Raw genomic sequence first — 72,089 nt, 5'->3', positions numbered from 1 at the left:
TCATTCCCTGCAGCTCTGCTAATAATTCCCCTCTGTACGTCTCAACAGACTATTTCACTGCCATGTGCAGCAACCTAGACCCAACATATCAAGTCTGGGTGAAGTGAATGAGATAATTTTACTTAGCTTCTGCCGAATTCTCTTTAGTGTAGCATTGCATGTAGAGGTATTGGAGAATATGAATATTATGGAGTATAAAACTTTATGGAGTATAAAACTTAATGCTAAAAACTATGGTGTGTTGGTATATGCTAGGGAGAGGTGGCTGGGAGCGGTCGCCAGCTGTGAAGTTGCTGTGTAACCAAAACTGTGTGAAATGCTAAAGGACAATGATGTGTCAATATATGCTAATCAGGTATCCAATTGAATGTAGAGACAATATGTAGGGATATTTTGCTTTGAACATGTCTGCTGTGTAATTAAAACTATATAGTCGACTAGAACAAATAAGTCAATAGGTAAAAACAATAGTAACTGTGATATGCACCGCTTGGATATGTTAATGCAGCTAAACCAGGTTTGCTTTAAAAAGCGGCTGTATCCGAGAATCAGGAGGCAGTCAGCGACCAGCTCAATGACTGTCTCAGCTTTGATTTGCAAATTAAAGTTTAACCCTTCTTGAAGAATCTTCTGCGTCTCCTGGTCATTTGAAAAGCACGAAAAACCACGACATAATTGGCGTAGTCGGCAGGATCGGCCAGAGACCCGCGGAAGGGAAACGGCAGATTGGGAACGCTTCCCAGTCCTCTAGGGACCCCCACAAGGCTAACAGAATTATGGGTGCACCCAAAACAAAAGGAAAGTGCTTTTTTGCGACAATTTGGACTAAGAATTCTGTTGGCTTTGAGGAGGCCTTGGAGTCTCGGAAGTGTGGAACCGCTGCCAAAGGGTCTCTCCGGTCCAAAGAATCTGGCAGAATTGGGGGTTAACGGAGGAGGCTCAGAGGATTGCTCAAGAACACTGCAGTGAGGGTAAGTACAAATAAGTTAATACGTTAAGAAAAAGTCCTCGCGGTTACCGCCTTGAGAGAAGGGTCTGCTCGGGCGAGGTGTTAGAATAGAGTTAGGGAAAAAAGTCCTCGCGGTTACCGCCTTGAGAGAAGGGTCTGCTCGGGCGAGGTGTTAGAATAGAGTTAGGGAAAAAAGTCCTTGCGGTTACCGCCTTGAGAGAAGGGTCTGCTCGGGCGAGGTGTTAGAATAGAGTTAGGGAAAAAAGTCCTCGCGGTTACCGCCTTGAGAGAAGGGTCTGCTCGGGCGAGGTGTTAGAATAGAATTAGGGAAAAAAGTCCTCGCGGTTACCGCCTTGACAGAAGGGTCTGCTCGGGCGAGGTGTTAGAATAGAATTAGGGAAAAAAGTCCTCGCGGTTACCGCCTTGAGAGAAGGGTCTGCTCGGGCGAGGTGTTAGAATAGAGTTAGGGAAAAAAGTCCTCGCGGTTACCGCCTTGACAGAAGGGTCTGCTCGGGCGAGGTGTTAGAATAGAATTAGGGAAAAAAGTCCTCGCGGTTACCGCCTTGAGAGAAGGGTCTGCTCGGGCGAGGTGTTAGAATAGAGTTAGGGAAAAAAGTCCTCGCGGTTACCGCCTTGAGAGAAGGGTCTGCTCGGGCGAGGTGTTAGAATAGAGTTAGGGAAAAAAGTCCTCGCGGTTACCGCCTTGAGAGAAGGGTCTGCTCGGGCGAGGTGTTAGAATAGAGTTAGGGAAAAAAGTCCTCGCGGTTACCGCCTTGAGAGAAGGGTCTGCTCGGGCGAGGTGTTAGAATAGAATTAGGGAAAAAAGTCCTCGCGGTTACCGCCTTGAGAGAAGGGTCTGCTCGGGCGAGGTGTTAGAATAGAATTAGGGAAAAAAGTCCTCGCGGTTACCGCCTTGAGAGAAGGGTCTGCTCGGGCGAGGTGTTAGAATAGAATTAGGGGAAAAAAGTACATTAACAAGAGAGAATAACATGACAGGTAAAGGAACAGCAGTAGAGATTCTGAGCAAAAAATTCCCATTTTTTCAAAATGAGATCACAAAAACTTCAGAAAAATGGGAAAAAAGAACCAAAAACCTGGTCACAAAGTGGCCAAAAGAAGGAACATTTGATGTAAGTTTGTGCGAAGAAATGGAGGAACTAACTAAAAAGTACAAATCAAAAGATAAATCTAAGAAAAGGGAGCAAAAAAGAGAACAAGAAATGGAAGTGCTAAAACTCTTTAGAACGGAGGGAGAAAGGCTGAGGAGGACAGGTAGAATATTGATTGCAAGTGAGAAAGATACAGAGGTGCTGGAGAAACAGTGTGTGTGTGTGTGTGTGTGTGTGTGTGTGTGTGTGTGTGTGTGTGTGTGTGTGTGTGTGTGTGTGTGTGTGTGTGTGTGTGTGTGTGTGTGTGTGTGTGTGTGTGTGTGTGTGTGTGTGTGTGTGTGTGTGTGTGTGTGTGTGTGAGAGAGAGAGAGAGAGAGAGAGAGAGAGAGAGAAAGGTACAGTGAGAGGCTGGCAACAGAAAACCCCCCTCCCTATAATGAGGAAGGAACCCCTAAGCAGTGCCCCCTGCTAACGGGAACAGTAAACATGCAGGGAGAAGTACAGGTTTGGGATAATGAGGAGGAGAAAAAACAATATGAGAAGGAAAAAGCGGCGATATAGCAGGAGATGCAGGCAGAAAAGATAAAGATAGAACAGGTACAGAGAGAAATGCAAGAACAGATTGAACGGATGATATACTTGAGGGAGGCGAAGGAATATGAGGAGTACCGATTGTACCATAGGAATAAACAGACTAGAGAAGGTGACTCATTTGAGGAGCAAGAGTTAAGTGGAGAGAGAGAGAGGGTGTGAGAATTTATGGGGAAGAGGTAGAGGGCAGAAGCCTAGAAGGACAGAAGGAGGCAGTAGGGGAGCGGCTTGCGGAAGTAGAGAGAGAGCTAGATAAGTTACAAAAATGGGATTACCAGGAGAGATGTGAAAAATATTCAAGGGGCCCACCAGGCATTGAATCAAGACAGAAAGGAAGGACTCCACAGGGAGACCGAGGGAAGAGCAGAACCCCGGAGACATTTGTGTGGGAGGCAGTAAAGACATACCCAGAGACAGATGGGGAGTCAGGGGAGGAGGAAAGCCAGGTCAGGTGGGAAGGAGGAGGAAGAATGATGCCGTTGTTAGTTAAAGGATCAGGACAAGTGCAGTATATCCCTTGGGGATCCCAGGACCTAGAAGGGCTGAAAAACACTCTGCCCAATTTACATGAAGGAGCAGGGAAATGGATGAAAGCCTTTGAGGAAGAAACAGCAGGACGATTATTGGCTATGGGAGATTTGAAGGCACTGTTGATAAGGTTGATGGGAACCTCCAAATTTAACAAACTAATGGAAATGGCTGGCATAGTAAACTCGAACGACCCAAGAACTGATGGAGACGGGTTTGACAGAGTGAGGCAGAGGGTATGGCAGGCCCTCAGAAAGCTTTATCCGCCCAAAGTGGACCCCAAAGCCTTGAAAGGGGATCCACTGGGAGACACTGAAAACCCAGCAGCCTACGTAGAAAACCAGTTGAAAAGGTGGAGACTGGAGACTGAGCAAGAGGTGGAGAATAGCTTATTTATGACCTCACTGTTCCGACATAGCATTTTGGATGCAATGCCGCCACAAGTAAAATCCAAACTGGAGGAGGTGGTTGGGCTAACGTCAAAGACCCCACAAGAATTTAGAGACCACATAGTCCATGCCGTTGAGAAATACCGGAAAGACAAACGAAGGTTGACTGAGCAGCAGGAAGAGGTGCAAAGAAAGTTAACACAAATGCAGCTCGAAGAACTAAAAAAGAAGGAAAATGAGAAAAATAAAAAGATGCTGCCAACAACCACCGGTTCGAGTACAGCCATCGAACTGGACAAAACACTGCTATATGGAGGGGCCGATCATACTGTAAGACAAGGGCTGGAAAACCCCATGCCAATAATTAACTTTGAGGGAGCATCCCCACAAATGTTCTATCAGGAACAAACAATTCAAACAGCCCAGACAGGACTGGAAGTCCCAAGGAGGAGGACAGAGGAGCTATGGGCAAAGGAGACCAGTGAAAAGACAGTGGGAAAGAGAGGTAGAGAAATTGTGCTGGGAATGTAATCAGCCAGCCACAGTATGCCCTTCACCTTCCCATGTCAGGAAAGTTTATTAAGACGGTAGGGTTATCGGGGAAAACACAGTGAACACAGTGCACGGCTCCAGTGCGGTTGAGAATGGGAAGTAAAGAAATTGTTTTGCCGGTGCTAGTACTTAAAGGAACTCCGATTAATTTGTTAGGCAGAGATGCCTTGTTGAAACTGGAATTAAAATTAGAATGCACCAGAAATGGGCTGAGTGTGAAAAGAGCAGGGGTTCAATTGATAGTGCAAGAAGACAAGAAGGCTAATGCCTTTTGGATAGGAGACATTGCAGATCAGATTCAGGAAACCTGGGAAAAATGGAAAAAGGGCGTGCAGGCTGTATTACCTAGGGCTGTAGTGCCCAAATCTGAGCTACATTGTACAGTGATTTTTGACGAGACTCAGAACAGGGAGTTAGAGGAGCGGTGGCACCTAGAGGTATGTACCCAGCAGCACCTGGAAGGGGAGACTGTGATGATTGGAAAGCAAGGGGCAGCTCTACAAGTTAAGTGGAACACCTTTTTAGAAAAATGGTACAGGATACCGGAGGCTGCGCCCCACGTAACGTTGGTGATAAATAAGGGATATCAGTCTACAGACTTAGGACCTTTAGTTAAGAGTGCTGAAACCGTAACAGTGTGGAGGAAAATCACGCCAGAGGTGTGGATATCAGAAGACAACAATTGTATTAAAATAATGGTAAGTGTAGATATGGTAGGGACAGTGAGAGAGGTCGAAATAACTCCCCAACCACACATGCCCTTGCTAGGAAAGGAAAGAGGCCAGCAGAAAGATAAAAGGTTAGATGAGTTGCCGCCTATTCTGTGGTCACAGCATGACACGGACGTAGGGAAAATAGAAACAGCTAGTCCGGTGGAAATAAAGCTAAAGAGAGGAGCAATTCCACCCAGGAGACCACGATACCCACTACGACCAGAAAATAAAGAAGGAATAGCGTCGACAGTGCAGGGGTTGCTTAAATAGGAGTGCTTAGTATTTGTTTGCATTTACCTACAGAGGCGCCCAGTATACCTATACCAGAATGCCGCAAGGATTTAAACATTCACCACACATTTTTAATCAGGTATTGAAGGCAGACCTAGAGGGCATGCCGTTGGGAAGTACATTGTTACAATATGTGGATGACCTGTTGATTTGCTCCCACAGCGAGGAACAGTGTAAGCAGGACACTGTAACTCTGTTAGAGAAGCTAGCGCACGGAGGACATAAAGTATCCAAAAAGAAACTGCAATTCTGCACGCAGCAAGTGGAGTACTTAGGCAGGGTAATATCCAAGGGAGTGAAGGCGATAGCACCAGATCAGATTGAGGCAATAGCTAAGGCCCCAAAACCCCAGACTGTAGGGCAGATGATGACATTTTTGGGAATGGCAGGGTACAGCTCAGATTGGATAGGAGAATATGCTGAGATTGTGGCACCTTTAAGAAAGATAATGAAAGAAGCAGGACATACTAATTTAAAGAACGGCTTACAGTGGAATGGAGAGGCAGAGATAGCTTTCAGTACTATTAAGCAGGAATTGCAGTCAGCACCACAAAGTAGCAGAACTGCTGGAAAAAGGGAAATTTGTGTTGACACCAGCCAGGATAGCAGCGTATCAGATGCTATTGACATTTCCTGACATAACTATACAGAGATGCACTACCAGTAATATAGCCGATTTTGTCCCTTTAGACTATGAAGGAGAACCCCATGATTGTGTAGGGAAGACGATGGCATTTGCCAAATTGAGAGCAGACTTACGGTCAGAACCACTAGAGGAGATAGATAAACAGGTTCTGTTCGTAGATGGCTCTTGTTATAGGGACTATGATGGAAATCACGCAGGATTCTCAGTAGTGCAACAGGATCAGTCGAGCTATAAGATTATTCGGATGGAGTCCTGTCCCCAACCGTGTTCCGCCCAACTAGCAGAACTCAAAGCTTTGACAGCTGCGTGTGAAATGATGGAAGGTGAGACAGTAGACATCTATACTGATTCAGCATATGCTCACGGAGTATGCCATTTGTTCGGGGCAGTGTGGAAGCAGAGAGGTTTTTAAAAAAAAAGTAGCGGAGCTCCCATACAACATTGTCAGCAAATTCTAGACTTAATAAAAGCCATAATGAAACCTAAAGCATTGGCTGTGGTCAAATGCCAGGCACATAAAAAGGGAAACAATGTAATAACAAAGGGAAATCAAGCTGCAGACGAGGCAGCTAGAAAAGCGTCTGGATGTATGTCAGCTGTCATTGCCCCCCAGGTAAGCCTAACTCCAGAACCTGACGTGGAGGACCTAATTGAAATACAAGGTAAGGCAACTTTGGCAGAACAGACAATGTGGAGACGAAGGGGGGCCAAGCAGAACCCGGAAGGCTTGTGGAGCACGGAAGACGGTTTGTTGGTAGCGCCCACCCCTCTACTGACGATTCTGATTTCAGAAGCGCATGGGATTGACCATTGTGCAAAGGGGGAAGTGATAAGGAAAATAAAGAAGGATGGTTTTTGGTCACCTTATTTATAGGCTTCAGTGGACTTTGTTTTATCACGGTGCGAGGTATGTGCACAAAATAATGTTCGGAAGGGAATTACAACCCCAATAGGCCACATTCCCGTACCTGAAGGACCATTTAAACATTTAATGATCGATTACGTAGACATGATAAAGACAGTGGTGAAATTCCTGACAAATGAAGTAATCCCCAGGTTTGGAATACCTACAGAAGTTAGCTCAGACAATGGTTCAGCTTTTATCCAGAAAGTGGTCAAACTGGTACTACAGGCGCTGAGGATAAAGCAAAGGTTTGGATGTGTATACCACCCTCAGTCGCAGGGCATGGTAGAGAGAATTAATGGAACCCTGAAAGCCAAATTAAACAAAATTTGTGCAGATACTAAACTTAATTGGGTCGATGCTTTACCGTTAGCATTGATGAGTTACCGCATGCAAACCAATCGAATAACATGCCTGACACCGCACGAGATGCTCACTGGGAAGCTATCATACCTGTGATAGGGGTAAGCAAAACTGTTGAATGGATAAACTATATATACTATAATCAACAGAGGTTCATCAACTACACCGATGCTGCACTGGAGGCCTTAAGGCAACAGCTAGCTGCAACTAGCAGGGTGGCGTGGCAAAACAGGTACTGGTTTGGCTTTTGGCAGAGAAAGGGGGTGTGTGTGTAATGTTTGGAGACCAATGCTGCACTTTCATACCGAACAATACTAGCCCAGAAGGGTCTTTCACCCGAGCAATGGATAAGTTAAGGAATCTGCGGACGGAGGTCCAACAGAATGCAGGGTTCGGACATCAGTTCTTTGATTGGTTAGAAAGTAGACTCGGAGGATGGGGAGCATGGATGACTAAAGTAGCAATAACTGTCAGTATTGTATTGTTGAGCTGTGTGCTTGTGCTGTGCTGTCTTCTACCTTGTCTCAAGTCTTTTGTAGTGCGTGCTGCAACCAAACAGTTTCCGATGCTCGTGACGATTGCTGAAGCTGGCGTAGTGGAGACAGAAACACCGGAAATGTATCGTTACAGCCTACAACACCTGCAGGATGAACAGGAGCAGAACGACAGTGTGGGAGTAGATTGTAAGGGCGTTTGAGTCTTTTTCCCTGTCTCAGGTACAAAGGGACAGGTATTTGGCTCAACGGCCCAGGGTGGCAGGGAGAGAATACTTTGAGGTCTCGGCGCAGGAAATTTTAGTTTAACCCGGAACTTGGGAATAAGTGCTTGAGCTCATTGGGGCTTTTGTGCGCAGACTCTTAGTCTTCTCTCTGTGTGAGTGTGAGACCCAGAGGGGTCTCAAAGGGGGAATATATTGGAGAATATGAATATTATGGAGTATAAAACTTTATGGAGTATAAAACTTAATGCTAAAAACTATGGTGTGTTGGTATATGCTAGGGAGAGGTGGCTGGGAGCGGTCGCCAGCTGTGAAGTTGCTGTGTAACCAAAACTGTGTGAAATGCTAAAGGACAATGATGTGTCAATATATGCTAATCAGGTATCCAATTGAATGTAGAGACAATATGTAGGGATATTTTGCTTTGAACATGTCTGCTGTGTAATTAAAACTATATAGTCGACTAGAACAAATAAGTCAATAGGTAAAAACAATAGTAACTGTGATATGCACCGCTTGGATATGTTAATGCAGCTAAACCAGGTTTGCTTTAAAAAGCGGCTGTATCCGAGAATCAGGAGGCAGTCAGCGACCAGCTCAATGACTGTCTCAGCTTTGATTTGCAAATTAAAGTTTAACCCTTCTTGAAGAATCTTCTGCGTCTCCTGGTCATTTGAAAAGCACGAAAAACCACGACAGAGGTGGGGAGGAAGTAACAGTGGGACAGGAAGCCTGCTGGAAACTGGACTTACACAGCAACAACACACAACTCAGGATGCAATTCTCTTTATTATTGGAGTACAGTCACCAAAGACAGTGAGAGCGGCTACAGAGAAATCAGGGCACTGAATCCAGAGCTGAAAATGATAAATGGAGTTCTGGAGTCTTCTAAATTCAACACAGTTTGTAAGAACAAACAAACCCAAAAGGCTTTTCACAGGATTCATCATTCCAAGATGTGTTACTTGAAAGCAGAAAGAAGAAATTTGACATTTACCTGTTTGTCCACAAGAAAAATGTTTCAATTTCTGGAAATCGAAGATAAATGCTGGAGATACTCATTAGCTCAGGTAGCATGCGTAAAGAGAGAGAAACAGGAAGGTCATTGAAAGAAATGTTACCTCTGTTCCTTCTCCACAGAAGCTGCTTTATCTGCTGAGTGCTTCTAGCATTTTCTATTTCCCCTTTAGTGTAAATGTTTCATCTGTTTGTGTCAGTATCTGTGAATTTTCCCTCATCTTGATAGTCATGCACTCAGAGAGCAATACAGCACAGACCCAGGCCTTTCTGCCCATCTAGACCATGCTGCCCACTGTGCTTGGCTCAATTTCCTGATCTTGGCCCCTATCCCATCCCTCCAAGTGCCTTTCTAAATATTTCTTCAATGATACTGTTGTATCTCCCTCCAACATTACCTCAGGTGCCTCTTTCCTTTTCCTCACATCTGCATGGAAATGTTGCCCCTCAGGACCCTTTCAATCTCTTCCCATTCGAAAACTTATGTCCACCTAGTTCTGGACTTTCCTACCCTGGAGAAAGGACTGTTACCATTATTGATGCCTCTCATAAATTTTTTACACTTCTCTAGTGTTGCTCATTCTCCTACATTCCAGGAAATAAAGACAGTCTGACCAACTCCTCACTATAACTCAGAGTCTCTACTCCTGGCAACATCCTCATACATCTTTTTTGCATTCGATCCAGCTCGTTTTCATCTTTCCCATAACAGGGCAAGCAGGACTGTACACAATACTCTAAGTGTGGCCTCTACAGCAAAATAGTGTATCATCTGCAAAACTCTGTACCCTGAATGATGAAAGCCAATGTCTCTTTCACCATCTGTCTCCCACTTTCAATAAATGATGCACATTCTGAGGTCCCGCTGATCCCTCACAATCACTGGTGTTCTACCATTCACGGTAGATATCCTCTACTGGATTGACTTTCCCAGATGCATCAGCATACACTAATCTGTTCTGAAATAGATTTGTCACTCCTTAGCCCAACTTCAGGAACTAATCAAAATCCCATTATAATCTCTGCTAACCTTCTTCATTATTGACAACAGTTAATTTAATATTATCCATAAATTTACTGATGAAACTTTGTTCATTCATATAAATAATGAATAATATGGGAACCAACACCAATCATTGCAGAAAACCACTTGGACAGGCTGGCATTCCAAAAAACAACCTTTAGACATCACCCTCTTCTTCCAAACCTTGATCCAATTTTGAATCCCCTGAACTTATTCTCCCTTTGTTCCATGGGACCTGAGCTTTCAGATCAGCCTGCCATGTGGAATCTTGTCATTTTACATTTTTCAGTCTTTTTTATTGATTTTCAAATAAAGAATATACAAATCGAAAGAGGAGTTTAACAAGTAGATAATATAAAAGACATATAAACAGCAATAGTAAAAACAAAAAGCATATAATATCAAAATCAAATAGGTAATATATTATGCTGTTATATATACAATGATCAGAGAGAAATTACAACTCCTCATAGCAATCGTAAAAAAAAGATTGGACATTTTATTGCTAGAGAAAGAAAAACCCCACTAACTGAACTGAAACAAAAAAAAGAGAAAGAAAAAAAAAGAAAGAAAAAGAAAGATTGGGCAGTCCAAATGAGGATTAAAAAAAAAGAGAGAAAAAAAAACACATCCTTCCAGTCATCTCCAAACCTTCATGGACAAGGATATTCTCCAAAGAGAATAAAGAAAAATAAATAAATAAAGATAAATTAAATCATATGAAAATATTGAATAAAGGGTCGCCAGACTTGTTCAAAATCAAAGGATGTATCAAATGTCTGGCTTCTAATTTTCTCCAAACTTAAACATGACATGATGGAGGAGAGCCAATAGAAAACAGTAGGTGGGTTAGATTCTTTCCAGTGTAGCAAAGTAGCTCTCCTAGCCAGTAAAGTTGAAACAGCTATCACATGTTGGGCGGAGGCAGACACTTTGCTTGCTTCCTCTGGGAAAATCCCAAAAATTGCTGTAAGTGGATTAGGTTGAACATCCATATCTATAACTTTAGGTAATATTCCAAACACATCCCTCCGAAAATTATTTAAACTTACACATGACCAAAACATATGGGTTAGAGTAGCCACTTCTGTGTTACATCTATCACAAATAGGGCATATATTAGGAAAAATATGCACCAATTTATCTTTGGACATATGGCCCCTATGTACTATCTTAAACCGAATTAAAATATGGCGTGCGCAGGTAGATGAATTATTAACTAAATAATAAATTTTACTCCATTGGTTATCTGAGAGTGAATGTTGAAGTTCTACTTCCCAGGAGCGTTGAACCCTACCATTAGGCGATGTGCGAGCATTCATTAACTGTTTATAAATGATAGCTATTAATTGTTTTTGAAAAGTTTTAAACTGAAAAATAACATAAGCCAAATTTAAAGAGCAAACCAAGGGGTAATTTGGGAAAAAATCACGTAAGAAATTCCTAACCTGTAAATACCTGAAAAATGTGTATTAGTGATATCATATTTATCCATTAACTGTGAAAAAGACATTAAACAGTTTTGTAAAAACAAATCTAAAAAAGTTTTTATTCCCTTAATTTTCCATGTTAGAAAAGCCTTATCCAAAGTTGATGGTTTAAAAAAGAAATTAGAATAAATATTACTAGAAGGTAAAAAATCATTTAATTCAAAAAATCTACGAAATTGGAACCAAATTTTTAAAGTATGTTAAACAATAGGGTTAAGAGCTTGTTTACCTATTCTGGAGAATGAAAAGGGAAGAGGAGCTCCTAATAAAGAAGCTAACGAAAACCCCACTACTGAATTTTCCTCCAGCTGTAACCATGAAGGGCGATCTTGATCGTCTATATCATAAATCCAAAAAGTAATATAGCGAATATTAATTGCCCAATAATAAAGTCTAAAGTTTGGTAAAGCCAGTCCTCCATCTGTTTTTGATTTTTGCAATAAAAGTTTATTCACTCTAGAGCTTTTATTATTCCAAACATAAGACAGAATCAGAGAGTCTATTTTATCAAAAAATGTTTTTGGAACAAAAGAGGGAACCGCTTGAAATATATATAAAAATTTTGGTAGAATAACCATTTTTATAGCATTTATTCGACCTATCAATGACATCGACATAAGTGACCATTTGGAAAGCGCCTGTTGAGTATATTCAACTAAAGGGAAGAAATTATACCTATATAGGTCTTTAAAATTTTTTGTAATTTTGATACCATGGTAAGTAAAATGGTTTTTGACAATATTAAAAGGTATTTGATCATAATAATCAAAATAATTATTAATAGGAAAAAATCACTTTTATGTAAATTAAATTTATATCCAGAAAAAGTACCAAATTCCATAAATATAGATAACATAGAAGGAATAGATTTCTTAGGATTTGAAATGTAAACTAATAAATCATCTGCGTATAACAAAACTTTATGTAATTTATCCCCTCTCCTAATACCCTGCACAGAATTGGAATCCCTAAGAGCAATAGCAAGTGGTTCTAAAGCCAAATTAAATAATAAAGGGCTAAGGGGACAGCCCTGACGGGTACCTCTATATAATCTAAAGTAAGGAGACTTTTGGTTATTAGTTAGAACCGCAGGTACCGGGGCATGATAAATCGATTTAATCCAGGAGATAAATCCTGGACCAAAATTGAACCTCTTCAAAACCTGAAATAGATAAGGCCACTCCACCCTATCAAAGGCTTTCTCTGCATCCAAAGATACAATACATTCAGATTCTTTGGCTGAGGGGGAATAAATGATATTTAATAATCTTCAAATATTAAAATGTGAGTACCTATTTTTAATAAATCCTGTTTGATCGTTTGAGATAACATTAGACAAGATTCTCTCAAGCCTATTTGCCAGAATCTTAGAGAGGATTTTAAAATCTACATTCAGTAAAGAAATCGGTCTATAGTGGGTCTTTTCCTTTTTTTGGAATCAATGAAATTAGTGCTTCATAAAAAGTTTTAGGAAGGTTCCCAGAAGATGTAGAATCAGTGAACGTTTGATGAAGATGTGGTATAAGCATTTCATGAAAGGTCTTATAAAATTCTACCGTATAACCATCAGGTCCTGGAGCTTTACCTAACTGCACAGAGGATATAGCCTTGGCTATCTCCTCTTGTTTAATAGGTGCATCTAACATATCAGCATCTTGAATTGAAATTTGAGGTATGTTTAACCTTTACAAAAATCTATTCATAGTAATATTACTATCAAAGAATTCAGATTTATAAAGATTAGAATAAAAGTCCATAAATATCTTATTAATTTCATAAGGATCTAAAGGTTCTGTTCTACCTGGTCGGCGAATTTTTAAAATCTGTCTTCTGACCATCCCAGCCTTTAACTGACCCGCTAAAAGTTTAGCAGATTTTTCCCCATGTATATAAAATAAACTTTTAGATTTAAAAATTTGCTGTTCAATGGGAAAGGTCAGAAGTAAATCCTACTGTGATTGAAGTTCGACCCTTTCTTTATATAGGTCTTCAGTAGGTTTAACTGAATACGCTTTATCTATCTGTTTAATTTTATTAATAAGCACTGACAATTCCGCTTTAGTTTTCTTTCTCAAGGCTGCTGAAAATAAGATTATCTGTCCCCTAAGAAAAGATTTCAAGGTGTCCCATACAACCAGATTTGTCATTCCTTCAGTTGTATTAAATTCAAAAAAATATAGAAATTTGCTCCTTAATAAAATTAACAAAAGCTGGATCCTGTAATAAAATGGGGTTCAATCTCCACTGTGAGATTTTCAAAAATCTATCCGGGATCTTAAGGGTTAACTTTAAAGGCGCGTGATCGGAAAGCGCAATGATGTCATACGCACATTCAACAACGGAATTTAACAGACGTGTATCTAAAAAAAAGTAATTGATTCGGGAATATTTGTGATGGACGTGTGAAAAAAGGAGAAATCTTTATCATTGGGGTGTTTATATCTCCAAATATCGACAAGGCCATATTCTAATAAAAAGGTTAATACAAGCTACCGCTTTATTGGGAAGTGACGGATTGGTTGATGACCTGTCAATCGCCAGATTTAAACAACAATTAAAGTCACCACCCATTATCAGTTTATATTCATTGAGATTTGGTAACTTCGAAAAAAGTTTCTTAAAAAAAATCAGAATTATCTACAATAGGTACACACACCAGAGCTACCTTTTGCTCGCGTAATAAACCAGTAACAATTAAATATCTTCCAATCAAATCAGTAGTAGTATTAAGGTGTACAAAAGGGATTTTAGGACTAAGAAATATAGAAACGCCTCTTGCTTTACTATCCGACAGTGAGTGAAAAAGAGGCCCTTTCCAAAAGCGAAAAAATCTATCCCCATCCTGTTTTCGTATATGATTTTCTTGCGCAAAAATATCAGCATTAAATTTTTTTAATTTCTTAAAAAATTTTTTACGCTTAATAGGATGATTGACACCGTTCCAATTCCAAGATATTATATTAACTTTATTAACATCCATGTTTAAAATTGAGTTTAATATTATATAAAAGAAATGTTACGCGAGTACAGATTAAACCAAAAGGCGCGGGTACAACCAGAAGGAGTGACGCATTTACGAAAGAGAAATCCATCAAAAGAACTGCCCAATCAAGAAAAGAACCTACTCTAATAGACCCCCCTCCCCCCTCTCCCCACCCAATAGATAGAAAGGAAGGAACCGATAGGCTGGTCCCATGCTAACTACCGTAGATTCCGGATTTTAAGCCGCTACTTTTTTCCCACATTTTGAACAGCTTTGAACTCTGCGGCCTTTAATACAGAGCGGCTAATACATGGTTTTTTTTCATGCCGCCTCGTAAACATTTTGCCTCGTAACAGGAGACCAATAAAATTGATGAGTAGTTCACAGAGGTCCAATAAAATTGTACGATAAATCAAGCGCACTTTCACAATTAAATTATTGTAAATCAGTCATTTGTACTCACCCTCATCAACATGGAAAACACTCGAAGAAAAGCATTGTGCTGCCTTTATGGCAGTTATTTAGTTTATAATATTTTCGCTTAGTAATTCATTTTCTAGTTAAAGTTAGAAGTGTTTTAACTATATTTGTTTTCTGTACTACATCGCGGGATGCTATGACGTCACACCCGGTTTCGCCGCGTCTTGTGGGATACCAGTTTGCGATAAACAGGAAGGAGGGGGCATTAGACCCGAGCGAAACGCTGCTTTTAAATGCCGTTTGCGATAAACGGGACGGCGGGGGTCGAGCGGCGGAGCGAAAACGCTGCTTTTAAGTTAAAGGCGATCAATAACTTTTCCTGGTAGGCTGCAGTATATATATTTTTTACCAGTCGTTAGGAGATATTGGAATGTTGTTCAGTAAAGAAGTATACGCAACGTATATTTAAAAGTAGCCGCATTACGGGCACGGTTCGAGAAAAAGCATTTGCAATATGTATTTGTTTTTGTTACCATATGGATTTAATTAAAAGTTTAAAAATCCTCACGTGTAATATCTTTCTGTGTAAATATCTCATATTACAACGTGGGACACCTGCGGCCGAAAATCCGGTGCGGCCTAAAATCCGGTGCGGCCTTTACAAGTAAAAAATTGATTTTATTTCTAAAATTAGAGCCAGCGGCTTTTAATCAGGTGTGCTCTGTAGTCCGGAATCTACGGTAATAACCTTTAACCCTGTTCTCCAACTTGCAGCTCCATTAATAAAAAAAAGCAAAAATCCCACGGAAAATAGTCATAATAAAAGGCACAAACAGAATTCAACTACTATAATGTTGTGTCTAACATAAATAAAAACATAATCAACAATGGCCATCTTAGAATCAGCTAAAGTAACTTAAAAACACATATTCAAAAGAAGGAATAAATCCGAGCAAATAATGTTACAAAGAATATTCTTTCTCTTGAAAAATAAAAATAAATGAATATATGTATATAACAGACCTAAAACTATAAGTATTGAAAGAAATAAAAAAAAATAAAAAGGTTAATACACAACAGGTCCTACACGGACCACTAAAGTACAATACTATAAAGGTTCCCTACAAAACAGTTATATATGTATTAATTATTAATAAGGTAAAAGAAAATTAAATCGACCACGTCCCATACCAGAGATTGAAAAGGTATAATGTGTACTTAACTCAAAAGCTCCATAAACAACTCATACAGCGGATACTTCAAAATTGCCTATTGAATAATCGGTGTAACATTAGTATTTTATTCAGTAGGCTTAACTTTAAGGTTTTTAATATACTCCCATCCCTCCTGAGGAGAGTAGATTCTCAATGGTTGAGATTTTTCAGGAAAAATTATCAGCTTTGCTGGAAAGCGAAGGGAGGGATTTAAATCTAATTTATACATTTCACTCATAACTTCTCGATATTTCTTTCTTTCGGCATAGATTTCGGGAGGATAATCTTCAACTATACGAAAGTGTGTTGAATTAAAGCGTAATTTCCTTTTCTTTCTGGCTTCTCGAAGAATAGCTTCTTTAGTCGTATAATAATGCAAAGAAATTACAACTGCTTGAGGCCGTAATTCGGCTGAACGGCGAGAGAATGGAGTTCTGTGGGCTCTGTCGATTAAGGGGCTAGTTTCGAGGGACTCATTGAAAAGTGAATAGAGCATATCTGAAAAGAATTTTAACAGATCACCAGCTTCAGTATTTTCAGGCGGTCCCAGAATACGCAGATTCCTCCGACACCCTCTACTATCTAAATCAACCATTCTTTTCTTCGTTTTAGATAGTTCCGAGGTAATTTCATTGTGTAACATTCTCACTCGGGTGTGACGGAACCCGAATTAAACGTCGAGGTAAACCGTAGTCAATGAAAACAAGGTCGCAGTAAGATTAACCATTTACTGTTCACTCTTCACATTAACGTATGGTGAAAACTGTTGATAAAACAATACAAGATTGGTAGTGTTTGTTTCCTTCTAGATATCACAGTTACATCATGAATACTTGCAAAGGTAAAACTACAATAACTACATTACATTAAAGTGCAGCATACAGTCAGAATCTACCTACTCCATTGACTGCTTTAAATACACTTCAACACAAACTATCCCGACTCTTTAACTAACGAAAACATAAACCTTATCGACCGTCGTTACTTTTAACAGAATCAGCGTTAACATTTTAATTCAACATATCGATTATCTCATGACTTATAGCGTTGCTTTCACTGTGTTTCTGGTGCATAGAGAGAAGACTGCTTGCTCTGAACTGGCACATGTGAGCGCCCCCCACCCTTGCGTTTATCCCAAACCGGTATTTTCCCACAAGACGCGGCAAAACTGGATGTGACGTCATCGCATGCCGCGATATATTACAGACAAATGAATTTTACTTAAACAATCCTAACTTTTAAAAAATGCTAACAAACGAATTACTAAGCGAAAATATTATAAACTAAATAACTGCCATAAAGGCAGCACACATTGATTTTCTTTTCCATCGAAGATATCTTCATTCCTTGATCTTTAATAGTTTGCTTGAATAAATCATGCTCGCTCTCAATTCGGGTTGTAGTCTGCTGAAGTGTTTGAAGTTGAGAATCCAAGTTTTTCAGCGAGTCTTGAATCGTAGAAATAGCTTTCTCGAGCTTCCCGTTTGAATCGGTCAGCTTATCAATTTTAATATTAAGCGATCCAAATTCCGATTTCATGTCTTGTATTGAAGAAAATATTCCTGCTAGTGTAACAGATTCCTCCATTTTCTTGGTTTGTTCCATTTGTACTATTTCATGAAAAGTCTTGCCACTTCTTAATTCAATACCAGAACGACTTTTTTTGGCCATTATAATTAAGTCGTGAAATCCTTCAGTAGAAATAATAAATCCTTCAGTAGAAATAGTAAGTCATTAGAACTAAAAGGGATCTGTTAGTGGAATATAAAATATATTAAAAGAGAAACATTACCTATTCCATATGCTGCAAAGATGGAGAATCCTGGAATCTTGTCAAAGGCCTTGCTAAAGTCTGTACTGAAATCATCCATTGCCATAACCTCATCTACCCTACTGCTTCCCTTTTCAAAAAACTTTTCAAAATTCATCAAACATGACTTCTGATCCAGAAAGCCATGTTGATTTCTTTAGATTAGACTCTGTATTGAAATGCTGGTAGTTGCTGCCAATCTGAATTCCCTCCAATTACTTCCCCATTTCGGATGTCAGGGTAACTGGCCTGTGGTTCCCTGACTTAGCCTTGCTACGAGACAGCTTTAGTTTATATCCTTTAACAATTCATGGCATTTGTTTTACTGGCATGCCTGTGTTCAGCTTTTTAGTCAATAGACAATAGGTGCAGGAGTAGGCCATTCGGCCCTTTGAGCCAGCACCACCATTCAATGTGATCATGGCTGATCATCCACAATCAGTACCCCATTCCTGCCTTCTCCCCATATCCCATGACTCCACTATCTTTAAGAGCTCTATCTAACTCTCTCTTGAATGCATCCAGAGAATTGGCCTCCACTGCCTTCTGAGGCAGAGCATTCCATAGATCCACAACTCTCTGGGTGAAAAAGTTTTTCCTGAACTCCGTTCTAAATGGCCTAGCCCTTATTTTTAAACTGTGGCCTCTGGTTCTGGACTCCCTCAACATTGGGAACATGTTTCCTGCTTCTAGCACGTCCAATCCCCTAATAATCTTATATGTTTCAATCAGATCCCCTCTTATCCTTCTAAGTTCCAGTGTATACAAGCCCAGTCACTCCAATCTTTCAACATATGATAGTCCCGCCATCCCAGGAATTAACCTCGTGAACCTACGCTGCACTCCCTCAACAGCAAGAATATCCTTCCTCAAATTTGGAGACCAAAACTGAACACAATACTCCAGGTGTGGTCTCACCAGGGCCCTGTACAACTGTAGAAGGACATCTTTGCTCCTATACTCAACTCCCCTTGTTATGAAGAACAACATGCCATTAGCTTTCTTCACTGCCTGCTGTACCTGCATGCTTACTTTCAGTGACTGATGTACAAGAACACCTAGATCTCATTGTACTTCCCCTTCTCCTAACATGACATCATTCAGATAGTAATCTGCCTTCCTGTTCTTGCCACCAAAGTGGATAAACTCACATTTATCCACATTAAACTGCATCTGCCATGCATCTGCCCACTCACCCAACCTGTCTAAGTCACCCTGCATTCTCTTAACATCCTCCTTATATTTCACACTGCCACCCAACTTTATTTCATTCGCAAATTTGCTAATGTTACTTTTCATCCCTTCATCTAAATCATTAATGTATATTGTAAATAGCTGCGGTCCCAACACTGAGCCTTGTGGTACCCCACTAGTCACTGCCTGTCATTCTGAAAAGGACCTGTTAGTCCCTACTCTTTGTTTCCTGTCTGCCAGACAATTTTCTATCCATGTTAGTACCCTACCCCCAATACCATTACCAATACCAATACCATGCGCTCTAATTTTGCCTACTAATCTCCTATATGGGACCTTATCAAAGGCTTTCTGAAAGTCCAGGTACACTATATCCATTGGCTCTCCCTTGTCCATTTTTATAGTTACATCCTCAAAAAATTCCAGAAGATTAGTCAAGCATGATTTCCCCTTCGTAAATCCATGCTGACTCGAACCGATCCTGTTACTGCTATCCAAATGTGCTGCTATTTCATCTTTTATAATTGACTCCAGCATCTTCACCAGCACTGATGTGAGGCTAACTGGTCTATAATTCCCTGTTTTCTCTCTCCCTCCTTTGTTAAAAATGTGGGATAACATTAGCTACCCTCCAATCCTCAGGAACTGATTCTGAATCTATAGAACACTGGAAAATGATTACCAATGCGTCCACAATTTCTAGAGTCACCTCCTTAAGTACCTTGGGATGCAGACCATCAGGCCCTGGGGATTTATCAGCCTTCAGTCCCATCAGTCTACCCAACACCATTTTCTGCCTGATGTGAATTTCCTCCAGTTCCTTCTTACCCTATGTCCTCTGGCCACTATTACATCTGGGAGGTTGTCTGTATCTTCCCTAGTGAAGACAGATCCAAAGTACCTGTTCAACTCGGCTGCCATTTCCTTGTTCCCCATAATAAATTCACCCATTTCTGCCTTCAAGGGCCCAACTTTGGTCTTAACTAATAATTTCCTCTTCACATCCTTAAAGAAGCTTTTACTATCCTCCTTTATATTCTTGGCTAGCTTACCTTCATACCTCATCTTTTCTCCCTGTATTGCCTTTTTTAGTAATCTTCTGTTGCTCTTTAAAAGTTTCCCAATCCTCTGGCTTCCCGCTCATCTTTGCTATGTTATACTTCTTCATTTTTATTTTTATTCTGTCCTTGACTTCCTATGTCAGCCACGGTCACCCCCTACTCCCCTTAGAATCTTTCTTCCTCTTTGGAATGAACTGATCCTGCACCTTCTGTATTATTCCAAGAAATACCTGCCATTGTTGTTCCACTGTCATCCCTGCTAGGATATCCTTCCAGTCAACTTTGGCTAGTTCCTCCCTCATGGCTCCATAGACCCCTTTGTTCAACTGTAATACTGACACTTCCGATTTTCCCTTCTCCCTCTCAAATTGCAGATTAAAACTTATCATATTATGGTCACTACCACCTAATGGCTCCTTTACCTCTAGATCCCTTATCAAATCCGGTTCATTACACAACACTAGATCCAGAATTGCCTTCTCCCTGGTAGGCTCCAGTACAAGCTGCTCTAAGAATCCATCTCGGAAGCACTCCACAAACTCCCTTTCTTGGGGTCCAGTAACAGCCTGATTTTCCCAGTCTACCTGCATGTTGAAATCCTCCATTACAACCTTTGCGTTACCTTTGCGACACGCTAATTTTAGCTCTTGATTCAACTTGCACCCTATATCCAGGCTACTATTTGGGGGCCTGTAGATAACTCCCATTAGAGTCTTTTTGCCCTTACAATTTCTTTATGAGCACAGACATAGTGTACCTTTCTCTAACTCCAATACAAATACAAATTCTTTATTGTCACCAAACAATTGATACTAAAGCGTACAATCATCATAGTGATATTTGTTTCTGCGCTTCGCGCTCCCTGAAGTACAAATCGAAGTAAATATAATAAAAATTTAAATTATAAATCATAATTAGAAAATAGAAAAGGGAAAGTATGGTAGTGCAAGTCAGGTCCAGGTATTTGAAAGGTACGGCCCAGATCCGGGTCAGGATCTGTTCAGCAGACTTATACATTCCTTCTGCACAGTAACATTCAGTGTATGTTCCCCTGAACCCTCCCATATATCCTCCACTAACCACCGAGCACTCAGTCCATGTCTGCCGAGCACAGGATTCAAGGAGTTGGTCCACTCCCTCTGTCTAACAGAAGGACTATTGAGATAACCTCCTGTTCTATACTGCAATGTTAAACAAAATTACATATCATTTACTGTGATACTTACTGAAATGATGAATGTTGACACAGTCTTCTTTGTTTAATTTATTATTAGGTTCACCCGGACCAAAGTTTTTGTAACTGTACGGCAATCCATCACTCCATGTGAAATTCCCTTCCTGTGGGATATAAATCAGTGATTATTTCTTTGGGAACACTGAGTAACCTGTCACTTAATGGTACAGGGATGAGCTGGACCTGAGTCAGAGTGAGACCAGATTACGAGCAGACAGGACAAATGGGGCTGTGAATGAGATTTTAAATGACAGACTGTCAGGGTGGGGGAAATTTCATGGAAGTAACAGAATCCATGGAATGAAAGAAACTGGATCTGAGAGTGACAATCAGTGTGAAGGAGTAATGATAATTCTGACAACGAGCGAAAAAATAGTCACTGAGCATAAACATAAATTCTGATCTCTCAAAGAAAGATGGTGAAACAATTCAAAAAGGAACTTAAAACACTTGCAGAGGAATGAACCCAGAATCCCAACTAAACGGAAAGCAGAGGGCAATAATTTGTATTATGGATCCAGATGTGTCAGTAGAAGATTAAAACAAACCCCCACCCCACCTACAGGGATCAGCCCAGATCAGGGGCACATCTGGAAAATTCACTTCCAAACCCAAAGATAAGAGGGACTTTGAATGTGTCTGTAAGTTTAATCCATCCTTTCCTCAAAGAGGTAAGTATCCTAAACTATTACTGACCTCCAAACAGATAATTTACATTCAGTAATGTCACTTCTCACTTCAGAGAGGGCATTGATTGGGTTTGTAAGTAGATACAGAATGTTACAAGAAATTACATGTGATAGTTACAGGAAAAATATTGAAGAAACTGTGCGATCAGAGCTGGGTAATTCTGATAGTCACACAATTCCACTGAGTATATTTACAAGGATCGCTGCCACAAGCAATCAGCATCCACCATCAAAGACTCCCACTGTTCCGGCCACGCTGTCCTCTCTCTACACCATTGTAAAGGTGAATCAGGTTTGTGGGTTTGGCAAGTTGGACTGAAAACACTGACTGCGAATAGGTTTATTAATCATTTGTTTAAAAATTTGACCAATTATTCATGCTCCCAACGTTACAGAAACTACAAAGTTGAATATTCAACAAGCATATTTAGTTAAAAGCATGCCCAGAGCATACCTTGCCAATGGTTATGTGCGCTGCTTGCCTTAAGCAAAAGTAGAGAGGCAGAGAACCTACCTCAAGTACTCTCTATATTCCCAGGATATTTGAACACAAAAGCACAAAAACACAAGGTATAGGAGCAGGAGTAGGCCATCTGGCCCATCAAGCACACCCCGCCATTCAATAAGATCACAGCTGATCTGTCCGTAAACTCAGCTCCATCAACCTGACTTTTCCCTATAACCCTTAAAGCCATTACTATGTAAAAACCTATCTGTTTTTTAAATACAGGTATATTTAGTGAAGAAGCCTCAACTACTTCCCTGGGCAGAGAATTCCACAGATTCATTACTCTCTGGGAAAAATAGTTTTCCTCATCTCCATCCTAAATCTTCTCCCCTGAATCTTGAGGCAATGTCTCCTAGTTCTAATCTCACCTACCAATGGAAACTACTTTCCTACTTCTATCTTATCTATCCCTTTCAACATTTGTGTTTCTATAAGATTCCCTCTCATTCATCTGAACTCCAGAGAGTATAGTCCCAGGCGACTCAATCTCTCCTCAGAGGTTAACCCCTTAATCCCTGAAATCAACCTGGTGAACCTCCTCTGCACTGTCTCCAAAGCCGATATATCCTTCCTCAAGTATGGAGACCAGAACTGTGTACAGTACTCCAGGTGCGGCCTCACCCGTACCCTGTATAGTTGCAGCATGACCTCCCTGCTCTTGAATTCAATCTCAATGAAGGCCAATATTCCATTTGCCTTCTTAATAACTTGTTGCGATTCATGCACAATCATTCCCAAGTCCCTCTGCACAACAGCATGCTGCAATCTTTCACCATTTAAATAATAATCTGCTCTTCTATTATTCCTTCCAAAGTGGATGATCTCGCATTAACCAATGCTGTATTCCATCTGCCAGACCTTGGCCCACTCACTTAACCAATCTATAACCATCTGCAGACTCTCCACATCCTCTCTACAATTTGCTTTTCCACTCATTTTAGTGTCATCAGCAAATTTTGCTACACTACACTCAGTCCCCTCTTCCAAACGATCAATGTAAATGGTAAACAGCTGCGGGCCCAGCACTGACCCCTGCAGCACCACACTCACCACAGACTGCCAACCAGAGAAACACCCATTTATACCAACTCTCTGCCTTCTATCTGTTAACAAATCCACTATCCATGCCAATACACTTACTCCGACTCCATGCATCCGTATCTTATTTATAAGTCTCTTGTGTGGCACATTATCAAACGCCTTCTGGAAATCCAAGTATAAAACATCTGCCTGATCTCCTCTATCCACTGCACTCATTATGTCCTCAAAGAACTCCAGTAAGTTTGTCAAACAGGAACTGCTGCATCTGTCTAATGGAACCACTCCTTTTTTCCTTAATGACACCTTCAAGGATTTTCCCAACTACAGATGTTAAGCTAATTGGCCTATAGTTGCCCGTCTTTTGCCTACATCCCTTTTTAAAAAGTGGCCTGACATTTGTCTGTCTTCCAATCTACTGGGACCTGCCCAGAGTCTAGAGAGTTTCGATAAATGATTACCATTGTGTCTACTATAACCTCCACCAATTCCTTCAGCACTCTGGGATGCATCCCATCAGGACCAGGAGACTTATCTACCTTCAGGCCTTCTAGTTTGCTCATCACTATCACTTTAGTGACAGTGATTTTATCAAGGCCTTCACTTCCCATTTCATCCATAACATCCTTCTTTGGCATATTAGACGTGTCCTCCACAGTGAAGACCGACACAAAATAGTCATTCAATGCCACAGCCATTTCTGTATCACTCAATATCAATTTCCCCTTATCGTCTTCCAAGGGACCGACGTTGACTTTAGCCACCCTCTTCCACTTTATATATTTATAAAAACTTTTGCTATCTGTTTTTAGATTTTGTGCTAATTTACTTTCATACTATATCTTCCCTTTGCTTATTTCTTGTTTAGTTGTTCTTTGTTGCTTTTTAAAGTTTTCACAATCCTCCAGTCTCCCACAACTCTTTGTGACCTTTTACACATGAGCTTTTAATTTGATACTATCTTTTATTTCCTTAGTTATCCAAGGCTGGCTCTCCTCACACTTACTGTCCTTACTGGAATATATAAATGTTTGTACTTTTGTTAAGTACTGTGGAAAAATCTCTTTGAAAGTATTCCATTGCTCCTCAACTGTCCTAACAAACAGCCAGTGCTCCCAATCCACATTAGCCAACTCCCTCCTCATCCCATTGTAGTCTCTCTTGTTCAAACATAATACACTAGATATAGATCTAACTACTGTATTTCACCCTCCATCTGAATGCGAAATTCAATCATACTATGATCACATTTTCCGAGAGAATCCCTGACTACAAGATCATTAATCTTACCAGTCTCATTGCACAGGACTAGATCTAAGATAGTATTTTCCCTTGTAGGTTCACTAATATGTTTCTCAAGAAAGCCATCAAGGATGCATTTTATGAAGTCCTCCTCAAGACTTCCTTGATCAACCTGATTCATCCAATCTAAGTGGAAGTTAAAATCCCCCATGACAATTGCCGTTCTGTTCTTACAAGCCTCAGTAATTTCTTGGTTAATCGCCTCTGCCACTGTAATATTTTTATTAGGTGGCCTATAGACAACACCCACCAGTGATTTTTTTCCCTTTACTATTCTTAATCTCTATCCAGATGGACTCAACGTTCTGGTCTGTAGATCTTATATCGTCTCTCACAATTGCCCTGATCTCATCCCTAATCAAGAGCGCCACTCCACCTCCTCTACCTTTCTGCCTATCTTTCTGTATTACCTGATACCCTTGGATATTTACTTCCCAGTTGTTTCCACCTTGCAACCAGGTTTCTGTAATGGCCACTAAATCATATGCTTAGGCACTGATCTGTGCAAAAAGTTCACTAACCTTGTTTCTAATACTACGGGCATTTAGATAAAGTGCCCTTATACTCACTGTCCTTTTAGAATCTAGTGACCTATGCGATTTTTGCTTTTTACTTTTATGCACTCTACTCTTACTTTTGTCTTCACTAACTCTAGCTTTTGGTCTCTGCATCACTTCCCTCTTCGTTTCTGTGTGGGTTCCCCTCCCCCAGCCATATTAGTTGAAAGCCTCCCCCACAGCACTAGCAAACAATCTCCCTAGGACATTGATCCCGACGCTACCCAGATGTAGACCGTCCGGGTAGTACTCGTCCCACCTCCCCCAAAAGTGGTTCCGATGCCCCAAGAATCTGAAACCCTCCCTCCTGCACCACCGCTCAAGCCACACATTCATTCTAGCTGTCCTGTTATTCCAACTCTGGCTAGCACGTAGCACCGGTAATAATCCTGAAAAGATTACCCTTGAGGTCCTACTCTTTAATTTGTCTCCTAGCTCCCTAAATTCAGCTTGTAGGACTTCATCCCACTTTCTTCCTATATCGTTAGTACCTACATGCACCACAACAGCTGGCTGCTCACCCTCCCCTTTCAGAATGCCCTGCAGCCTCTCCGAGAAATCTCTGATCCTTGCACTCGGGAGGCAACACGCCATATGGGAGTCCTGTTTACGGCCACAGAAGCTCCTCTCTATTCCCCTTACTACGGAATCCCCAACCACAACAGCTCCGCCACTCTCTTACTTGTCCTCATGTGTAGCAGAGCTACCCACTGTGCCATGATTCTGGCTACTACTGCCTTCACCTGATGAGCCATCTCCCCCAACAGACTCCAAAGCGGTATATCTGTTTTGGAGGTAGATGACCGCAGGAGACTCCTGTACTACCTTCCTGCGATTACTCTTCCTGTTGGTCACCGATACCCTATCTTTCCTTAGATTCTTAAACTGTGGTGTGAAACTGGACACCAGGTAGCTAACTAATGGGAAAAGCAGCTGTAGTTTCTAAACTAAACAATCACAACAGGTACAGCCCCCACAGTTGTGGTGAACTACATATACCTGTCTGGACACGCCCCCTGCTGACTGCTCCTGTGGCCCCTCCCACTGACTGTGGCTCCCCCCACAGACCCCGGTGTAAAGGCGATTGAGGCCTGAGCCCGGCCCTCAGTCTCCAGGATGTAGTATGGTGGTCAACTACTGCTTGTTCTTTCTTCCAGTCAATAAAAGCCGATATCTCGCCTTCACGTCTCAGAGTTATTGATGGTGCATCAACAGTACAACACTCCTACACAGTGACACTCAGTGCATGTTTCCCTAACCCCTGTGTAAACAAACCATACACCATTTTCTAACTGCTGGGCACTCAGTCCAGTTCTGTCAAACACAGTTGGGCAGGAGATACAAAAGTGTTTAGTACCATCCCACTAGGCTCAGGAACAGCTACTACCCGACAACTATCAGGATCCTGAGCTGGAGTGGAAAACTTAATCCACGACTACTTTGAACTGATTCTGCGACCTGCAGACTCACTTTCAAGGATTCTTTGCAACTCATTTCCTCAGTATTATTTCTATTTGCACAATTTGTCTTCCTTTGCACTTTGGTTGTTCAACAGTCTTTGTCTGGTTATGTACAGTTTTTATGTAAAATTCTATTGTATTTCTCTTTTCCTGTAAATGCCTACAAGAAAATGAATCTCAATGTACTGTTTGGTAACATAGACATACTTAGATAATAAATGTACTTTGAACTTTGAGATCTGTAATGTGTGCAATTACAATCTTTACCTAATTGACAGTAGAAAATAGAGAGCACATCAGAAATCACAGAATTATCTGTACATGAAGATATAAAATACAATATCAATCAGTCAATAAGGTCAGCGTTACCTGATTGGTTGTAAAAGCATGAATTACAGTAACTCACAGTCAAGAAACACTTCAGCCCTTCATTTCAGTCTAAAATCCAGTGTCATATTTTTGGGTGTGATCATGCTAAGTGAATCTGCTTCAAGTTATAAGACCATAAGTCCATGAGACAAAGGAGCAGAGTTAGAAGATTCAGCCTGTGGCGGCTGCAATTACCAGCCGCACCATCAACCGGGCATACTAAAGTGTCCTGTAGCCGACCATCCTCCTGACAATGGCAAACAACTGAGCTGCTGCTTCTTCTTCTTCTTCAACTCAAATTCTCAAATATAAACTAGTCGCACATAGAAGCAGAATAATAAACTTTTCAATCAGATGGAGATTCTCTTGGTGGCCGAACAAAGATTTAATAGAAAAACAAAATACATTTAAACAATATTCTTCTTTCAACTTTATATCGATTACAACTCAGCAAAACATGCTGAACTATCTCTGGACTACCACAGTCACATAATCCATTTAGATGTTTTCCTATTATCTTTAAGTAATAGTTTAGCCCACAATACCCCAACCTAAGTCTTGTTAATTTCACCATATCTCAAAGATCTAAAGAGTAACAATCTGAGACCTTTTTAACTGGAGGGTGACTAGAAAAGAAATGCCTTCCCTTTAATTCATTCTTGCAATACTCTTGCCATTTCTTCTCTATGCCTTTTTTTTTAATCATATTTCTCAATTCTGCTCTGCCGAGGGGTATTTCAATTCCTACTTACCCGCTCTGTAAGGAAGACTTTGCAATGCCATCCACAATTTCATTTCCCTCCACCCCTGCTTGCCCAGGTATCCATGTAAATTTAACTTTACAACCCATCTTCCCTTGTCTAAACAGAACTAACAGAATCTCAATAACTATTTCAGGATGAGCTTTTGATTTATTCCCTCTTATATCCTCTAAGGCAGCAGCAAAATCCGAACAGATGGCCGAGAGTCTTCTATCCACCATAAGACCCAGAGGATTGCTAATAATTCTGTTGCAAAGACAGAAACATCATCTGAAACCCAGTGACCAATCTCAACTCCAAGTTGAGACACGTACATCCCAAATCCTGCCTTACTGCTGTCTGGGTCCACTGAGCCACCAGTAAAAAAATCTTCAGATAAGATCCCCATTTATTATTTAAATATTCATTTATGGACGACACAGTTGAAATTGCTCTGCTTCCTTGAAGCTGAAAAAGAAGGAATAGGTGTACTTCTGGCTCTGGCAAAAGCCAAAAAGGTAAGCAAATTTGGTCAGCTACATCTTCCTCAATCAGTTTCAATTTCACAACCCAGATATTAACCAAATCTAAAAATGGTTATCTTTTAATTTTAAGGCAACACGAGTGAATCTGCAGATGCTGGAAATAAATAAAAACACAAAATGCTGGCAGAACTCAGCAGGCCAGACAGCATCTATGGGAGGAGGTAGTGAGGACGTTTCGGGCCGAAACCCTTCATCAGGAGTCCTGATGAATGAATGCAACCTGATGAAGGGTTTTGGCCCGAAACGTCCTCACTACCTCCTCCCATAGATGCTGTCTGGCCTGTTGAGTTCTGCCAGCATTTTGTGTTTTTATCTTTTAATTTTACTTTGGCACTCTGACATCTCTTTCAAAAGACATTTTGATGGACAGCTGTGATTGAAGCCATTTAGTTTTACCCAATACTGCAGGCCCAACTTAACTCCTCTTAAATGTAGAGGTGCTTCTCCCATCTCCACACATAATGCAGGGACTGATGTTGTTCTGAAAGCTCCACAACAGAGTCTAAGTGCTTTGGATTGCACAGTGTCTAATTTTTCAAGCACTGCTGAAGCACAGGAACCATAATCAATTACCGATCCAATCAACGACTGAGCTGTTGCATTACACCAGCTTAAGTAGATGGGGCGGGATAACAGAATTGTGCCATTCTGCTACAGCCAGAGGGGTGTTCTCTGGAGTGGCTACATTTATGCCATAACGTTTTAAGGAGAGGAATGTTTTCTCTCCCCTGCAATTTACTATGGACTGGCCAGCATTGAATATTCAGCAGATGAGTAGTGTCTTGGCTGGCTGGTGGGGCTTGGTGGAGTTGGAATGAGAGAGCTGCTGGCTTTTTTGGCTCATGGCTGGTGTGTTTTTGTTGCTGTTTGATCAGTGGTGGTTTTGCTTCCTTTTGGTTGGCCAGTTTGTTTAATTTAAGTGTATTCTATTAATTTATTTTTTCCCTTTATTCAGCCTAGTAGTTTGAAAGGGTTAGTTTGTAGCCTTTGGCTGCAAAGGGGGAAGGGAGGGTTGAGATTGAAGGAGGAGGGTGGGAGACTGTGGAATACTCCAGAAGTCAGGGCAGCCAAAAAAGAGGTGCATCAAGTGAAAGACCTGATGTAATAGGGGACAAGAAATTGAGGAAAATGGGTGACTTGGAGGAATTTGTAGTTCTGTATAAAACTAAAATTCAGAAGGAAGGGGAAGGAGGATTTAGAGCCCTCAATCCTTTGAAAGTGGCAGCAGCATTAGAGAACCAAATAGGTAAAGGATTCCAGGCCAAGATTTTGTATAATGGATTGCTGAAAATTTGTTGCAAAGATGTTGACCAATAGAACAGTGCTAAAACAGTGGGAAAATTGGTTGTTAAAGTGGAGTGTATTACTCCAAAAGAAAGGAAGGGAGTTAGGGGGGTAGTGTATGGTATTTAGTCTGACATGACTGAAAAGGCAATTTTGGACAATATTAAAGGTGGTCAAGTGATTGAAGCCAAGCGATTAACATTGAGAAAAGGAAGTGACTGGGATTCTCCTGTCCTACTGGTTTTAGCAGGTGATGTTCTTCCAACTAGAGTCTATCTTGGGAAGAAGTCTTATCAAGTTAGAGAATGTATTAGACCTCTCTTGTGCTGTTATATTTGCCAGAGATTTGGACACGTTGCTGGTTTGTGTCAAGGTAAAAGAAGATGTGTGAAATGTGGAGAGGATCATGATATTAAAACGTGTAAGGCAGCGGCACTGAAATGCAGTAACTGTGGAGGGGACCATTTAGTGGCATTCAGAGGATGTGAGTATTTTATTAAGGCAAAGCAGGTTGTTAGTAACCAACAAAAAAAAATCATATGCTGAGGCAGTAAAGAAAGTTGATAGAAAGCAAAGGATAAGTAAAGAAAAGATTGGAATGATGGGGAGTCAGCACATTCTTTGTTCTCCAACTATGGTTCCTTCAGACATGTTGTTGATGACTAAAGAGTCTTTTTTGGGATTTGTTGTTGATGTACTGGTCGGGACTAAACCTGCAACCAAGAGGCCGGATATGATAAAAGTAGCTGTTGGAGCTGCAGAGAGATTCCTTGATATGAAACGGGTTTTACTGGAAAAATTACTTGAGTATATGACAGACAAACAATCACTGAATACTTCCCAGTTGTTGGGATCAGAGAGTATGGGGGATCTTTATGTGGATGAAGAGGCCGATAATTAGTATTTGGATATTTGTAATATTACAATGGAATGCAAGAAGTTTAATTGCAAATGGTCAATAATTTAAAAGGTTTATTGGAACTTTTAAAGATAAGCCTGATTTGATCTGTATACAGGAGACATGGTTAAAGCCTCATTTAGATTTTGTGATCCCTGGATATGATAGTTTGAGTGCTGACAGAATGGGTAAATCTGGTGGAGGGTGTGCAACTTCCATAAAAACAGGACTTCGGTTTAGAAGACTTGATTTTAAATCTATCCTTGAAATTGTGGCTGTGGAGGTTTGGGCTCTTGATTACTCCAAATTCGGCCTTACCAACGTCTTGTACAATTTTAACATTACATCCCAACACCTATACTCAATGCTCTGATTTATAAAGGCCAGCATACCAAAAGCTTTCTTCACCACCCTATCCACATGAGTTTCCATCTTCAGGGAAATATGCATCATTATTCCTAGATCACTCTGTTCTACTGCATTCTTCAATGCCCTACCATTTACCATGTATGTCCTATTTGGATTATTCCTACCAAAATGTAGCACCTCACACTTATCAGCATTAAATTCCATCTGCCATTGTTCAGCCCACTCTTCTAACTGGCCTAAATCTCTCTGCAAGCTTTGAAAACCTGCTTCATTATCCACAACGCGACCTACCTTAGTATTATCTGCATACTTACTAATCCAATTAACCACCCCATCATCCAGATCATTAATGTTTATGACAAACAACATTGGACCCAATACAGATTCCTGAGGCACATCCCTGAGGTCACCGACCTCCAACCTGACAAATAGTTATCCACCACTACTCTCTGGCATCTCCCATCCAGCCACTGTTGAATCCATTTTACTACTTCAATATTAATACCTAACGATTGAACCTTCTGAACTAACCTTCCGTGCGGAACTTTGTCAAAGGCCTTACTGAAGTCCATATAGACAACATCCACTGCTTTACCCTTGTCAACTTTCCTCATAACCTCTTCAAAAAATTCAATAAGGTTTCTCAAACATGACCTCCCACTCACAAATCCATGCTGGTTATTCCTAATCAGACGTTATCTATCCAGATAATTATATATACGATCAAGACAAAGAGCTTCTCATATTTGTTGTGTAACATGCATTGTCGATCTTAGAGCCTGGTTCAGAGTTTCTCGCAAACCAATGCCGTTTGCAGAGGAAGTAATGTCTTTGCAGCGGGACTTAGACAAATTGGAAGAATAGGCAAAAAAGTGGCAGATGGAATATAGTGTTGAGAAATGTACAATAATCCGTTTTGGTATCTGAATTTGGAAAAGGAATATTACCTGAATTCGGAAAAGGTTCAGACATCAGAGTTGCAGAGGTACTTAGGAGATCTCTTGGAATACTCCCAGAAGTTTAATTTACAGAATGAGTCTGTGGTAAAGAAAGCAAATGCAATGTTGGCATTAAGAAGAGGGACGCCTCACGTCTTAATAAGCTGGTAAGGAAGGCGGGCTCTGTCGTGGGCAAAGTACTGGAGAGTTTAACATCGGTAGCTGAGCGAAGGGCGCTGAGTAGGCTACGGTCAATTATGGAAAACTCTGAACATCCTCTACATAGCACCATCCAGAGACAGAGAAGCAGTTTCAGTGACAGGTTACTGTCGATGCAATGCTCCTCAGACAGGATGAAGAGGTCAATACTCCCCAATGCTATTAGGCTTTACAATTCAACCGCCAGGACTTAAGAACTTTTTAAAAGCTATTATTAATGCTTTTTGAGATAGTGATTTAGATGCATATCATATTTTTTTACTGAGTTAAGTATTGTATGTAATTAGTTTTGCTACAACAAGTGTATGGGACATTGGAAAAAAGTTGAATTTCCCCATGGGGATGAATAAAGTATCTATCTATCTATCTATCTATCTATCTATCTATCTATCTATCTATCTATCTATCTATCTATCTATCTATCTATCTATCTATCTATCTATCTATCTATCTATCTATCTATCTATTTCAAGGGGAATAGAATATAAAACCAAAGAGATGATGCTGAGGCTTTATAAGATGCTGGTCCTGCTGCACTTGGAATATTGTCAAGGACTACCATCCAGACTAAGATACATTGACTACTACACTCTGTCATCTGCAGGAAAGTCTTCTGAATCCAAGCATCCAAGTGACCACAGATCTCACTCATTTTCATCTTCTGGATGAGCATCCCATGCAGGACCTTATCAAATGACTGACTGAAATTCATATAATACATTATCCACAGCTCTACCTTCATCAATCAGCTTTGCCACATCCTCAAAAAGCTCAATCAAATTAGTAAAGAAGTGACTTGAACTTCCCCTGCAAAAATCATTAGTGTCCAAACCCACTTCTGGATGTGGAGATTCCCCTAAAATCCAAATATTTCACCCTTTGACATAACTGATAGTAAATGGAGTGCACGGCTGCAATGAAACACCCCCTGGAGCACAAGGATTCATCATAGACAATTCAACTAGAGGCTCCACTGTGAGTTCATGGCAAACCAATGTTCACCAAGCCTCCCAGAGCAATCGCTGGTTTCAGGGACTTACCTCGGCAGCCGCCCATGTCTTTTTGGCAATGAAAAACTGGTAACAGGATTTTAAATGAGAAAAATAAAACCGATTTTCATCACACGGCCCTCTGGATATTTCACATTTTTCAAGGTGTCACTGAGTCCTCTCCAGTTCCAAGGAATTGTGTGTCCCTTCAGTCAGAGAATTAGAATTTAAACCAACTACATTAACCAAAGTACCAGGTCCTAACAGTCACAGATTTTGCTGTTTTACAACACCAGAGCTTAATGAACACACAGAAAGTCAGGGCTCGAGGGGAGGAAGGAACATCAGCTGTAGCTGTGGCCCCTCCAGTGTTTAATACAGACCTAATGAGATTTTCTTCAGTCCATCTCTTGTAAAAGGAGGAATGGACAGATGCAGGCTGACCAGCCTGACATTGGGAATAGACAAGATCTTGGGAAATGATCTGAGGGACGGCACAAGTCATCCTTTAGAGCCTCCAGTGGTTGGAGTGTAAAGTGTGGTATTCCTCAGAACATTAGAGGCGCATTTCAGAAGGCTAATAGTGCAGTCATGAGGGACTGTGATCTTCATGTCGATTTGGGAAATCCACATTAGCAGTATTCACAAAGTACAAGTCCACAATCCCTCATCCGAAATTTTGAATCCAAAAGGCTCCGTAAACCAAAGTTTTTCTCACCAACAACTGACGTCACTCAGGTGTAACATGGCAGCTCCAGCAGAGGCCGCCAGACGTCAGTTGTGGCTCAGCGTTCGTACTGGCTACACGTGCATTTGCTGTTCACTGATATTTTGTGTTCACTGTTGTCTTTGTGTTTAATTTCACTGTGAAAATGTCAAAAAGAGTTGCAGATACCCCAATGGGTAACAATGAGAAAAAGAGAAGGAAGCATCTATCATTATCAATAACGCAGAAAGTGGAGTTATTGCAGAAACGTGATCATGGTGTGTCTGTGCAGCGTCTTACTGAAGAATATGGTGTCGGAACGACTATATGATTTAAAGAAATGGAAAGACAAGTTAATGAAGTTTTATAGTGACAGTGACGTTCTATATTTATTCCAATAAGTCATTTACCATGTGTTTGATTCGGGGTTGAAGCTGTATATCTTTATGTTTTATTGAATTTTTTTTGAAAATAAAATATTTTGTTGTCATTATTCCCTAAACAATACAGCATAACAACTATTTACATAGCATTTACATTGTATTAGGTATTATAAGTAATCTAGAGATGATGTAAGGTATACAGGAGGATGTGTGTAGGTTTGGAGCCCCACCGGGTCCTAAAGTCCACCCGCACTGAGAGAGGTTAAATAAGGGACTTGAACATACATGTTTCTTGTTATCTACAGGGGGTCCCGGAACCAATAAGGAGAGATTCTGAAATCCAAAAACTTCTGAATTCAGAAATGCAACCAGCCCCAAGGATTTCAAATAAGGGATTGTGGACCTGTATATACAGAATGGTTTTCTGGATCCCAATGTTAAAGATCCAACAACAGTTCAGCAATGAGCAAGAAAAAAGTTTAATTCATAATCTTGTCACGTAGGAATAAACATATTAAATTGAAAGTGACTTTCAACAACTAAAGAATGTAGAAGTGAAATAAGCTAGATGTAGATGAGGCGTGACATTGCCTTGATCGGGTGAGTGATGGAGAAAATACAAATGGAATCAGAATCAGATTTATTATCACTGGCATTTTTGATGAAACTGGATGTTTTAAAGTGGGAATAAAACTATACTCAAAGGTGTGATTGCAGAGAAGAAACAATGAAAATTTGAAAAACAAACCACAGTTATCACAAACACGCTGTATATCCACTAAGGGTACATTGAAAATCAGAAAGAGCTACCAACCATTGGTAACATTCAATGACAAGGATCAAAAGAAAATTGTTTTATCATAAGAGCAGCCAGCTCGAGATTTGGAATAATTAAAAATGCCCTCTTTTACAGCAAAACCAAGAAAGCAAATTTCACCAGATAAGAACCCTGTTGCTGCCAATGAAAAAGGAAGCTGTATTTCAGTGAAATCTCTAGGAAACAGAATAAATCTTTCTCCAGAAAAAAATGTGAAAAGATGAACAAAAACTGTTGTGAATCTTTGCAATCTGGCCATGCCCCTCAGGCCTTCATCCTTACAGGACCCTCACAGGTGACAATGCACTGCTCTCAGTGCATTGGACTTTCTTGTCTTTATCCACTGAGTTCCTCACAGATAATCACATACCTCTCTACCCGCAACTTTATTTTTCTATGTAACATCACTGTGGAGAAATATCTGTCTCCTGATCTGCAGGAGTGTTTCGGACTCATCTTCCGTATCAATAGTTTGAAGGTGAGTATTCCAGACAAGAGACAATTTCTACCACATCCCAACCAGTCTAATGTCAACAAATTCCTATGTTCTACAGTCCCAGCACAATGCTTGTGCATTCATTCCTCACAGCAATATATTCATAAAGTTCCTGGAATCAGTGGACCTTACCTGTCACATCACTGACAAACAATATGGTTACCACCAAGACACACACCAGATCCCAAACCTGAAACACAAGAAAATAATTCATTATTTGTGTCAAGTTTGCCAGTGAAGGTGGAGACATCCTGCTGCCATTTCCAACTCTCTCTGTCCCAGCCCTCTGTGTCAATAAAGTTTTGGATGGTGTTGCATTGCCTCATATGTGTAGACTTAGATCTTAGAAGTTTCAGAAATAGAAACATAGAAAACCTACAGCACAATACAGGCCCTTCAGCCCACAAAGTTGTGCCAAACATGTCCCTACCTTGGAAATTACTAGACTTCCCCATAGCCCTCTATCTTTCTAAGCTGCATGTACCTATCTAAAAGTCTCTTAAAAGACCCTATAGTATTCACCTCCACCACCATTGCCGGCAGCCCATTCCATGCACTCACCACTCTCTGAGCAAAAAACTTACAGCTCACATCTCCTCTGTACCTACTCCCCAGCACATTATACTTGTGCCCTCTTGTGGCAACCATTTCAGCCCTGGGAAAAAGCCTCTGACTATCCACACGATCAATGCCTCTCATCATCTTATACACCTCTATCAGGTCACCTCTCATCCTCTGTCGCTCCAAGGAGAAAAGGCCGAGTTCACTCCATCTGTTTTTATAAGACATGCTCCCCAATCCAGGCAAAATCATTGTAAATATCCTAATAAATATTTAACTAAGCAGAATTGGCTTGACTAACCAATGTAAATACCAATAGACTGATAAGAACAAAATTAATAGGAAACCACAGAAATGACTGAGCCCCATGTGACTGTGGAATGTTACTCTGTAACTGAACACTGGGAAATGGAGGCTGCAGAAAGCATTTATGATCGCATGATGTGTTTGTGATATTGGAGCTCAATGAAAGTTATCAATATGAACATTTAGGATGTAATATTCAGTTGAATCCTTCAAAAACAACAGATTATTTACACAGATCACCTCACTCACTAATATACTTGCTCTGGTCTGTTTCCCCTCCATTTCCCATCATGGGGATGATCTCTCTCCGTCACTGACTCTGAAAACTTTGTAATCCATTTGTGAGGAAAGGGTTTAATTTAGAATGACGACCACTTTCCGATAAGGAGCTGGAGTGAAGTCTGCTTAGAAGGAACACGGACTTTTGGGGAGATAATGGACTGGCTGATATTTGATGCTTCTCCTGGGACAGTTCAGTGAGATCTCTGAGTCAGTATGATGTGGGAAGTGGGACTAATGGGTCAAGTGGCTCTTTCTTTCTCTGGAATCTCTCTTGTTCTTCAATCACTTCACTCTAACAGGCAGAGTAAGTGATCTCTGAAACTCAATGTACATTCAGCTCATCCTCATCCTCTGTTAGAACAATGGAATGATGCAATGATACTGCACTGGAGGAGATTATTTGCCACATTGCATCTGTACCATCTCTTTGATTGTGCAATCCATTCAGTTTAATTCTCCTGCTCTTTCCTTCTGCCACTGGGAATTGTTCCTTCACACATTCAGCCAAATCTTTCAAAGGTTATTATTGACTCTGCTTCCACCAGCCTTTCAGTCAGTGATTTTCACATCATGACAAGTTCCTGAGCAAAATGAATTCCTCCTGAAACATCTGATCCATTTGTCATCTAAGATCGCATCCCTTTGGCTACTCTTCCCGGTGTCTGGCAGAACAATAGCCATCATTGGCCTGTGCTGGTCAGAGAGAATCATCAGCATGGGGTGTAGGTGGCACAGAAGAATACAAAGAGTACTCCATAGTGTTCCTGATCTTAAAGCTTACAGATGATGGAAAGGCATTAGCATGTCAAAAATGAATCATTTGCTGAGATACACTCAGCCTCTGAGTGACTCTTACTGCCACAGAATTTGTGTGTCTGGTCCAGCAGATTTTCAGGTCAATGATGACTCCCAAGCTGTAAATGGAGGAGGAACTTGTGACATTAATGTCATCAGCTGTTTAAGGGACAGCTCTCACTTTTAAAGGTAGTCTTTGCCTGGGGAAAATGCTACTTGCTAATTCTTGTCCAATATCTGAGTATTTTTGCTGGATGGGGTGCTTCATTTTCTGAAGAGTTGTGAATGGAACTGAACATCATGCAGACATCAGGAAATGTCCCCACTCGCAACCTTCTGATGGACAGAAGCAGCTAATGATGATTGTGTCTGGTACCTTGACCTAAGGAACTCCTGCAGTGATATCCTGCGCTGGGATGTTAGACCACAGCCATCTGACTTGATGTGAGGAATGAATTCAACAACTGAAGAGTTCTCTCATTGACAACACTTGTCTCAGAATCACCAGGTCTCCTCGATGCTGCACTCTGGAAAATGCTGCCTAGTTTTCAAGGAGTGTCTCTCTGACCTCACCTCTGGAATCCAGCTCCCTGTTTTGTTTGGACCAAGGCTGTGATTTGTTTCAAGGCTGAGTGATCTTAGTGAAACCAACATGGAATGTGGGTGAGCAAATTATTGGAAGGGAAGTGACTATTTCTCTCACTTGCACTGGATTTATTCTTCATTATTGTGGGATACACTGCTATTTTATTTTTTCACACAATATGGATTTTGCAAGCTGAGTCAGCATTTAATTTGTGGCCATCACTGAATTGTGGCTGAAGGATGATTGTAGTTGGAAGCTGAATGTGGAAGGTTACACATTGTATTGGAGGGAAAGGAATGTAGGCAGAGGGGGTGGTGTGGTTCTACTGGTAAAGAATAGCATCAAATCAGTAGAAAGATGTGAGATAGGATTGGAAAATGATGAATCCTTATTAAGTTAAGAAACTGCAAGGGTAAAAGGACGTTGATGGCAGTTATAAACAGGCCTCTGAACAGTGGCTGGGAGGTGGATCACAGATTACAGCAGGAAATAGAAAAGGCATGTCAAAAGGGCAATGCTATGCTAGTCATGGGAGATTTTAACATGCCAGTTGATTGGAAGATCCAGTTGGTAATGGATCTCAAGAGAGTGTTGAACGCCTGAGAGATTCCTTTTTAGAGCAGTTTGTTGTTGAGCCTACTAGAATCAGCTATATTGTATTGAGTGTTATGTAATGAACTGGAAACGATTTGGGAGCTTAAGATAAAAGAACCTTTAGGAACCAGTGATCACAATATGATTGTGTTCAACTTGAAATTTGATAAGTGAACAGTAAGGTCCGACGTAGCAGTAATTCAGTGGTATGAGAGAGGAGTTGGCCAAAGTAAATTGGAAGGAGCTGCTGGCAGGGATGTCAGCAGAGCAGCAATGGCATGTATTTCTGGGAAAAATGAAGAAAATGCGGGATATGTGTATTCCAAAACTGAAGAAATACTCAAATGGTAGAATAGTACAACTATGGCTGACAAGGGAATTCAAAGCTATTGTGAAAGCAGAAGAAAGTGCATACAACAAAGCAAAAATTAGTGGGAAGATAGAAGATAGGGAAATTTTTAAAAACCAACAGACAACAATGAAGAAATCATTGGAAGGGAAAAGATGAAATATGAAAGCAAGCTAGCAAATAATATGAACGACGATAGTAAAAGTATGTTGAAAATAAAAGAGAAATGAGAGTGGATATAGGACCGCTAGAAAATGAGGCAGGAGAAATAATAATGGGGAACAAGGAGATGGCTGATGAACTAAATGAGTATTTTGCATCAGTCTTCACTGTGACAGACACTAGCAGTATGCCTGATGTTTTAGTGTGTGAAGGAAGAGAAGTGGGTGCAGTTATTATTACAAGAGAGAAGGCACTCAAAAAGCTGAAAGACCTAAAGGTACATAAGTCAAAAATCATTGGACTCTGGAATGGTGCCAGGGGATTGGAAAGCTGCAAATGTTACACCACTCTTTAAGAAAAGGTAAGGCAGCAGAAAGGAAATTATAGACTAGTTAGCCTGACCTCAGTGGTTGGGAAGATCTTAAAATCAATTGTTAAGGATGAGGTGATGGAATACTTAGTGACACAGGACAAGATAGTACACAGTCAGCATGGTTTCCATCAGGGAAAACTCTGCCTGATGAATCTGTTGGAATTCTTTGAGGAGATTACAAGTAGGATAGATAGAGGAGATTCAGTGGATGTTGTATATTTGGACTTCCAGAAGGCCTTTGAAAAGGTGTCACACACAAAGTTGCTTACCAAGTTAAGAACCCATGGTATAACAGGAAAGTTACTAACATGGTTAGAGCATTGGCTGATTGGTAGGAAGCAGCAAGTGGAACTAAAAGGATCCTTTTCTGGTTGGCTGCCAAAGACTAGTTGTGTTCCACAGGGGTCGGTGTTGGGATGCTTATTTTTATGCTGTATATAAATGATTTAGATGATGGAATAAATGGCTTTGTTGCGATGTTTGCAGATCATACAAAGATTGGTGAAGGGGCACGTAGTGTTGACGAAACAGGTAGTATTCAGAAAGACTTAGACAGATAAGGAGAATGGGCAAGAAAATGGCAAATGAAATACAATGTTGGAAAATGCAGTGTCATGCACTTTGGTAGTAGAAATAAATGTGTGGACTATTTTCTAAATGGAGAGAAAATCCAGGAATCTGAGATGCAGAGGGACTTGGGAATCCTTGAACAGAACACTCTGATGGTTAACTTATAGGTTGAGCCAGTGTGAGGAAGGAAAATGCCATGGTAGTATTCATTTCAAGAGGTCTGCAATATAAGTGCAAGGATGTGATGCTGAGGCTTTATAAAGCATTGGTGAGGTCTCACCTTGAGTATTGTGAACAGTTTTGGGCCCCTCATCTTAGAAAAGATGTGCTGCCTTTGGAGAGGGTCCAGAGGAGGTTCACAAAGATTATTCCAGGAATGAAAGTGTTATCATACAAAGAAACTTTGATGGCTCTTGATCTGTATTCACTGGAAGTTAGAAGGATGAGTGGGGGATCTCATTGAAACCTTTCCAGTGTTGAAAGTCCTAGACAGAGTAGATTGGAAAGGATGATTCCCATAGTGGGAGAGTCTTGGACAGGGGGCACACCTCAGGTAAAGGCCAGGAACTGAGGTTGAGAAGGAGATAGAAAAAAAAGGATCAGCCATAATTGAATGGCGAAGCAGACTCAGTGGGCCAGATGGCCTAATTCTGCTCCTGTATCTTATGGTCTTATGTTCTTAATTCTTAATTCCTAATTGTCCTTGGGAAAATGATGGTGTACTGTCTTCTTGAGCTACCAAGGCAGACCTCAGATTGTTGCGAGAAGGAGATTTGCACAACTTGTTATTGTCCAACTCACTTCTTCCTGTGGGCAGGTTCATTAGTATTTCTCTGTAAATATCTGAAATGTGGTAAATTTGGTTTTGTCTTGTGAAATTGTTTACTAAAGAGGAACTTACTGACCAGAACTTGTTACTTAGAACTTGTGTTAGAATAACATTTTGAGATATCACTGTGTCTTGTTGGTCATGCCAAAAGCACCTAATAAGACCATAAGACATAAGAGCAGAATAAGGCCATTTGGCCCTTCAGATCTGCTCCACCATTTCATCATGACTGATCCACTCTCCCTGTCAGCCCCAATCTCCTGCCTTCTCCCTGATTTTATGTGATTATTGAGATACAGCTTGGAATAGGCCTTCCGGCCCTTTCAGTCACCCCTAATTTAACCCTAGCCTAATCACACAACAATTTACAATGACCAATTAACTTATCAACCAGTACGCGTTTGGAATATGGGAGGAAACTGGAGCACCTGGAGGATGGAGAATATGGGACCAGCACTTTGGATAGGTACTGGGGTCACATAGAGGTCACAGTAGTGATGACCTGCGGGTTGCCATCCACAGAGGCTTCATTGAGGAGTTGTTTATTACTGCAGATTTAGTTTTAATGTTAATGATGACAAACTGGACAGTGGGTATCCATCAGCTTCTCTAGCCAGTTATATCATGAAAATCTCTATTGGATTAGCAAGCAGGTTTTTTTCTTCATAATCCATGTTGTCTCTGCATGATAAGTCCTGATTTTCTTAGCACTCAGTTCCAAGTCTTACCTGGTGGAATCAACCTTCTTATTGGTTAAGATGTTGTGGTAAACTATGTATACCTGTCTGGACACGTCCCTCTGCTGACTGCTCCTGTGGCTCCTCCCACAGACCCCTGTATAAAGGCACTGCTCCTCCCTCAGTCTCCAAGATGTCGTGCTCCCTTATGGCTGCTAATAAAAGCCCATTGTTCACTTCCAGTCTCTGAGAGTTATTGATGGTGCATCAGATGTCCCATTTTAATCGGACATCTCTTTACTCTGAGGATGTGCCCTGAGATCCTGGACTTTCCTCCTGATGGAAACATCCTCTCCATATCCAATCTATCCAGGCCTTTTAGGATCCAACAAAAAATTTCATTGAAATCTGTTCTCATACTCCTGAATTCCATAGATTGCAAGCCCAGAGATATCAAATATTCCTCTTCTGTTAAGCCTTTTTTAATTCCTGTGATTATTCTGGTGTACTTCCTCCTGACCCTCTGCAAAGTCCACACACAAACTTCCTTGGATACATGGCTGGGTTATGGTTCACTAATTTACTCTCCTTAGTCTGGAATTACTCAACTTCCCAAATTAGTTTTCAAGTAGAAAAATGGAAATATCTCAGAGGAGATGACTGGAGATATTTGTGAAGGAAAAAGATGTGACAGGTTAGGAGAGTTGGGAGGAAGATGGATTGTGTGTCTGTGGATAGTGAGTATGTGCTGGATGTATCTGGGTCACTCTTGTACAGGATGGGTACAGACTCCCCAGGTTGAATAGCATCCTTTACAGCTGTAACCATTATTTGAGTGTCTAAACAATATGGGTAGAACTGAGGGACAAGAAAGCCATAATCATCTAGAGAGATAGAATTTCAGGACCCCAAGCACTCAGTGGTTTTGGGTCTTGATCATAATTGAATTTGGTGAAACATTGAGCAAAGAGGTGTCTGTCCCAGTGTATCGACTCCACTCCAGTACAATGTTTCAGGTACACTGAGATACCTCAGTACCATGGAGATAAAGGTGAATTAAAATATTTCAAAGTAATTGTTTTGCAATTCTTACACAGTGTGTTTTTTGTAGAATTTTTATGAAAAGTTCACAAAGGGTTGATTAATTGAAAGCTGAGCCAGTTTAATAATACAATTGCTGATTTCCTGTTGTTGAAGAATGGGAGATTTACATGATTTTTATCTGTATTTCTCACTTCCTTCTGAGAGCAGATAAGTTCCTTTTTATCTCACACACAAAATGTGTCACTTTCCATCTTCTGATGTGATATTGTTGATAAAACCAAAAATTGCACATCTCAAATTTTTGAGAGATAACTGTGTAGTCCTTGCTTACTTCTGATGACAATAGATGAAGGTACAAGCATGTAGTGAAGATGGGGAGTCACTTAGAGGTCAGAGAGTCAATGATTGACAGGTCCCATCTAAAGGGGCTTCACTCAGGAGCTGGGTGTTTACTGCAGACTAACAATTCCACTTACTGAGATGTCCTACAATATAATAGTGGGAGTCTGTATATGCTGATCATGCACAGTCCTCTGCGACACAACTTTTAAAAGATTCTCAACCTTCTGCACAAGGGAATTACTCCTCTCTAAATCCTAAAATGTTAATTATGCCCTAGTTCTAGGTTCTCCAGACTGAGCAGATAGCATTTTATTATCCACCCCTCAGTTCCTCTCAGAATCCGACACTCTCAATGAGAACATTTTCAGTTTTTTTGTTCTAAATTCTTGTGAGTTTAATTCAATGTCCCTCATTATCTCTTCAGTGGACACTTCACTCATTCCAAAATTTCATTTGATGGATCAAAGCTGCACTGACTCCAGGGCAGGCATTTCCTGTCTTAGGAATGGAGTCCAAAACAACCTCTGATCACTAGATGAAGTCTCATTGTAATATTCTGGAATATCTTAAAGACTTGATTTTTTTCTCCAAAGTTCTTAGAATAACAGACAATGTATTATTTCATTATACCTGCAGATTAACATTTTGCATTAAATTCTGTCATGGTCCCATCTGGCTATCCCCCATCTTACCCCTACCTCCCTGATTGTGCCTTAATTCCCATCATCTGATCCCCTTTGCTGCTAGTTCAATTAATTACAGCACACCTGGTTCCCATTAGAAAATATAGGATAAGAACTCTGGCAGCACAGTTATGGGTTGCTGATTCATTGGTCGATTCTAGTGTGTGTAAACCTTGTTTCTTGATCCCTTAGGACTGTTGATTCTAAGCTCTGCTCCATTTCCTGGATATTCTGCGTAAACCTTGTCTCCGAGTCAAGATTCCCCTGGTTACCTGTTCCACGTTTGCGACTGTGCTAGCACCTCTCGATCCTGCCTTTGTGCCTGTGTCCTGCACATTGGTTCATCCCCAGTCACTCCCTTGCAACAAATTCCAAATCAAAATCAGGTTTATCATCACTGAGATAAGATCATACAATATTGGAGCAGAATTAGGTAATTTAGCGCATCCAGTGCTCCATTTTATCAAGGCTGATCTATTTATCCCTTTTAGCCTCAATCTTCTGTCTTCCTCCTGTTAGTGTGATATTTTGAGTTAGCACATGTAGCAGATAACTTCAGCCAGCATTCTTCAGATCTGAATTGTGCATAGAGTTTAATACAGCTCTGAACAATAGGTTCACAGACCAAGCAGACCAGGAAGCAGGCATTGGCTGATCATCTGCATGTGCACGAGTCCAATCAACGTTCCATTGTATGGATGCGACAGTGGTTAACACTTGCCTTGGGTTGATGGTGGGAAGATTGTAAATATGGAATTGTCTGACTTCTCAAAACTACCTGCCCTTCCACCTACCTTCATATCATCTGCTGGGTTTTCTCATTAAGCATTTGTCAGAATCAGAATCAGAATTGGCAGGTAACATGAAATTTGTTGACTTACCAGCAGCAGTTCAATGCAATAGATAAGAGAGAAGAAAAAAAAACACAAAATAAATAATAAATTAATAAGTAAATCAATTACTTATATTGAATAGATTAAAAAGCATGCAAAAAACATAAATAATATATATTTAAAAAGTGAGGTAGTGTCAAAGTGTACAACGTCCATTTAGGAATCAGCTGGCAGAGGGGAAGAAGCTGTTCCTGAATTGCTGACTGTGTGCCTTCAGGCTTTTGTACCTTCTATCTGATGGTAACACTGAGAAAAGGGCATGCCCTGGGTGATGGAGGTCCTTATTAATGGACACTGCCTTTCTGAGACACCATTCCTTGTAGATATCCTGGGTACTTTGCAGGCTAGTACTCAAGATGGAGTTGACTAAATTTTCAACCCTCTGCAGCTTCTTTTGATCCTGTGCAGTAGCGCCCCCCACCCCCAATTCCAGACAGTGATGCAATTTGTCAGAATGCTCTCCACAGTACATCTGTAGAAGTTTTTCAGTGGATTTGTTGACATACCAAATCTCTTCAGACTCCTAATGAAGTATAGTTGTTGTCTTGCATTCTTTATAATTGCATCGATATTCTGGGACCAGGTTAGATCCTCAGAGATTTTGTCACCCAGGAACTTGGCACTGCTCACTCTCTCCACTTCTGATCCCTCTATGAGGATTTGTATATGTTCCTTCGTCTTACCCTTCTGGAAGTCCACAATCAGCTCTTTCATCTAACATTGGCCTCTGAGACAGAGATCACAGAGTCATCAGGTGCAGCAGGGATCTTCACAGCTGTAATTATATTCTCCCTTTCAAAGTAGGCATAGAATACACAAAATGCTGGCAGAACTCAGCAGGCCAGACAGCATCTATGGGAGGAGGTAGTGATGATGTTTCGGCCCGAAACGTTGCCACTACCTCCTCCCATAGATGCTGTCTGGCCTGCTGAGTTCTGCCAGCATTTTGTGTTTTTTATTTATTTCCAGCATTTGCAGATTCATTCGTGTAGGCATAGAAGACATTCAGTTCATCTGGTAATGAGGCATTGCTGCCACTCATGCTATTGGGTTTCGCTTTGTTGGAAGCAATGTCTTGCAAACCCTGCCAGAGTTGTCGTACATCTGATGTCGCCTCCAATCTTGTTCAAAATTGTGTCTTCACCCTCCGAAGTAGCCCTCCACAAATCATACCTAGTTTTCTGGTACAGGCTTGGGTCGCCACTTGAATGCCACAGATCTAGCCGTCAGCATACGATATCGGTTCTGGTTTATCCATGGCTTTTGGTTTAGAAATGTATGGTAAGTCTTTGTACGCACATACTCATCCACACAGGTTTTTTATGAAGTCCGTAACAATATGATCATTTCTGTTGCATCTGTGCTGAGGGACACAGATCATATTTAAACATAAGCGATTGCCAAACAACACCATTACCTCTAATTTTTTTTTAACAGCTGCATGGACAAACCATTGATGTGAGCAGTAAAATTTCCTACAGCCTGAAAACTGCAAATGACAAACATGAGAAAGTCTGCAGATGCTGGAAATCCAAATCAACTTCCACAGTCCTGAAGAAAGGTCTTGGACCAAAACATTGACTGTTTATTCTTTTTCATAGATGTTGTCTCACCTGCTGAGCGCCTTCAGCATTTTCTGTGTATTGCCCTGGCAATACACAGAAAATGCGAAGATGTTCATATGAGCAACTGGTGCACATCACAAGTCCTGGTTATGCAACCACTGACACCAGGTAGACAATCTCTGAAGAAAATTGATAATGGCAGAGGTCACCCATCTTGTAAAGATACTGCCCAGAAGATAGAAATGGCAAAACACTTCTGTCGAAAAGTTTGCCAAGAACAATCATGGTCATGGAAAAACCATGATTGCCCAAGTCAGTGCAACATGGCACATAATGAACGAATGAATGAACCTGATCAGATCTCTAATCTGAATTATGAAACTTTAGTTAAATAAAACATGAACCAAAAATATGATCATTTATGAAAGAAATGAAGAAATTACAATGTAATTATCAAATATGGTATTCATAACCTCCATGCCAATGCAAGCCTTTGTAAAACACACCGAATACATTGTTCAAATCATTGAATAATGGGAAGACCATGATACCCTACGTCATATGACGTGGCACATAATGAATGAACAATTCTATAAATGTTTAGCATGAAAAGTAAAAATTCACATACCTTTGATTTCATTTATTAATTGAATGGTATAATGAAATGCAGTACAACAAAGAAAATCTTCCACATTTCATAAAGGTTTTCTAGCTGTGTCCAATTCCAGCTGTACAGCAGCAAAGGTTATGTGTGTGGGAGCATTGCAGTTATTGCATGGCCATGCACCTGCTTAGAGGGAACAGTGCCAAGAGTTAAAAAATTACAATTTTGAATATTTTTAAAAAATGAGGAAGAACATTTTTAGTTTAGTTTTTTATAGCATTTCTTTCCTTTCAAGGAGAAACCATTACCAAGGTAAGAAGAGTGAAGAGAAATTGTGGAAAAGAAGAATGTTTCTGATGGGCAGACATGACAATGATATGTACAGGGAAGAAAAGATATTAGTTTGGGGGAGGAGTTTGTTGTTGTTGTGGAGACTTGAACCCAGAACATGGTGTCTAGGCAAATTTAACACCAAGAATAATATTTCTTTTTCTTTGCTTTTGCTTTATTTCTGAGTATAAGAGCATCAGTACCTCCAGCTGAACTCTGTCTTTTTGTGTGTTTCCCCCTAGCTGTCAGTCTGTGGTTTTGTTTTGCCATGTGCTCCTGTCCCCACTCCTGATCTACTCCAGCTCCTGTATTACTGAGTACTCTGTCTCTCATCTGTTTCTCATTATTATCTGTATTGCTGCCACCTGTGTTTTATTGTGCTCCGCCTATCTGTTTTTTTGCTCAGTGTATTTCAGTCCTGTGTTTTCACCTTTTCATTGCCAGGTTGTGCCATTGAATTTTCCCAAGTCTTTCCAGCATTTGTATCTGTACTTTGTTTGTCTGAATATTGACTCTGCCTGTTTCCCCATTCTGGTTTTTGGATTTCTCTGGATGGTTTGACCTCTGCTGGAACTTTGATGCCCACTTTGTTTCCACCTCACTATTTGTTGCTCAATTAATATCACTGTGTACACAGCACTGGGTCTGCGATTGGATCCCTGCTCCAGTGACCTGACAAAGAGTAAAGAAATCATGCTGTAGGTATATAAAACTTTAGTCAGGCCATACTTGGTGTATTACTGTATGTGCAGTCCTGGTTGCTCCATTATAGTAAGGACATGTAGTCTGTGGAGAGGGTAAAGAAATGGTCTGTCAGAAGGCTGTCTGAACTAGAGAGTACCAGCTATATATGTTGGAGAAACTTGAGTTGTTCTCCTTGGTGTTTGGAGGATGAGTGAATACCTGATGGAAGTTTTGTTAAATTATGAGCGGTCCAGATAAAGTAGAGAGTCAGTATCTTTTCCACAAGTTAAAATGTCAAATACCAGAGGACATTTTTAAGTTAGATGGAACGAAGTTTAAAGGTAACATGAGTAACAAGTATTTTATGCAAGGAGTGATAAGTGCCTGGAATAGATTAAAGACTCAAAGTGCATTTATTATCAAAGTGTGTATGTAGCATGCAAACCTGAGATTTGTCTTACCACAGACGGCCAAGAAACAAAGAAATACCAAGGAACCCATACAAAGATAACATCAACACCCAATGCACAAAGGCAAAAGATGAACATTAAAGATAGAACATAAAATATCAAACAACAGAGTCATTGAAAGAGTCTGGGAATGCTCAGTTTAGTTTAATTCAGTTCAGTTCAATTTACTGCTGTGTTGTTCATTAACAGTGGCCACAGAGCTAGTTTGTCCTGATCAAAGTTGCACAAAATAGCAGTTTAAAAAATAGCATGAACTGCACTACATTGATTAAACTTTGGTCAGGACCCAAGATTTCAGCAGTACTGAGTGAGACGAAGAGAGAGGCTAGTCACATACAGACACGCAGTGCAGAATACCTGCTCACCACCTGCTCTCATCCCTGATGATTTCAAAATTGTTCACGCATTAATCGGTGAGATCTGTGAAAACTAGAGTTGATGATGGGCTTGCACCCCATCTCCAGGCTTCTTGGCCTCCAGTCGGCACACTCTGCTCCAAGCCTCACCGAATTCTCTCGGAGACAGCAAAGCATAAGATCACTCAATCACATAATCAAAATGTAAGTCACAGGTTCCAATTGCATGCAGCTTAGTAGCAGAATCCTATTTGAAAGAAGGAGAAGTAAGAGGTTCCGTGAACAGTCTGAAGGACGTCGCCTTTGATCATATTGCTCGCTGGTGCCATCTTCTTCAACAAGTGATAGTAGTGATATATACTATCAGTACTATTGAGTAGTGGTAACCAGGTATAGTAGAGGAAGCAGATGGCTTGGGACTTTTAGATGGAGATGACTATGAAAGCAATAGAGGAATATAGCTGATACACAAGAGGAGAATGTTTAGCATAAATTGGCATCAAGATTGGCACAATATGTAGGCTGAATGGCCTGTCTAGTACTGCACCTGTCTGTTCTGTGTTCTATGTATTCCAGTCTGGCATTATTCTCCAGTAATGGATTGCTCAACTGCAGGATAGGAGAACAAATGGTGGAAGACCTCAACCAGGGACTGTGTGGATGTTCATTTAGGGTTTGGTAGCAGGGTCGCAAAACAAGGCAAGTGGCTTTAGATTTAAAATTCATTTGAAGTATTTTTGTTTGTAGGGGCTCCAATACATATGGGGTAAACTGTGGAGAAGTTGAACAGTTCAATGTTATTTAAGAGGAAACTGTTTAATCACATTTGATACTCATAGAAGTCAACTTATAAAAAACTTAAATCTGAATATCATTTGCGTAATGCTGTTTACATAATATTGTTGCTAGAAATGTTATCCCTGTAATGATGGACACATTTGTTATCAATGAGAAGACAATGGTTGTTGCTGAACCAGTCACCTCCAGTCCTGGACTGAAGGTCTCAAGAACAAAGTCTGAACCCATCACAGCAGCTGAGAAGTAAACAGTCTGGAGTGAAGAGCTGCCATCAGCAATGACGAACATAAAACATCCAAACAGGTTCCATGATATCCTTCAATAAGTAACATGTACAGAATTCATTCTGAGCATCAACCATTAAACTCTGCTTCCTGGAGTACATTTCCTTTTTGACTTCTTCTTACAACCCTTTTCATATTCAATATTGATGTTATGATCACTATTTCCTAGATGATCCCCTCGATGATACCGATGTAGGGTAATATAATTGGTGGAAGTGTACATAATTCACAAATGCCAACATTGATTTGGGGTTCACATTAAGAGGCTGGTCTGACGTGATGACATAATTACATGAAGATTGGTCACCATGCTTTGTGTTCAGGTTTTGGAGTATATTAAATGTATTGTTATGGCTTTCCTTAAACATAAAATGCCTCACGTCATTTCATTTGTGAGAACTTATAATGCTGACCCTGATGCTCTTCAACTAATCCAGAATTATTGGACATATTGGCCAATGCTTTGAAACTGCCACAATTTTGGGAGGAAAAAATGCTGTTATTTGTCTTATACAAACTGGCAAGAAATCTCTGCCAATGACACCATGTATTTCTATGAGGTAGTGTCAGTCAGCAGCTCCATGGCTGTGAGAGTCTTGATTCTGCTTGAACACCAGCCTGAACATGACAAATATCAATTACTGTAAACTTAACTTTTACCAATATTTTTGGCTTACTGAGTCTGAACACTTTGAACAGTTGTGATCCTTGCAATGCTAAGCTGTTGCAGTTAATGGACCACATGCTGTCTCTCCTGGGAAATCACCATCCTTGCTTTATTTTAAAGAACTCTTCATGTAGCAAATGGCTGATCAAGTTTGCATTGTCCTCGCTAATGCAACCTTGAGAGGCTCAGGGGAGGCTTATTAAAATGGTGGACAGTCTACACTCAGCCCTGTGGAGGTGCATATAATTCCTCCTTCTTTCCTTGCATCAATAAAACTGGCCAGCAAGGCCTCAAAGCAGACAATCCCTGACTTTGCTTTTCCCACACTCACTTTGGTACCAAAACTAGGAAGTGCTGACTACTTTGCAGCTTTGACAGTGTCACCACATCAGGACATCAGAGATCTGTGAATGCCATGCGTTCCAGCTGTGAGGGACATCTATTGTTCATTGCAGACACTTTCAGGGTGAGGCTTCCTGTGTGACGTGGGTGCTCAAGTGAGTGTGCTGCCTGCATCGCCTATTGATGAGAAGCAAAGAGCGAGCAAGCCTCACTGCAGGCTTGACCTCTGCGCAGTGCAGATTTCCTGTGTGCCCAAGGACTCTTAGTCGATCTTAAATGCTGCCAGCATGTGGCTGCCAATGTCTTTGGGTCGTTATCCTGCACCTCCATAACAAATTTGTCTAGCACATGCATCACTGTATGTGAGTTTACTCAACTGCTGGGTGAATTCCCAAATCTCACCAAGCCCACTATATCCACTACAGTCACAAAACATGGGGTTGAACACCACATTTCCACAACTGGCTCACCAGTCCAAGCCATGTGCGTAGATTGACCCAGAAAAGCTGGCAACCGTGATGGCTGAATTTGCCAACAAACAAAAACTTGGTATTGTACACCGGTCAAATAGCCCCTGGGCTTCGCCCTTCCATATGGTCCCTAAGTCTGATTCTGGTTGTCTCTAATTTGGCAATTACCAACGCCTTAATGAAGTCATCACTCTTGATCACTCTAATTTATTAACATCTATACTTTAATAGGTTTTCTAAAACTGTCCACAATACATTATATGTGACTTCATCTACATCATATATAACAACTACATAACTTCCCTTTTCCATAATACTGCTCATTCACTGTATAATTCCTATCATGAGTTGATCTTCCGTAATGCAATACCTCATACTTATCTGGATTGAAAGCCATTTGCCAATCCTCAGCTCACATATCGAGCTGTCAGGATCCTCTTGTAATTTTTCATAACCATCTGCAGTATCTACAAACTTTTTTTTATTGTCTGCAACTTACTTAACACTTGCCTTGTACATTCGCATCTAAATCTATTATATAAATTGTAAACAATAATGTTTACGGACACCTGAGGTACAGCCCTTGACATGGCTCTCCATTCCCGTGCAAGCACCAACACTTTACAATCACTCTCTGCTTGCTCTTATTGAGCCAATCTGTCTCCTATTGGTTATGAACTGTCCAGACCAGCCTACCATAATGGGCCTCACTAAACTCCATATAGACACATTCACTGGTCTATCCTGATCTGCCCTCCTGGTTACCTCCCCAAAGAACTCCAACAGATTTGTCAAATACAACATCCAGCAAATAAATGCTATCCAGAATCAAACCCCATTTCTAGAAATGTTGAGAGATCCTGTCCCTCAAAATCTAAAGAGCAACTTACTTACCATTGTTGTCAGACTCACTGGCCTATAGTTCCTAATTCGATTTTGCAAGACTTTTTAAACAATGGTACCCTATTAGCTACTCTCCAGTCTTCCAAGACCTCATGTGTGGCCTGAAATGAAGCAAAGATCACCAAAACCGCTATAATTTCTTCTCCAGCGCCCCTCAAGGTCCGAAAATTCACCAGGTCAGACCCCGGGGATTTATCTTCCTCTTTGCAATTTGAGGCATCTAATACCTCCTCCCTGTGGTTTTAGGGGAAAGTGGAAGGTGATTGGGAAAGATCGGCATGAAGGGATGGGTAGACCAGCAAGTCACAGAGAGAGTGGTCCCTACAGAAAGAGGGTGTGGAAGGGTTCCAGTCAACAAGTTTGCAAGTATATTAACTGAATGTGATAAGTCGTGGGATTAGCAATTAGTGGTGAGGATCAAAAAGACAAAGTTTATAAAATATTGAGAGGGAGAAAGATAGATGGATAGAGAGAGAGATCAGTGAGGTTGGGAGTATCATCATTAATTAATGGACTCTGAAAACTTGCACTTGTTCCTCAAGCACACTTTATTTACTTGTGCACAAGGAGAACGGTGTGGCCTCTGTCACCACACAGCTCTGAAGTCCGAAGAGAGGGATGTCATTTTTATACAGCCTAGCAGTTATACATAATGACCATTTGGTATACTGCCTATATTCCAATTCCTAACTTGCAAGATGAAACATCATTTACAATGCAGGTGTTAAAAGTGAATAGAAGCTACAAGCTATCAACCAAACATACTTTGAAGTTGTTAAAGTAACTGTCTCTTAGTTGCTGTGTGTGCCCTTGTATCCTGCGATTACATTCATACCTCATCTCAGTAAACCAAATGGCTCCAGAAACCTGCTGTAAAAGGTAGTGTTTTGCTCTTCAAAGATCTTTCTTGTCTGGGCTGTTTGGACTCTACCTGCAGTCTATCCTTGCATAGACATTTATTAACTCTTGCCTTGCAGCAATTTCCACAGGCAGGGGAGGAGGGAAAGAACCCACAAAGAGGAGCAATTGAGATCTGTACCATAGTCAGGGGGTGAGTTTGTGAGATTTTGAGGAACAGATTTTTGGCTATCATTTTTCTGACATGCTCTTTCTTTGTACTCGTTAAAGCTTACCCAAAAGATTTTAGTATCAGTACCCAATAAACCTGTATCCACAGTCATTGTTATCATCATGGACAGTCTTGTGAACTAGAACCATAGAATCAGAGAACACTACAGCACAGAAAACAGGCCATTTGGCCCTTCTAGCCTGTGCTGAAACTTTATTCCACTGGTCCCATTGACCTGCACCCATTCCATAACCCTCCAGATCTCTCCCATCAATGTATCTATCCAATTTATTCTTAAAACTTAAGAGTGAGCCTGCATTTACCACATCAGATGGCAGCTCGTTCCCCACTACCAGCACTCTGAGTGAAGAAGTTCCCCCTAAACCTTTCCCCTTTCACCCTAAAGCCGTGTCCTTTTGTATTTATCTCTCCTAATCTAAGTGGAAAGAGCCTACTCACATTTACTCTGCTGATATTGAAGATGAATTGGTGAATGCTACACTTGGAGTGTAAAATCAGGAAATAGGAAGTTGTTCTGTTTGATGGGAGAAATAGCAAAACAGATTTTACCAGTTGAGGAACCAGTCGATGATGGTGTATGGACAGGAAATAATTGCCTAGTTTCTCCATCTGTGTAGCTTACAATATTTCCAGCATTTTCATTTCAGATTTCCAGCATTTATACATTTTATCTAAGTAATAAAGTTTAGCTTTTTGCCACAAACATGAGAATAACTACGGCAGATGGAAATCCAAAGCAACACTCACAAAATGCTGCAGGAACACAACAGGCCAGGCTAAACCTGTGGAAAAGAGTAAACAAATGATGTTTCAGGCCAAGACCCTTCATCAGGACTGGAAAGGAAGTGGAGAAATCAGAATAAGATGGGGAGAGGAGGGGAGGAAGAACTACATGGTGACATGTGATGAGTCAAACCAGGAGGGTGGGGAGGTGGGTTGAAGTAAAGAGCTGGGTTGTTGATTGATGTAAGAGATAAAAGGCAAGAGAAGGGAGAATCTGATAGGAAAGGACATAAGACCATGGAAAAAATAGAAGGGGGAGGAGTGCCAGAGGGAGGTAACAGGCAGTTAAGGAAATAAAGATAGAGAGGGAAACAGGAATGGGGAATAGTGAAAAAGAGGAGGAAGAGGAAGGAGATACCAGCAGGGATGATGGTAGAATAACAATGGCTAGAGTTTCTGGGAGCAATTCAAAAGGTGCAGAGTAGTTACACCTCAGAGAAAGAGAGCATTGTGTATGTCTTTAAACAAAATCTCCATGAAATTCCTAATATCATTATCCTGAAAGCATGAAACCAGCTAATGTGTCCCCATGGTGATAATGAAGTCATATTTAACTCCTGCCAGGTCTTCCTCACCTCACCTGCTTCAAGTGGGGTGAGCACTGCTAAATCGGTGATGTTCTCATTTTTATCAGGGATATACAGTACATGCAACATACCTGGTGAATGATGCCACAAGCACCCCACTTCTCAGCCAATAATGAAGACTAGTGCTAGGACCACAGTGCGGATTGCCACCAATATCCTTGTAGGTAGGTTTGCTAGAGCTGTTGAGGAGGGTTTCAGCTAATGTGGCAGGGAGATGAGAACTGGAGTGATAGGGCTGAGGATGAGTCAGCTGGTTTACCAGTAAATGCAGTGTGTAGTAAGACTGTGAAGGAGGACATATAGATGATCGGGCAAAATTGCAGTCAGTAGGATGAGTTGACGTGTAACATAGGGGGAAAATTGAAAATGGTGATTAAAACAGACCCGAGGATTTTATATCTGAATGCACACAGTATATCAAATAAGATAGATGATTTTGTAACATAGTTAGAGATTGGAAAATATGACATATGGTCATCACTGAGTTATGGCTCAAAGGAGATCATTGTTGGGAGCTTACCATCCGAGGATACATATTGCATCAAAAGGATAAAAATTGGTAGGCAGAGGGGTTGGGTGGTTCTGTTGATAAAAAAAAAGCAAAATTTAATCCTTACAAAGAGGTAAAAATGATTGGAAGATGTAGCATCCTTTTGGATAGAGTTACAGAAGTGCAAGGGTAAAAAGACTCTGGTGGGAGTTATATACAGGCTTCCGAACAGTAGCCAGGATGAGGGATACAAATTACAATAGCAGATAGAAAAGACAAGAAACAAAGGCAAAGTTATCATAGTCATGGGAAATTTTAATACGCAGGTATTAAAATCAAGTTGCTGCTGATTTTGGATCCGAAGAGAGAATTTATAGAATGCCTGCAAGATGGCTTTCTAGAGCAACTTTATGTTTGAGTCAACTAGGCAAAAGGCAATTCTTGATTGCATGTTGTGTAATGAGCATAGGGCAAATGAACCCTCATGAGACAGTGATCATAACATGATAGAATTCAACCTGCAGATTGAGAGGGAGAAGCTAAAGTCACATGCATCATCACTACAGTGGAAATTAGGGATTTATAAAGGCATGAGAGAGTACTTGGCCAAAGTTGATTGAAAGGAGGCACTGGCAGAATAAAAATGGCTGGAGTTTCTGGGAGATATTTGAAACCTACAGAATAGGTACATTGCAGAGAAGAAGTATTCTGAAGGGAGAATGAGGCAACCGTGGCTGACAAGGGAAGCCAAAAACAGCATAAAAGCAAAAGAGAGGGCAAATAATACAGCTAAATTTAGTGGGAAGGTAGAAGATTGAAAAGGTTTTAAAAACCAACAGAAGGTAACTAAAAAAAAACTATAAAAAGAGAAAAGATGAAATATGAAGACATGCTAGTCATAAAAGAGGATACAGAGTATTTTTTCAGATAAATGTATGAAGAGTAAAGAGGGGCAAGAGTGGATATCAAGCTGCTGGATAATGCACTGGGGAGGTTCTATTAGAGGAACAAGTAAATGGAAGACAAACTTCATAAGAATTTTGAATCAGTCCTCACTGTGGAAAGTACTAATGGAATGCCAGAAATTCGAAACTGTCAGCGGTCGGAGGTAAGGTTAGTTGCAATTCCTAAGGGGAAGGTGATTAGATAAGTCACCTGGAACTGATGGACAGTGTTCCTGGAGTCTGAAAGAGGCAGCTGAAGAGATTATGGAGGCATTCGAAACAATCTTTCAGGAATCACTAGATTCTGAAATAGTTTCAGAGGACTGAAAAACTGCAAATGTCATTCAACCCTTTTCAAGGAGAGGGAGGCAGAAGCAAGGAAATCATAGGCCAGTTAGCCTGACTTTAGTGATGGGGAGGACGTTGGATTGTATTCGTAAGGATAAGATTTCAGGATACTTGGAGGCACATGATATGGAAATCTGACTTGACAAAGCTATTGAAATTCTTAGAAGAAATAACAAGCAGGATAGACAAAGGACAGACAGTGAATGTTGCTTTTTGGATTTTCTGTAGGCTTTTGACAAGGTGCCACACATGAGGCTGTTTAACAAAATAAGAGCCCATGGTATTACAGGAAATATACAAGAATGGATAGAAGATTAGCTGACTGGCAGGAGGCAAAGAGTGGAATAAAGGGTGATTTTTCTGGTTGTCTGGCAGTCACAAGTGTGTTACGCAGGGGTCGCTGTTGGGACCACTTCATTCCTCATTGAATGTCAGTGATTTAGATGATAGAATTGATGGCTTTGTGGCCAAGTTTTCAGATGGTACAAAGATAGTTGGAAAGGCAAGTAGTGTTGAGGAAACAGGGAGCTTGAAGAATGACTGAGACAGATCAGAAGAATGAACAAAGAAGTGGCAGATGGAACCCAGTGTCAAGAAATGTATGGTAGAAGAAATAAAGGTGTATACTATTTTCTAAACAGGCAGAAAATTCAAAAATCAGAGGTGCAAATGGACTTGGGAATGCTTGTGCAGAGGTAGAGAGAATGAGGTTGAGTGGGATAATGAATCAGCCATGGTGTAATGGCACCGCAGACTTGATGGGCCAAATGGTCTAATTATGCTCCTATATCTTATGGCGTAATTACAAGAGTAATATCATTGATAACCAGGCTTGTGTCATGTAGCCAATTTCTCCAAGCATTGAGTCAATATTGATGCTTTTGCAAACCAGTCTAGCAGCTCCCTAGGGCAGGGACACTATTATTCAGAAACTCTCAATCTCCATAGTCCTTAATTGGCAGGCCCACATAGCTGGATGTAGAAAGTGTAGACATGTGGTACACATTGTATATATTACTGCATAGGCCAAATAACAACAACCCCTCCATGGATTTGATTCAGGCCAAAATCTCATTTTTAAAAATGAATCTCTGGCAACCTGAGATAGACCTGAATCCACAAACTCAATAAGTTTGATTAACAGGCATCAGAGGTTCATCAGTGATGTCAACATTACATGTACTGTTACAGAAATCGGGGGCCGGGTGAGTTCTGGGCCTGACATCCCGCTCACCCAGGGAAAGTGTACGCGCAATACATTGCCTCTCCTTTCCTGGTGTAGTGATCGCTGCGTGGTCACTGTCTGGCTTCTAGGCAGAAGGCTACTGCAAATGGTGTCTCCTACACTACTGCGTCCGTAGCAACACCTTCTTGTCAGTGATGCCTGTTTCCACCGAGTTTGCTACATCATGGCGCGACCGAGTGTCTGGCGGTATAACTGGATAGGTAGACTGGGCTTGTTAGCCTTGGTTGGCAGCCAGCCTAAGAGAAGGACAACTCTGACTCCAAACCCGGGCAGGTGGGGCTCGTCAGCCTTGTCAGGCCATCCACCTAGGAGAAGGAGGACATCCTGATGTAACTCCTACGACACGAGGACCTTGCTGTCACTGTCCCAGCTTGCTAGGCTATGGCAGATGAACCCTGGGTGTAAAGGGTGGGGCCAGTACCATGCATGCTGCACTCCATCTAAAAAAAATTGCGCAGGCTGAATGACACGCCCACGTCTTTTTCCTTTGCATTTGCTGCGGCCGTGTCTGCCTGTTCCATATTGGCCCCATCAGCCACCAGTGAGCCTGCAGCAGACGTGGGCAGCCCCCTTCCTAAATCTTCATTTGCGAAGCCAAGCTATGAATGGGACAGAAATCTAATCCTATCCAAGAGTGGTTGACATAACCAACTTCACTCTTAACCTCTTGAAGCAGCTTCAGAACAAAGGGTTTATGTTATACGATCTGTTGTAGGAAGTTTGATACTATTCTTCAAAACAGTTGCATTGACAGGAGTCAATCCATGGGCAATGCAGTCTTGTGTTCCCTTCTCAACTCTGGCAACTCACTACAATTCAGGAGTACAGGCTGCACCTTTGAGATGTATGGAGCCTCAAGAACAACCTGACTAGTTATGCATGATGTGTATTCATAGCTGAGATGAAGGGTTAGTATCATGAAGGAATTCTGTTCTTTGGCAGAAAACAGATGCACAGACAATCCAAAACATAAAACACATTGTGATCACTGAAGGCACAAACAGTGATAATCAAAAGTTCTGTTAGTCAGTCCTTGTCGACAAGAATTTTCTGATCTTTGGTTCCCTCATCTCTCGGCACCACTGTATTAATGTGCAATGCGTGGATACACATCAACTTCCCTTGGACCTTCAAAGCCATATATGTAGTGAGCAGTACTTGAAGCAGGACTTCACACCAGGGCACAAGGCAGTTCCTTCATCAGCAGGATCTCACCAGTGCCCGGTCTTCTGGCTAATGCTCTGTAGCCAGCATGATCTTCTAGGATCCCAGTAGCTGTTGATGGAAACCTTTAAGAGTGTATGTGTGTGCTATTAAATACTACAATATGTATTCACTCAGAATAAAGATGTCCACCTGTTTAATCGAATAGGAGAGGAGAAGTTGTGCCAAAGTGTACCTTTTGTCTAACTTTATTGTATAATGACTGATTGTGCATGTAATAGCGTAATGTGAATGTTCAGTCTCTGTTCAGGAGTTCAGCAAATGTGTACTAAAAAGTAGTAGATGTCTTAGATGAGATGTATTCACTTACATTTTGCTATGTCTAAGATACAGGGTAGGGGGATTCTAATGTTATTTGTATTGTGTTCCTTCAGAATTGCCACTACTGTATTAATACTGTATCAGTTTTGTGCGGTTTTCTTTTTATTTTTATACTGCATACGCAATTGGTCGAGACACAGGTGTGTGGATCGAAGGTTAAACGGAGATTGTAACAGCAGGACCTGATTGTAAAGTCATTCATTTTGTTTTAAGACCCTCTTCTGGCACTTAAACATCTAAAACAGATAAAGGAATTAAAACCCAAAAAAGTAGTTGTTGTCCTGAGTGTGTACTTTTCCCCAGGCTACAACATTTGGTACCAGGAGTGGGGCTAATTGCAAGCTGGTTTAGAGGGTCTCTGATTGTTGTATGCAGTATAATCTACAATACCTAATACGGTAGCGGTGAAGACTGGTCCATGTTCCGTTGGGCGGAAGGAGAGAGCGCCTGTTCCCTCATGGAGAGTGCAGTGGAGCCTTGGGACTGGGCCATGATGGCAGTGACTGATGTCAGGACGCAGAGTGGTGACATGGATCCAGGGAACGGCGGGCCATGAAGTGGTCGTGTTTGCAGCGAAGGACGGCAGCAACTCCTTTTGCAGGCTTGTGAAAACTTTAAAGACTTGAGCTTTTACTATGTCACGCTTAGAGGATAAACCAGTAGAACTTGATTTGAATGAGAAAATTAGGGAATTGCGTAGTAGGTATGATGAAGCCATAGCAAGCATAGATTCATTAAGCAAAAGGTCCTATGTATATGTCCCAAGGGAAAGGCACATTGTTACATTTACCAGGGATGTTGAGAAAGATGAGAGGTCTGTTGATGACTTTATTGAAGTACAATGTGCACTTCATAGTAGAAATCAGTCTGACCAGGATCAGTATGACTTTGTCATGTCCCTGCTCGGGGTGCAGCCTTAGAGGAAGCACGTATGCACAGTGATGCTGGGGAAGACTGGGCTGATGACTTGTTCACCTATCTCAGGGAAGCGTTTCGAGACAAGTGTAGCGCACCCCAGCTGTGGCATAGTTTCTACAGTCGCAAACAGCTTGAGGGTGAAGATGTGAGAGTTTTCACATGCCCTAGCCCAAGCTCTTCACTTGATACTGAAGCACAATTATCACAATTATCTTTTGCCTGTTCTGTTTAAAGTTTTCCTCTTTTAATTTCTGTTTACTTTCTCTGCTCTTTATGAAAGATTCATCTATTTATGCATTTCGCATCTCCATTCAACCAACAGCAGGCCACCCAACAGTTTTCTCACATTTTCCTTTTTCAATCAATATGCCTGCAAGCACTTACTTAGTCAATTCCACTCACTTCTCAATATGCTTCCTGCTTTCTGGTCCATAATATAGAAACACTCACGCTACTGAAGTCCACTTATAGGTCTAGGACAGGAGATTTTCACACTACCATTCACACATACCCTATCAAGGCACTCACATATAATTTGGAATTGCCTTTCCTCACATACATTACAAACACCTGCAGTGCACTGTACAGAATCCAACCTGGTCCGAGGCATTTTCTTTGAGCATCCATGGGATCTAACCCAATCCAAAATGCCCTCTTTGTGCATCCATGGGACATAATCCAGTCCAGCACAACCTCTTTTTGCAATCTGGTCCAAAGCAAATTATTTTTTACTACTGCAGCTTTACTATGTTGGTGACTAAGGGGTTGTCATACCCTGACTGCTCCACAAAGGAGGAAATCAGCATTCCAGAAGCAGATTCAGCCCTCTGTTCAAATATGAGCTGCCTTGGATTTAGGACTAATCAGCTACCGTGGATGAATTCCATTCTCCTGTTTAACAAAGCCAAGGGTTAACCAACTTGTTGGAGACTCCAACCTACTGCCTTCGCCAATTAACTGGACTTTGAAAACTCACCCTAACTCCTCAAACACACTTTATTTACTTGTGCTCAATGAGGGCAGCATGGCCCCCGTTGCCACTCTGCAATCTGAGCACAGAAATGCCATTTTATACAGAATTCAAGTTCAAGTTCACATTTATGTTTATTTTCAATCAATATACTGCCAAACAAAACAACATTCCTCAAGACCTAGTTGTCCCACACAGTACATAATAACTCAAAGTAGTATTACCAGAACTAAATTAACAAATAATAAGGCACATTTACATACAAGTTTAAAAAATAAACAGTATAATGCTACTGGCGCTTTGTACATACAACATGAGACTTGTGTGGTGCCAAGTAGTTTAGTAGTCTCACAGCCTGGGGGTAGAAGCTATTTCCCATCCTATCAGTCCTGGTGCTTCTGTAAAAACTGGTTAAAATTTGGGGGGTGGGGAAGGAAGCATTGAATGCCCAAATCTCCTCAGTAAGTAGAAATACTGCAGTGCTTTCTTGATGAAAGTTGTGGTGTTGAGGGACCAGGTGAGATTGTCAGTTTTGTGTATTCCCAGAAACTTGGTTCTCCTAACTCCCTCCACAGAGGAGCCATTTATGCACAGTGAAGAGTGGTTGGCCTGCATCTCCCTGAAGTCCACAATTATCTATTTCATCTTGCCCATGTTGAGACTCAAGGTGTTGTTCCTACACCATTCGGCCAGCTGCTCTACATCCTGTCTCTACACTATCTCATCATTGTTGATGAGGCCGACCACTGTTTTGTCTTCAGTGAACATGATGATTCTGGTTGAACTGGATCTCACTGTGTATGGATGAGTCTGCAGCATGAACAGCAGCAGGCTGAGACACAGCCCTGGGGATCGCTGGTGCTCAGTCTGCTGGAGTGAAAGATGATGCTGACAACATGGACTGACTGTCCTCTTTATGTCAAGAGGTCCAAGATCCAGTTACACAAGTATCTAACAAAGACCTAACAAGTTTAGTTTAGTCACCAGCCTCAGAGGAATGATCATATTAAGTGCGGAGCTGAGGTCTATAAATAGCATCTGAGCATATGAGACACAGCTTTATTGGTGGGACAGGACAGAGCAGAGGGCAGAGGCTCTGTAAGTGGACCAATTTCAATGATAAGTAAACCAGAAACGGTCCAATATAGCAGGAAGATGGGATTTAATATGATCCATAACTAGCCTTTCTAAGTGTTCCATTATCATTGAGTTCAGTGCCACTGGGCAGTTAAGGTAACTAACTGTCACCCTCCTGGGTACCAGGATGATGGTGCTTGTCTTGAAGACAGTGGAAAGTGGACTGTTCCACAGAGATGTTGAAAATGTCTGTTAGAAACGCTGTTAACTGGGCTGCAGTCCCTCAACACCCAGCCAGGTATGTTATCAGGCCCCACAGATTGACATGGATTGACTAATAGTTATAAATAATGACCATTTGGTAAACTGTGGATGCTTAAATTCTTCATTTATAAGCTCCGTCACCATTCATGGTGAATCCATCAATCTTTAGTGCTGCTAAGTTACTGGTGATGTCCAGAGGACAGACACAGGATAGGTTCCCTTCATTTACAAATGTACATAATCACCATTCCAATCAAAAGCCTATCCTTGACCTTTTCTCTGAAGCACTCTGCCTCCAATCTTCTCTTCCACTCCCAAGTCTGCAATGTGGATTGGCCCATAATCTTGATCTTACAATAAAGCAGCACAAATCCAGTCCAGCTAAATACCAGATAACACCTCGCTATCATCAGCAAATTGATAGGAGTTGTCCACAGAGCAGTCCAGTGTCCTTCCCCTTTCCTCAGCAGGATGAGGTACTCCTTAGAGCACAGGACCAGGACCCTTCCTAGGACACAGGGCCAGATGCTTTAGCAGAGCCGGGCCCCTTCCTTGAAAGCCGAGCCAGGATGACTGTCGAGGTAAACCACCAAAGAAATTGTCAGGGATTCAGATGGGGAGGGGAAGAGAACACTCCTGCCTCAGGGTAACAGGAAAGACAACCTGGCTTACCCAACAGAGGAGAAGACAGGAAGGGACAGATCCAACTACAGGGTAATGGCAAGGACAACCTGACTTACCCAACAGTGGCACGGACAGGACGGGAGCTCAATCTAGGCTGGCTCCAAGTCTCAAGGCAGCCAGCAACCTTGGTTGGCTACAGAAACAGCCAAATCCATACCCCAATGACTGCTTCGATTAGAGACAACAAGGCTCCAAGAAGCAGTGGTCCTCCAACCAGGCCTAGAGATCACAAATGGCTGCTCTAGCCTTCCACCAGCAGGTTGCTCCAAGGGGATACTGACAAGACAAACCAGCAACAACACTGGAACCCAGGGCCACTTATATTCCCAGCCTCAGGACAAGCATCAGGTGCCTACGATTAGGCCCAACTGAAGCAAGGGACAGCCAGAAGACCCGGAGTCCGGAGTCCACGGACCGGACCGTGACAAGATGATTAGTAAATAGATCAGAATGGAAAGGAGATTTTAATCAGGAAATTGTCATGATATGAAATTCACTGAATGATAGTGATTGGGAAACAAGAGACAATCCAGGAAAAGAGGTCCATCATTCCTGCTCTTCTGGAGATTGATGTACTCCTTCCCATATCAGGTTAGTGCAGGGATCTCCCTGTCACTGGGAAAACATAAAATGCTAAGCAGTCCATTATCTCCCCATGCTCCCATGCTTCTGAGAAGTCTTCACTCCAGCCCCGAGTTGGAAAATGGCCATTATTCTAAATTGAACCTGTTCCTTGCAAAGAGATTGCAAACCAAACTTTCCAGAACCAGTGATGGGGAGATCTCCTGCCATGATGGTATTTGGAAAGGAAACAGACCAGAGCAAGAATATGAGTGAGAGAGGTGGTCTGTGTAAATAATCTATGGCTATTGAAGTATACATCTGAAAATTGCATCCTAATTGTCACCTCCTTCAATTGTATGGGACATGGACAGCTAGATCTGTCAGGCCATGAGCACGAGCCCACTTGGGCCGACATGCTTGGCAGCTCTGATCTCCGAGGTACTCCAGTTGGTCCACTCGTCAATACTCTACAGACATCCAGGTACACAACAGACTCTGGATCTTCTGTGACACCTGTTCTGGTGGCCACCATGATCGCAGATGTACGTCAGCTTGTTGCTGTCCAGTCCAATTCCAACAACCAGCTACTCTCTAAGATTTTGCAAACCCTATAAGTCCCTCAACATCTGTGGTCACTCATCACCACAGATTTCATCACAGGTTTGTCACAGTAATAGTGACAGCAGTGGATCAGTTGTCCAAGACACCTCACTTTATTTCCATTTGCCCTTGAGAAAATGAACCTGGTTCTCCAACATGTCATCCACATCCATGGATTTCCTCAGGACACTGTGTCAGACCAGGCCCACAATGCATTGCCCACTTGTGGCAAACCTTCTACTCCTCTTCCGCTCCTCAGTAAGTTTATCCTTTGGCTTTCATCCGCAGACCCATTGTCAGTCAGAAAAAAACAATCAGCAGGTGGAGATGTTTCTGTGATGCTTTGCTGCACTGGGCTGAACTGTTCCCCAATCTGCACACCTCCCCTACCACGGTATGTCACACTTGGAGATGCTTCATGGCTACCAACCCTCATTGTTCCCATACAGGGGCCAAGGGTGGAGGTTCTGTCCATCCGGGCCCTGGTTCACCACTGCTGGAATGCTTGGAAGCGGGCACGATGGATCTCCTGCCACCAAGCCAACTGCTGTCAGTGTCCAACCAGATTACTCTCGCAAGGAACCATGTCTCTCTGTCCATCTTGCGCACCAACTCCCACAAGCCCTCACCCTGGTACATTTCATTTTCCTCTTCAGAATTACCCCTCAAATTAATCCAGACATTTGCCATCTCCAACTGCCACTGTCCTTCAGGATTACATCTATCTTCCACATATCCTGTCTCAAGACCGTTGTCCATGGACTACTTAACCCACCTCAGACTATCTCCGGGACCAAGGATGGTGGAAGATGGTCCAGTGTACACGGTTCACCAGTTGATGGAGTCATGTTTTCGTGGACAGGACATTACCTGGTCATCTGGATAGGGTACAGCCCAGAGAGGAGGTACTGGCTACTGTCCAGTCTTACTTTGGAACTCTTGCTTATCAAGGAGTTCAGTTACCTTGTTGTTAAGTCTCCATTTTCTCATGTTCTGTGGCTTGTTGTTTTGCACTTTATTATTAAAGTTATTGCTCACTGCTAAGTCCTCTCCACTGCTCTGCATTTGTGTCAAGCCTCCTCTTAACTTCTTGACAAATTATTCCTGTTATTATTTATATATTATTAATATATTAATGATATATTATTCATTGAGTATGAATGTTAAAAGCACATCATGGGATCATAAATGTTTTCTGCAGCCTCTGTTCTGTCACAGAACAAGATTCTCCAGTTACACTCGGAGCTCACAAGACATTCCTGTGGTTTCCTGTTCAGCTCGTTTTAACTTGTCAATCAGTGATGAGTTGGCAGAAATTTTTATGTAGGTTCATCCAACCAATTGGATTTAATTTCAATGGTGCCTGAAACTTTTAAGATCTAAGAAGTACACACAAAACAGCACTGGAAAGCTCATTAACACAGAGAGCCGGGAGAGAGAGAGAGGTGGGAATGATAGCAGGATATCCCCACCTTCCAGCACTGGAAAGCTCATTAACACAGAGAGCCGGGAGAGAGAGAGAGGTGGGAATGATAGCAGGATATCCCCACCTTCCAGCATTGGAAAGCTCATTAACACAGAGAGCCGGGAGAGAGAGAGAGAGAGAGAGAGAGAGAGAGAGACAGAGGTGGGAATGACAACAGGATATCCCCACCTTCACTGGGAAACTTGACACTAATGATGGATTATTTTCTTGTGTTTCAGGTTTGAGGGAAGAAACGTGATGCTGGTGTGGGTTTTAGAGGTGACTGCACTGTTTGTCAGTGACGTGGCAGGGAAGGTCCATTGATTCCAGGAGCTGTATAAATGTATTGCTGTGAGAATGAATGTGCAGGCACTGTGCTGGGACTGTGGGACATAAGAATTGGGTCCAGTTGAGATGTGGTAGGAAATGTCTCTTTACTGCATTCTTGTCTATTGCATAAGAATTGGAACAATTGAAATATTCTGAGGGTTTCTACCTCTACTGTCCAATCAGGAAGACAGTTCCCCACACCCATCACCTTCCAGGTTAAATAAAACCACAGTTGTATAAAGTTATCTCTTGAGTATTGATGCACCATCAATAACTCTCGGAGACGGGAGGCGAACGATAGGCTTTTATTAGCTGTAAGAGCCCACGATTAGCAGCAAGAGACCACCACACAACATCCTGGAGACTGAGGGAGGAGCAGTGCCTCTAATCGCCTTTATACAAGGGTCTGTGGGAGGAGCCACAGGAGCAGTCATCAGAGGGGCGTGTCCAGACAGGTATATGTAGTTTACCACATTCACCCCCCCCCCCCACCCCTTTGTTTTAAAAGAGAGTCCCCATGGGGCAAAGTTTCTTACAAGTATATTTACAGGTCAAGTCTATCAGGCGGTCGAATCTGTCGCTGCGATCTACGTAGCATTGGTAGTGATTACACCGGTGATGGTGGTTGTGCTGGCTCCGGCCTGACTTGAGGTGTCAGCCCGTTAGACGTCAGTAATCCCTCATGCGTGTGCATGGCGCCGGTATGGGAGTGTCGTGAGGAGTCTGTGTAGGGCTTGGTGTGCGCGGTGTCTCATGGGTATACACCTGGGTGGGTATAGGGTTCATAGTCACCGTGGAGTGTTCGGGGTAGGGGTCTGGTGCTCCTGCGGGCGCCAGGTCACGGACGGAGACTGTGTCCTCCCGCCCATCAAGTAAGACCACGTAGGCATACTGTGGGTTCACATGAAGTTGGTGAACACTCTCGACCATCGGGGAGTATTTATTGCTCCGCGCACGTTTCCGGAGCAGCACTGGCCCTGGGGACGTCAGCCAAGCCGGTAGGGTGGTCCCGATGGCAGACTTTCTGGGAAAAGAAAAGAGTCGCTCATGAGGGGTGGCATTGGTGGACGTGCATAACAGGGAGCGGATGGAGTGAAGCGCCTCCGGGAGGACCTCCTGCCAGCGAGAGACTGGCAGTCCCTTTGATCTAAGGGCTAAGAGTGTAGCCTTCCACACAGTGGCATTCTCCCTCTCCACCTGTCCATTGCCCCGGGGATTATAGCTCGTGGTCCTACTAGTAGTGATACCCCTAGCCAGCAGGTACTGGCGCAGCTCGTCACTCATAAATGAGGACCCTCTGTCACTGTGGATATAGCAGGGATATCCGAATAGAATGAAGAGCTGGTGCAGGGCTTTTATAACGGACATGGCAGTGGTATCGGGGCAGGGGATGGCAAAGGGGAACCGCGAGTACTCGTCGATTATGTTGAGAAAGTAGACAATGCGGTCGGTGGAGAGAAGGGGGCTCTTAAAGTTGACACTCAGTCGCTCAAAGGGGCGGGTGGCCTTGATAAGTTGTGCCTTTTCAGGACGGTAGAAGTGCGGTTTGCACTCAGCGCAGACTTGGCAGTCCCTGGTCATCGTCCTGATTTCCTCAAGGGAGTAAGGCAGGTTCCGGGCTTTCATGAAATGGTAAAATCGGGTGACCCCCGGGTGGCAAAGATCTGCATGAAGGGCATATAGCCGGTCGAGCTGCGCGCTGGCACACACTCCCCGGGATAGGGCATCAGGGGGCTCATTGAGCCTTCCAGGCCGGTACAGGATATCATAGTTGTAGGTGGAGAGTTCTATTCTCCACCGCAAAATTTTATCATTTTTTATTTTGCCACGCTGTTGGTTGCTAAACATGAACGCAACTGAACGCTGGTCGGTCAGCAAGGTGAACCTTTTGCTGGCGAGATAGTACCTCCAGTGCCTAATAGCCTCCACTATGGCCTGGGCTTCTTTCTCCACCGCGGAGTGCCGAATTTCAGGGCCTTGAAGGGTACGAGAGAAGAATGCTACCGGCCTTCCTGCCTGATTGAGGGTAGCAGCCAGCACGAAGTCGGAGGTGTCACTCTCTACTTGGAAGGGAATGGTCTCGTCCACCGCATGCATCATTGCTTTGGCAATGTCCCCTTTAATGCAGCTGAAGGCCGCGCGGGCCTCGGCTGAGAGGGGAAATGCAGTGGACTTGACTAGGGGGTGGGCCTTGTCTGCGTAGTGAGGGACCCATTGGGCGTAATAGGAAAAGAAGCCCAGGTACTGTTTGAGGGCTCTGAGGGTGGTGGGAAGAGGGAGTTCCAACAGGGGGCGCAGACGGTCGGGGTCAGGGCCAATGACCCCATTCTCCATGACATACCCAAGAATAGCAAGTCGGGTGGTTCCAAACACACACTTGTCCCTGTTATAGGTAGGGTTAAGAGCTTTGGCCACTTGGAAAAATCGTTGGAGGTTAGTGTCGTGATCCTGCCAGTCGTGACCGCAGATGGTGATGTTATCCAGATATGGGAACGTGGCCTTCAGCTGGCACTGGTCCACCATCCAGTCCATTTCCCTCTGGAAGACAGAGACACCATTCGTGACACCAAAGGGGACACGCAGGAAGTGATAGAGCCTGCTGCCCGCCTCAAAGGCAGTGTAGGGGTGGTCCTCTGGGCGGATGGGGAGCTGATGGTAAGCGGATTTCAGGTCTATGGTCGAGTACACCTTGTACTGAGCTATCGGATTGACCATATCCGCGATGTGGGGTAGGGGGTACGCGTCAAGCTGCGTGAACCTATTGATGGTCTGGCTATAGTCCACGACCATCCTATTTTTCTGCCCTGTCCAAACAACGACCACCTGGGCCCTCCAAGGACTTGTGCTTGGCTCAATGATCCCCTCCCTGAGCAGCCGCTGCACCTCCGACTTAATGAAGGCCCTGTCCCCCGCGCTGTACCTCCTGCTTTTAGTTGCCACAGGTTTACAGTCGGGGGTCAGGTTGGCGAACAGCGGTGGGGGAGGGATCTTGAGGGTGGAGAGGCTGCAAGTGGTATCAGTAGTGCGGCTGTTGGCATGGTGCTGGGTGGGATGTTCGGGTCGGTGTGTGTGTGTGTGGTCAGTAGCGGGGTATATGACGAAGCCCCACAAAACTGAGGATTTCTGACAGTGATTGGTGGAAGGGGCCCATCATACTCCATTGTCACACTTTTCAGGTGGCTCTGGAAGTCCAGCCCCAATAGCACAGGGGCACACAGTTGAGGCATGACCAGTAACGCAAAATCCTGATATTCTGTGCCCTGCACCACCACTGTTGCTACACAACCACCCCCCCCCCCCCACCCCCCGGATGTCTGTGGAATGCGATCCAGAAGCCATGGTGCCCCTCTGACTTACCGGCTGTGTCACAAGTCCGCAGTGTTGCACCGTGTCCGGGTGAATAAAACTCTCAGTGCTGCTCGTGTTGAACAGGCAGCTAGTCCTGTGCCCCTTCACCAGGATGTCCATCATTGACCTTGCAAGCTGGTGTGGAGCGCTTTGGTCGAGGGTCACGGAGGCCAGAGTTGAACCGCCGTCCTGGTGTCCGGTAAGCACCCGTGGGTCGGAGGCGGGGCGAGGCGGCGCCGACAAAGATGGCCGCCCCAAGCCTCGCACGAGGCAGGCAGGCAAGATGGCGGCGACCAAGATGGCGACTCCCATGCCTCGCACGCGGTGCTGCTCGACCCCGCTCGTGGTTTAAACTTACAGGCCTTGGCGAAGTGGCCCTTCTTTCCGCAGCTGGAGAAGGTCGCTTCTCGGGCCAGGCAGCATTTTCGGGGGTGCTTTTCGAGTCCGCAGAAGTAACACTGCATGGACTTGTGACTGGCAGCAGCTGTGGTCGATTCACCGGAGGGTTGCGGGGACTTCACAGACTCGCGAGTGGCAGCAGCTATGGTCGATTCGCCGGTGGGTGGCGGGGTCTGCAGCGTCCATGGGACCAGCGGGAGATAGCGCAGCTGGACCGCGCCAGCATTGTGCAGAGCAGCGTCCAGCATGTCGGCCAGCTCGATCGCCGACTGTAAGGTAAGATCGGCGTTTTCCAGCAGCCGCTGGCACACGTACACTGACCTGATCCCCGTAACGAAGGTGTCTCGTACCAGGAGCTCTGCATGCTGTTCCGCCGTCAGTCCCTTGCAGTCGCAGGCCCGCACGAGTGTCTGTAGGGCCTGGACAAACTCAGTGCTTGACTCTCCGGCCCACTGCCGCCGCGTTGCTAAGCGATGTCTTGCGTAGACGTTGTTCACCGGCCACAGGTACTGTCTTTTGAGAGCGTCCAGTGCCCCTTGGTAGGTTGGCAGGTCCCTGGTTAGGGAGTATACCCGCGGACTGACTCTGGAGAGGAGAACTCAGTGCATGATAGCAGGCTCAGTCATGCAAATCTCTTCCAGGTATGATTGGAAGCACGCAAGCCAGAGTTCAAAGGCAATGGCTGCTTCGGGAGATTGAGGATCAATGTCCAGTTTGTCTGGTCATAAAATACTCTCCATGTTTTAAAATTGCAGCTAATAAAATTGATGCACCATCAATAACTCTCGGAGATGGGAGGCGAATGATAGGCTTTTATTAACTGCAAGAGAACATGATTAGCAGCAAGAGACCACCACACAACATCCTGGAGACTGAGGCCGGGGCTGTGTCTCCAATTGCCTTTATACCAGGGTCAGTGGGAAGAGCCACAGGAGCAGTCAGCGGGGGTGGGGGGGGGGGGTGCATGTCCAGACAGGTATATGTAGTTCACCACAAGTATCTAACAAAATTTACTTTTCTACTTGAAGCAACCATGACGTCCTTTCTCAAACATTTTGTTAAATTCTTTGTTTTCCACGTCTGATATTCTATCCTGACTAATACTTTGATTAAAGATCTCATCATGTTAATTGTTCATTAGACACAATTATGTGTTAACAGACTGCTATCGTCAAATAACCTGCCAAACTCTAAATACTATTTCTTTCCATCCATTAGAACCATTTCTAACCATTTCCCTACCACCGATGTCTTACTGTAATCTGTAGTTGCCTGGTTTACCCCTGTCCCTATTTAAAACAGGGGAGTCCCCCTCTCAATTCTCTGTAGGCAAAGAGCATTGGCCAACTTCTCTGGCTTTCTCAAGTTTCTGATGTTGTGACTATTTGGGAATGGTTCTTCAATTATTCCACTTGGTTTAACTCTTAATTCCTCTTTAAATAGATAGCCAATTCCATGGAAGTGGAGGAAGTACTGCAGGCTGTTGCAGAACCAGTCCAAGGACCTTGTGAGGAAGGTTGGTTTGATATCAGTCTGCAAGATCCTGTTACCATTTCAAATCCATGAAAACAGTGGATGACACTGAGGTAAGCCCCTGAAACCAGTAACTGATCTTGGAGATCTGGTGAATATTGGTCTCTGCTGATTCTTTCACAGGACCTCACAGCACAACCTCACTGTGTTCTTGGGTATGCTTCAGTACATTTGTAGGCTTCGGTTTCCATCAGTTAGATCAATGGTGAAATATTGTAGATTTTAGAGTGACAGGTCATACAGCATGGAAATAGACCCTTCAGCCCATCTCATCTAGACTGACATTACTGCCGAATGAGCCAGTCCCATCTGCCCACCTTTGACCAACAGCCCTCTAGGCCGTGTACTTATCTAGACGGCTTTTGAATGCTGCTACTGTTCCTCCCTCAAACACTATTTCTGAAGTTCATTCCAATCCAAATATGCAACACTCTTTGTGTGAAGAAGCTGCCCCTGATATTCCCTTTAAATTCCTGCCCTGAGATCTTTAAACACTGCCCTCTTGTTTTAGAACCTCCTCGTTGACAGGGAGGGAGAGAGAGAGAAAGAGAGAGAGAGAGAGAGAGAGAGAGAGAGAGAGAGAGAGAGAGAGAGAGAGAGAGAGAGAGAGAGAGAGAGAGAGAGAGAGAGAGAGAGAGAGAGGGGGGGGGTGAGAGAGACCATGTGTTTTTATCTTTTCTATTCCCCCATGATATTACATATCTCTACCAGATTACCCCTCAATCTCCTAAAATTTCAGGGAATAAAGTTCTAATCTACACAACCTCTCCTTGTAACTCAGGCCCTCAATCTTTTCTGCACTCTTCCTAGTTTAATAACTTCTTTCCTATAACATGGCAACCAGAACTGTGCACAATACTTCAAGAGCAGCCTCATCA

This window comes from Hemitrygon akajei, chromosome 14 (assembly GCF_048418815.1).
Source record: "Hemitrygon akajei chromosome 14, sHemAka1.3, whole genome shotgun sequence".
Taxonomy (NCBI): Eukaryota; Metazoa; Chordata; class Chondrichthyes; order Myliobatiformes; family Dasyatidae; genus Hemitrygon; species Hemitrygon akajei.
This window is presented reverse-complemented; position numbering follows the sequence as displayed.